Source organism: Mesoplodon bidens, assembly GCF_964165515.1.
Source record: "Mesoplodon bidens genome assembly, chromosome: 11".
Lineage (NCBI taxonomy): Eukaryota > Metazoa > Chordata > Mammalia > Artiodactyla > Ziphiidae > Mesoplodon > Mesoplodon bidens.
Window position 1 is genome coordinate 61,110,621 of NC_138167.1, and position 69,509 is coordinate 61,180,129.

The following is a 69,509-nucleotide window of genomic DNA, read 5'->3' on the forward strand; positions in this document are numbered from 1 at the left end:
ACATCACTGCCCTGAAACCACACAACCTACTACCTCACCCCACCGGTGCCCGGGTTTGGGAGGGTCCGCCGTCCTGCCGCTGCCCCCGGCCCAGCCCTGGCCCTTCCTGGTGGTCTGCAGCCACCAGAGCCGAGCTGGAGGGCTGGGCAGGCGCAGGGGAGGAGGGACGTGCAGACGGCGCCTTGGTCCCCACGCTGGCCAGTCCACCTGCGCTTGCTGGGGGTGGAACGGGCTCGTGCCCACGAGGGCTGCCGTGGGCTCGAGGACATTCCTCTCACTCCCTGCCTGGGAGAGGGGAGCCCTGGCCTCCGTCCCTCCGCTGACCAGAGGCCTGCCACTGAGCTGGGCAGGCTGTGGACTCGGGGGACATGCTGGTCGAGGCTGACACCGTGGGCTGCCCTGGGGTGTTGCACTGCAACGCCAGCCAAGCCTCAGTTGGCCCAGTCCTCCTCGGGCCCGAGGCTACTTCTCCTGGTGCCCAGTGCCGGCCACAGGAATGCATCTGAGGGCAAAGTCCAGGCTGGGGGCCGCCCAAGAGCCTGACGTGGGGGACGGGGATGCGGACGGGGGAGGGGTGGGCTGCCCAAATTGCCCGTCGGGTCCGTCAGCTCTCAGCACAGCATGGGGAGAGGGAAAGGTCGACTCTGAGCCCTGCCCTCCTTGGACACTTCACAGGGTACTGCCCTCAACCCTCATCTGCCCCCTTTCACAGATGAGGAAACTGAAGCCCAGAGAGGTCAAGGGACCCGTCCCAGGTCACACAGCAAGTGGAACCTAGGCCTGTCAGACTTCTTACCACCCGGCAGCCACTGTGCGCACCCTGCCAGGGCTGCGTCCCCACCCACCCTGCCCACCGCACCCCCCTCCACCAGCCAGGGTCCTGGATGCTGTCCACTGTCGATATTACAGCCACTTCAGGAAAGACAGTAGATTGTATAGTTATCCCATAGCAGGGCAGAGCCCCAAACTATACAACCTACTACCTCACCCCAAAGGGCCGTCAGTCTCGGCGCCTGGAGGGACATCGTGGCTCCCAGAGGCATCTCCTGGAGGGGGAAGGAGAGAGGCAGGGGGACGGGGGTCAGGGTTGTGCCGGGGCGCTAAGGGCACGGGGACTGGCAGGCGGGTCAGCAGAGGGCCCGCATACCCTGGGAGCAGCCCCGCAGGAGAAAACCACCAACCAGGGAGGGAAAAGGAAAGAGGGAAGAGAGGGAGGGAGGGAAAAGTGCAGTGTGGCTTTTGGAAAAGCGTTACAGGTGATGGGATCACTCCCAACTGGATAGGAGTGACCATGGTGTCCCCAAGGGACTTCTCCTGCACTGGTGACACTGGGAGGAAGGCTGTCATCTGTTACAGGCCAACCCATGTCCAAAAGGGGCTACGCATGCCCACCTGGCCCCCACCTCTGACAGCACCGCCCACCCCTGGTTCCCTGCTGCCCCAGGACACACCTCCACCCACTGGACAGGTATGGACTCCCTCCCTGTGGGCTCTGGTTGGTCTGGTCCCACCATCCAGGGTGACCTGGGCTTTTCCCATCTCAGGAGAGGCTATAGAATATTCTTGCCTTCCAAAAGGGAACCTGGCTCCCAGGAAAGGCTCGTCTGTCATTTGGTCTTCACAGGCCAGGTGAAGCTAGGATCACTGATGCCATTTCGTAGTGAGGAAGCTGAGGCTCGGATGGGCCCCAGGCAGGGGGCAGGGCCTGCTCTCGGGCTCTCCCAGGCGTGGCCTCGCCCACTGCTGCAGAGGGGGCCTCGTGCCCAGTCCCAAAAAACAGGGCAGCTGCTGCTCCCTGAACCCCGAGGGGCACGAAATGGTCCCAGAACCCTCCGCTAGTGATGAGGACACCAGGGCCCACACCCAGTGCAGGACACTGAGGTGCAGTCACCTGGGAGTGGGGCCAGCAACACCCCAACGCAGCCTGCCCCCCAAGACCTGGCTGGCCCGTGCTCACTGGCACCCTGTCTTCCCTTGAGGCCCCAGAAGGAAATCTTCACGAGAGGGCCTCGAGGTCTTGCCTCCCGGCCTCCCCTTGGACTCCTTGGCTGGCGGACAGGACCAGGGTGTCCCCAAGGACTCTCCAGGCAGAGCCAGCCAGCCTCTAGGACGGGGGGCAAGGAGAGGGTGACCAAGGGCCTTCCTTCGACGCACCCCCATCCTGGCAACGACGCGTGGTCCAGGCAGGCAGGTTCTGGCTCTGTTTGTGGACAGGCAGCCTGGTGCAGCCGCCCTGTGAGGTGAGCGGCTGCCGTGAGCCTCGTCGCTGGGGAGGCCGAGGACACGGCGCCCAGGCCAGGGTGCTGCCGAGTGTCTCAGAGTGACCCTGAGGAGGCCCCTGAGCGCGGGCTCTGGCTCCCAACTTAGCCCCCGAGACCCCCAACGGCCTCAGGCTGCAGGGGCCACCTGGCTCTGACCGCTGGCCCTAGCAGGCTGAGGGCGGCACGGGGCAGGACAGCCCAGCAAGTGGAGCTGCCTGTGAAGCCGGGCCGCCTCCTCACCGTGCTTCTCCGGACGCCTCTTCTGCCCTCGTGGGCCTGGACTTCCTCACTGAGAGGCGGGGTCCCTGCAGCAGCTGCTCCCAGGGGATCCGAGTGGCTGCCAGGCCGCCCGAGGTTAACACTGGGCTGGAACCCACGCGTGTGCCACTACTCAGGCCTGCCGGCCCTCCCCTGCGCCGGGGATTCAGCTCCAGAGCCTGCAGTGCTGACCCCACAAGGGCCCCAGCCCAGCCCTGGGCTGGGCTCCATGGGGTAGGGAGAGGCAGGGAAAGAGATGGGGGAGACTGACACACACACACACACCCCACCCCACCCCGGTCCTCCCTGGCTGTCACCACAAGCCCCCGGACCCCCAGCCCAGCCTGGGAGAAGCAGATGTGACTGGTTCCCCTCATTCAGCCTTTCTGCTCCAGGCCACACTCACCCGTGTGCGTCTCAGGTCGATAGCAGCGGCCTGTGTATTAGGATCACAGCGGAGGGCTGGAGAAAAGGGGGCGACGGGCCCTTGCGGTGCACAGGGAGGCGGGGCCCGCGTTCCTCTTCCATGCAGACACCCTGCGGCAGACCACGGCTCCTTCAGGCCACGTCCAGCCTGAGGTCACAAGTGCATCGTGGGACACAGCTCTGACCACATCCCTCCCCATGACAAACTCCCCCATGACTCCCTACTTCCCAGAGAAAGGATGGTGGGAAGGGCGTGCGGTGCAGATGTCACCTGTGCTGTCCTGTGTCCTGTGACAGTCCTCTGGGCATTCAGCAGGAGTGGCCGTGCACCCACACCGAGGCCAGGGGTGAGCCTGTCTCCTGCAGGAGGGCCCAGGGCGAGGTCTCCTGTGGGCTCTGGCTGGGCTGGGAAGACTGGGGCAGCGGCGAGGTGCCCCCGTGAGCGGGGACGGCCCCGCCCTAGCGCTCAGCTCACCGTTGAGTAAGGCTGGCCTCGGATAGAAGCTCCTATCTCAGTGCCACTCTTGACCTGTTTGGGGTTTAGAAGAAAGTCACAGGCGTCAGGTTTGGAAGAGCCGCAGCTATGCCCCTCCAGCGCCGCTCCGTGCCTCCCTCCGGGACTTGCCTGGCCGCCTGCTCTAGGTCCCGCATTTCAGCCCAGCCTATCTCACCATGGCCTCTCGCCTGGGGACACACCCTGTGCAGAGGCCCGGAGAGAACGGCCTCTGTGGCTGCCTGTGCTGCACGATGCTAGGTCAGAGGTGAACAAGACCCAGGCCTCGTCCTTGAATGGACAGGGCTGTTGGCGTTCCCGTGCTGGGTGGCCAGCGCCCCACCAGGCTCACACCGACGCTCTGGAGCCTGGATGGTGGGGCGCCCAGGGGAGAAGGGACGTGTGCCCACCTCCTGTGCACCTGGCACTTAGTGGGACCCAGGAGGAGGAGCCAGACCCCCCACTTCACAGAGGAGGCTCCCAACAGGCTCCTTCCCCGGGGCAAGCGAGGCCTGGGATCATCCCAAGAGCAGAAACCCCGGGGAAGGGGCGCCCAGGACCCAGTCTCTGAGGCCTCAGCCAGGGCTCACTCAGTGAATTGCAACCCCACCTGGCTCCGGCCCATTCCGGCCAGGTGCCCTCCCGGGACCAGCACAAGGGAAGGGACACAGGTGTAAGATGAGCACACAGCCAGCCTGCTGGCCAGCGGCAGAGCCTCTGAGGCTGAGCCCGAGACGCTGGACTTGGAGCCAGACCTACTTGGGTCTGTCCAGCCCTGCCACGGGCCAACCACTGAGCCTCAGTGTTCCCGGCCACTAACAGGGACGGGAAGATGAGCCCATCTGGCTGCGGTGGTCCTGTCCTGGCCTCTCTCCCTCAGCTCTCCAGAGGCCAGACTGCATCATCAGGGCTCACGTCTGTGCTGCTGCGCCTCTGTGCCCTGCCCAGCCTGGCTCCCCTCACGTCCCCCTCCGGCCTCCCAGAGCAGAAAAATGCCCTGGGCAGCCCTCCCCCACCCTCCCCACCCGTCTGCCAGACCCCCGCTCCCCGCACCTCTCGGCCCTTGCTCTGGCCTGTCCTGTGCCAGGAGGGACCGTCCCATTGTTCCTCTCCTTGCCATGAAGACCCTGTGCTCCCCACACACGTGCCCGTCTCTTACTGCCCACCGGGAGGCCAGGGGAGGGCAGTGGTGCCCAGACGAATCCTAGCTCTGCCCTGGTTCTGGGACTGGGCCTTGCGCTCCTAGGCTCCAGGCCTCACACCTGGACACCCAGACCCGCGGCAGGCATGTAGCTGACGTGAGCGGTGCCTGTGAAGGTGCCAATGGATGGTGGGGACTTCCTCTCTCCATGAGGGCCAGGCGGGCTCCTGCACATTCACAGCCTGTCCAGGTGACCAGGAGGCAGATACCGTACCCCTGGCAGGGTCCCCTGAACTCTGGCTTTATCCACCAAGGCACAGCTCCCACACAACCTGGCTCTTTCTTTAGCCAGCAACCCAGGTTTGGGGGGAAGAAGGGGCACTGACATTTCTGGGTCTGTGACCTGATAGTGGAGACATTTCTGAGCTGGGAGGTGGTCCCAATTCCATGTGTCAGGGGACATGATTTGCTGGCCCTCCTGTTCCACAGTCCTAGAAGCGACCACGGATGGGTCTTGGCTCAGGGAGGGACCCTTCTTCCGGCGGGATGGCAGGGGTCTGAGAGCTCCAAAGGGACCCTTCCCAGTCAGCCTGGACGGGGCGGTGGCAGGAGCAGGCAATGCGGCGTGAAGAGGGCTCCCTGAGCAGGGCTGTGGGGAGTGAGCAGTCGGCAGTCGCCCTGCCATCTGCCACCGCCGGCTCAGCCCCAGTCCCCAGTGTCTGCCTGTGGGCAGGGCGCCGGGCAGGCCCGGGCTGGGAGGAGCCAGGCCAGCCGGGGACAGGTGTGTGGGAGGCCTCAGTGGGCAGGTGGCCTTTTCAGGGCCAGGCGGATGTCTGGAGCGAGCGAGGCAGACAGACGGTGTCACCCTGCAGTCACCTCGGGCTTGGCTTGGGGCCACCGGGAGCCGGGACCCCCCCCATGGCTGCCCCCCCACTGCTGCCCCGATTAGGTTTCTCCCCATAAAGCGGCCAGTGTTTCTGCTCGGCAAGCCGTGCCAACAATGGAGTCTGGGAAAAAGGCATGGGGGTGGCATCCGGGGGCCGGGTCTCCGTGCGAACACGGCCCATAAAGTTAACGAGACATGCGCACCGGGCAGAGGCCAGCTCGGGCCGGGCAGGGGCTGTGCGCCCATCATGCGCTGGGCAGGGCCGGGCACACACTGAATGGGGCATCAAAACTCAGGAATCAAGACAAATGTTTCAATATAAAATTTTTTTAAAACGCAAAAAGGCCCATGGTACAAGAATATCAAACTTAAATAAGGGCACAACGGATGGTTACTAACTTCTCCTTTGGCCTCAGGTTCCAACAGCTCAGCTGAGCACGGGGCCCAGTGGCTTCATTGCCCCCAAGAGCACCCCTCAGGGACAGAGGGGCAAAACTAGAACTGGAATCCGGATTTCTGACCCCAGGCTCTTCCCATGGCCCTGCACACCTCTAGGCGGTGCAGGCCACGCACGTGGGGAAGTGGTGCCTCCAGACAGGAGCCCCTGCCCCAGCCCCCTGGGGTCCACCCCAGGCCTGCCTTCCTTCCCAGCGGCCCAAGGTGCTCTCTTGTTGGTTCCCTTCCTGCCCAGCCTCCCCGAGACAGACGCCCACATGCTCTGGGTCGGGGTCTCCCATCCTGGGAGTCTGTGCCCCGCCCCTGGCTCCCTGATCTCCTGTCCCCAGAGAGCTCCAAGCTCATAGGTGGAAGGTGGCCAGGCACGGGAAATGTCCACTCCCCAGGGAAGGGGCCAGACACGTACCGGGGGCCGAGTGTCACCGCCCACAGATGTGTGAGTCTGAAAGCCCACGAGAGTCCTAGCATCCAGGAAGCTGGGGGCCTGGTGCTGGCCAGGGAGGCCCAGGCAATGGGATCCAGCCCTGCTCTGCAGACATACCTGCACCCATGGGGGCCATGGGCATGGGGTGGGGGTGGGGATAGATGGTTCTGGGGGCCGCCAGGCCATAGTTCTGACCCCTGCTTTGGCCCCAGCCAGCGATGGGCCTCGGGAAAAGTTAATCAGCACCTCTGGCCTCCGCCGTTTCCTCTGTAAAGTAGGGCAAAGATGCCAGGGCTGTCGGGAGGAAGGTCCAGGTGCCTCTGTGCCAGGTGTGTGTGGGGGAACCACCGGGCGAAGCTGCTCTTCATGCTGCAGGGTTTGCTCAGAGTCCGAAGGGAAGAGCCAGGAGGCAGAGCCTTTCCTGAGCCCGTGGGTGTCTGCATCTGGCGCTTAACCATTAGGCAACAGTTTTAATCTCAAAGGCGTGTATTTATCTGAAAATATTCTCAGTTCAAGCCTCATTCTGGGTCACAAGGCGAGGAGAGGGAGGGAGAGAGGGGGGACCAGATGCAACCACATCATTAAAAATGCCCGGTGTGAAACCGTGTTCTGGGGCAGCCCCACCTGGCAGCAGCCCCTCAGGAGGGCCCTTCTGCTGCGGAGCTCCCTGGCCCCCCGGGAGGCTCTGGGCCTGGCCTGGCGTGTAGACCCGTGACTCTGGTCTGGGCATTACACCATCCCGTCCTTGGCTGGGTTTCCCCGGGCCGGGGTGGGGGAGCTGAGCAAACCCCACTTCGTGGTGACGGAATGTTCTCTCCGGGAACTGCGAGGCGAGGCTGTCTGGGAAAAAGCTGGGCCTCGTCCCGTGACTGTCCCAGCCTGGAAGGCTTGGCTGGGCCATAGGTGTCTGGGGAAGCCACCCTGCCGCTCCTGAGGCCCTACTGTGCGCTCTTCTACACGTGTGCTGTCCAGTGAGGACCTGACCTTGGTCACCCAGAGAACACAGGGCAGAACTTGCCCTCAGTCCACCTGGCACGCCCCATGCTGCCAGAGAAACCGGCGCAGTCCCTGTGAAACCACGCACTTTCCTCAAAGCCCCTGCTTCTTTACGCGGATGTTTCCGTGAACCTCCTCTAGAGAGCCCACGGGTGGCCCTCGGAGGACCTTGTCGCGGGGCCCTGCCGGCGAGCACTGGCGCCCGGCGGCTCCCCGTCCACCTGCCACGGCCGCCGGAGCCCTGCCCTGTGCTGGCTCCTGGGGCAGTGGCGTCTCCTCTCCACCGCCCTCCAGGCCCTGCAGCCAAGACTCCCTGGACGCCCCGGGGCTGCTCTGTGCACCGCTTCCCCTGAGATCACCGGGTGCCGTCGGGCGGCGCTGCTTCACACTGTGCCGGCTCAAGAGCAGCGGGCGCGGCAGGAGGCAGAGGGCTCCGCGCTGACGGAGGTGCTGGTGCTCCCGGCCTGGCCAGCGCTCTGGGGGCCTGAGGTCTCCGGGTCTGGTCTGCGGGGGCGTTGAGGTTCACCCTGCTCTGCGGCCCAGGCCGCAGGGGAAGCGCAGCTGCAGAGCGCCGCCGCCTCTCCCCACAGGGAGCTCACCTCCCCCAGGAAGCCCCCGCCCCTGCTTCCTAAGGACAGGGGGCACTGGAAGCCCGACTGAATACCGGGAGCCCCGGAGCCCCGAGGCCCTCAGGCAGGAAAGCGGGTGAGAAGGCCGGCAGAGGCCCGGGGCTGCCTCCGTGCATGGCGTGTCCGGGGGCCCACTCCCCTCGCCCTGTCATTTCTAGAACTGTCCACACCGGCCGCCAGGGACTCCCTCCACGGGTGCGGCTTTCACAACGGCTCTCCTGGGGGTGGTCTGCAGTGTCTCCGCCCGCTTGGCGGGGAGGTCTGGGGCGGCAGGGTCAGGACTCCCAGACGCCTCACCGAGACGTCAGCGGGTGCCAAGCCCGGGGAGGCCACGGCCAAGGCCGCGCGGGGCCAGAGGGCAGCGGTCCCCTCCCCGCGCCGGGCCTCAGCCTCGCACACAAGAGGGCGGACGGCGCCAGGACGACAAAGGCGGCGAGGCGGGCAGGGCGGCCCGGCAGGATTAGGAAGTCCACCTGGGAAGCAGCCCCAGCCTGGAGGGCCGGGCCAGGGAGAGAGGCAGGCAACACCCTCTTCAGAAGCGTCCTCGCGCCCGAGCTGCCAGGCACCTGGTTGCCAGAAGCCCTGTCAGCCCTTCGGGGGGCTCCGGGCGGTCCCTGGGAAGGCTTATGTCCGAGACACTGGCCCTGACGCCCTCCTGACTGACGGGGTATGTGTCCTCACTGGCCTGAGGGCGGGGCAGCCTCCGGCCAGGTGGCCCAAGGCGCCGTCCTGTGTTCTGGGGGCCATCCCAGCACAGCCCATCCCATGGTCCAGGCCGGCACCTCCTTCCTGTCCAGTGCAGGGGGCACAGCGGCGGCTGCCGAGGGACACAGGGAAGACCCACCCCAGGGATGCGGGGCCGGAGCCCTCCTGACCCCCTGCAGCACCGGCCACTTCCCAAGCCTCAGGACTCCTGTCCTGCTTGCCCGCCTCACGTCCCCTCTGGGGAGCCCCCTCCGCACGGCCCCAGCAGACAGCATCTCACTCAGAACCCCAGATGTAAGGCGGAGACCAGAGGCGATGCTCTGGGTCCAGCCACGGCCACCCCTCCCAGCCTGTGCAGGGTGAAAACCCAGGATCAAGACCAATCCCACTTGAAAGACGGGTATACAGGCCCAGGGGGTCGCCGTGCACTGGCCCTGGCCGCGGGCAGCAGTGAGGCCCTTGAAAAGCAACCGTCAGCGGAGATGCTACTCACGCACCAGGGGGCACTGCTGGGCCTTGCGCTCTGACGGAGACGGGCAGGTCGGGAGCCGGTGCGGGGCCTGGGTCAAGGAACAAGACAGTGGAATTAGCGGGGGAGCCCATGCCTTTTCTACAGGGTGGGGGAGCCTTGGTGACACAGCATGGCATGGAGCGCTGGAGCCACTGTCCCCCTCGCTTGTGTGACCACAGCTGTACTGACAACTCCCCAGGCATGAACCAAACAGCCGTCCTCACCGAAGACCTCTCCCAGGAGCGGGTGCTGCTTGTGGGCTGCCCCACGGAGTGGGGAGCTCAGTGGGGAAGAGCGAGCATCCCAGCCACAGGGCTCGGGGTTCGAATCCCTGTTGGCCCAATATTGCTGGAAATACACGTAGTAGCACTTCCTGGGCACACACCCCCCGTCGGAAACTGGGGAAGGGCAAACACCCGGTCCCCTGGAACGCTCCATGCACTGACCCGAGCCCACCACACTGGGTAGCTCCGTCAGTCCTCATTACAACCTGATCTGGGGGTGAGGGAATGAACACAGAGAGGCTCAGTTATTTTCCCACAGTCACACCGCCAGCACAGGCATTATCAGCCTCCCTGGCGTTACAGAAAGGAGGGAACAAAGACCCAGAGACGTCTCCATCTACCTGCCTGAGGTCCCGCAGCTCCTAGGAGAGAGCAGAGCCCCCTGTCCTGGGTAAACCCCAGGGAGCCCCCCACCTGAGACATTCAATTTCCCTTCCTCAGGGTGAACGGCCAAGGGCCTTCTGGCTCCCCAGTTCTCCCAGGCCAGCCAGGCTGAGCGGGCACGGTGTTCTTGGAGAAAGGCAGCTCAGAGCCGGGCCCGGGGGACAGAGTGGGAGGCTGCTCTTTCCCCAGCCAGGGCTGGACACAGCTGAGCTTCCAGCTCAGTAATATCTGGGGAACAAGGCCTCCGACAGGGGAAACGTCTGAAGGCAAGCACCCAGCTGAGCTCAGGCCGGGGCAGGAAACCCGGGCTGCAAGGGCAGCAGCCCCGGTGTCACTGGGTCTGAGGGCCTCTTGGCTTCACTCCAGCAGAGAGACCCCTTATAAACCCTCTGGTCCACGCCGGGGGCCATCCCAGCCCTCCCCCAGCCCCCGCTCAGCCTGCCCCCCAGGGAGACGGCCTCTCAGGATGTGTGGCAGCCCCGACACCTCGGGGACGCCACGCATTCCCAGAGCCCGGAGGTGTTTCCACCTCCCCTGCTGGGCGGCTCGCTCCTGGCTCAGTGGCCCGGGGCTGGCCCTTGACCTCCCTGAGCCTCAGTCCCCATAGGAAAGTGGCACTGAAAGATGCCCGTCGGCAGGGCTGTGGTGAAGACTGTGACCTGTGCAGGAAGAGCGTGGGCTCGGGGCCTGGCCCACAGGACAGGAAGTGCTTCGCCAGAGCCAACCAATCAAAGTCACCTCGTCCAGGTGTGGCTTTCAGGGTGGGCATCCCTGCCCCATCCTCCTCCCATCCGGGGTCCACTGCACCCAGCCAGAAGAGCACTACTCAGAACCAACAGGTAAACTCGGAGCGAAAGCCATCCTTTTGCATTTTGTCAGTATTTTCACCGGGACCGAAAAAGACCAAGTGCCAGGTATTTAAGGCCTTAATTTTTCTGTCTGGGTAAATAAAGGACACTTGGATGTTTGATGTTAGAACAAACTCCTGCCCCTTTGGGCTTGGGCTTGGAGGCCCCCTTGGTCCCCGGGTGAAAAGATTAGGTACCACGTGTGCATCTGCAGAGCAGATGAGGGTCACATCTTGGCATCGCCGTGGGGCCCCTTCTCCAGGCTCTGGCCCTACACACGGGGCTGTATTAGGCCCAGCAGATACAGCTTCTGAACGTGGCTCTGCCATGGGGCAATGGGCCCACCGCCCAAGCCTTGATTTCCCGTGAACCCACATTCACGCCAACTCCTAAAGAACGAACGGGGTAGCCTCTACCCCGGGAACCCAGGGCGCCAGGGAGGTCAGGGACAATTCCCTTCAGAAAACTGGCCAGCACAGGGTGCTGACTGGGCCCACGTGGCTCCCGTCTGCTGCCCAACGTGGGTGAGGCACCAGGGCACCGGGGCAGGGAAAGAGGCCGGGGCGCCGCCCAGGCCCAGACCTCTCCCGTCCTGGGCCGAATCCAGGCAGACTCACAGGAGAACAATTACGAGTCGGTGCAAAGACAAACCCCACCAAGTGAGTCACTGTCCCGCTAACCCTTCACTGCTCCCCCAGCCCAAGCCAGCATCCCAAAGGGCTCGCCTGGCCCCCAAAGAACCTCCAGAACCCCAGACGAGGCTGGAGCTGGGCTACTCCCAGACCCTGAGCTCCCATTTATGGATGCACAGGATGATCTCGGGCGGAACGAGGAGGGTGTGCACACACGGAGGGGGCGGCCCTCCCCCCCAGCCCCAGGCACGCCCTCGTCCTCACGGTGACCGGGCTGTGTGGTCATCCTGGTGGTTCCTCAGGCGCTGGACGAGCACTGAGTGGCCCCAACTGTGCGCATGGGCCCCATCTCCCATCCGTCACACAATATGTCCCGTACCTCGGCCGCTTCGCCCTGGCCCAGGAGCCCCTCCCCACTCCTGGGGACGTGCCCTCGTGGCCCCCAGCGTGTGTCTATCAGGGCCTGGGGCTTGGTCCCCGGTTCACACTCGGGTGCCCATGCCCGTGTGAGGGATGCACCCCTCAGTGCCTACGTTTCATCTGGACCCAGGAGGCTGCCGCTGCTGCCCGTGGGACGTCGAGGGGATCTCCCGGTGGGCACCGAGGAAAGCACCTGCACTAGACAGCCTTGAGCAGAGCCCAGCAGGCCCTGTCTCCCCAGACACAGCCACGCGGTCAGTCCCTGACTGTTCTGCTGGGTCTCCTTTCTCCCTGTGCCCAGCCCTGCTCTCTGCCTCTGCTCTGTTCTTCCTTTCCCATGCTATACCCCCTCATGTCCCCCTTTCCCCTCTGTCCCTGATGTCCCCGGGGGGGACCTCCCCCCTCCCTACCCGCGTCCCACCCCACCCTCGGGCACCGGCTGGCGCATGCCCTGCGTGCAGACACAAAAGCCCCAGGGCGGTGTCTGTGGAGTCTGGCGGGCAAGCTGGACCTGTAAACACATGAGACCCAGATGGCAGAGGGGTCCCGGGTCCTCTCCACACAGCTCTGGGAGGTAGGCCTGCCCCTGGCCATGGCAACAGAGGGGAGGGAGACGCCGCCAGTCTGGCCCCGACCCTCACGGCCCCACAGACTCCCCAGGAGGCTGCAAGCAGCCAAGTGGGCCTAACAGTCTGCACGGCGGGCTGGCGCTCGGGGGCGGGTCGGGGCGGGGGCAGGGGGCCCAGCCGACTCTGAGCACCGCAGCCCCATCAGGGCACGAGGCGGAGGGGCAGGCTGGGACCTCCTCACCTGCCAAGCCCCCGAGCTCTGCCCGGTAGTCACTGGTCCCCAGCGCTTGGCCCAAGCCCTCCCACCACGGAGCCCTGCGACGGCTGCCTCCTTGCAAAGGGGGCTTCGTTCAACTTATGTGCAGGGGAGCCGGGAAGACGTCATGGGTCCAGCTTCCTGGGGTGAGACCTGGGCGAGCCCCTGACTCCTTACTGACCCTGGTCCCTCGGCCGCAGAAAGAGGCTGGTGGGAGGGCAGAGCCGGGGGGGGAGCGCCTGCAGCTGAGCCCAAGCAAATGTGCGAGAAGTACCCGCCCAGCGATCCTCCAGAGGCCATGTGGGCGTGTGTGCACATGTGTGTGCGACACATGTGCGTGTGTCCTTTCAGGCATGCCCAGCCCAGGGTGGCGTCTGGAGGGAGGGGGTGGGGAGCTCTGATTTTCAACATTCGAAATGCTGCGCTGACCTGAGGGTGACATAGTTGTCCAAGCTCCAGATGTCAGCCAGGGACCAGGGTGGCCGGGAAGAAGGGGTGAGACCTGGGAGGAGAGAGAGGTGCTGGTTAAGTCTTGGGAAGGAGCCCCCGGGTGTGTTCGGGGTGCACGCCCTGCATCTGTACCCTGCTGGCTCCGGCCCACCCTGCCCTAAGACTCCAGGAGGCTCAGCACAGCTCAGGGGTCACTCAGAGCCTCGCAGGGGGATGTTACCGGCCAGGAGACCACTGCATCAATGTGACTTTGTGCCCAAAACACTGGGGCTGAAACACCCTGGTTTTCTGGGGTCACGTTCTCCAAGGGGCAGCAGGTGTGGCTGCAAGAATGTAGATCTGGGGGATGGAGAGACACAAGGTCAAAGTCAGGCTCAAGAGGGCTGGGGGTCCTCACTGCCGCTCTCTCAACCTAGGTTTCTAGGGATTAGGAGAACGAAATGAAACAAGGTGTGAGATGCTCAGGATGACGGAGGGGTGCAGCTGTGCTGAGCATGAGGGAGTTCCCTCCCTCTCTTTCTCCCCAACCTCATCAGGGCCTCTGGGGTAACCCTGAGTGTCTGCACCAGGCAGCTCTCTCTCAGCAGCACTGTGCTGAGACAGGACTCCCTAAACATCACTTCCTGCAAGGGATAGTCTTTCCCTCTTTGCTTTGGCTGCTAGGAAGCTCAGAGCTGAACTGACAGAACTGGGAGGCGCCTACATGACGTGGATTCTCTAGGCCTATCTGCGATCTTCCCTTTGCCCCAGTTTCCTAGGCTGTTTATTTTTACCCTTCTGCATTGTCAATATTGCTCTAAGCTGCTTCACGTATATATTTCTAATGTGGCACGACATAAACAAAAAAGAAAACAAATAACACCTACTTCCCTTCCTGCCTATATGACTGGTGAGGGCCGTGTGTGTAGCAGGCTTCATCTCTGCAAGTGGTGGGCTGTGATTGGTCCCAAGCCAGACCCCCGCTTCTCAGCCAGTTTTGGCATCCCCTTCTGCTCTTTGGTGCCTGGTAAGGAGGCAGGGAGAAGTAGGGACGCCCTTTTTGCAAATGAGAAAACAGAACCCCAGGCAGGGGCCATGGCTTCCCTACGATCACACGGCAGGGAGGGTGGGGTGAGGCTGGGGCCCGGCAGTCTGATCCTAGGCTGTGGCTTAGTCTTCTGCTACAGTGTGGTCATTCCCATGAGCCCTCAGATGCTGTCCCAGGAGATGCTTCGTAACACTGACAGAGAACCTCGGGGGTCTGGAATACCCCCCGGCAGGTGGGCACCCTGTCCCGGTGATGTGCAAACAGACCCACGACTACCCATAGAGCTGCTAAGACCCTGAGGCCTCAGAGCGGTCGCCTCTCCCTACTCAGCCACCTCTGGCAGTGTCCTTGCTAATAGGGCCACCTCCATGCCCTCTCCAAGCCTGTGAAATTGACCCAAAGCCACATGGCCACAGCAGGCCTGGGTTCCTGGGCCACTGAAACTCTCCTGGCTGCCTCAGAGATGCTGCTAACAAAGCCCCCCAGCCACTTGGAGGGGAGGCTGCCACAAGTCCCCATGCTGCATGCGGGCAGGAGCTGGCTTTGCCTCGACCCACCTCTTCCTCTCACTCAGCACCCAGCACAATAAACCCAAAGTAACGAATAGATGAGGCTGGGCCCTGCTGAGCTCCAGCGAAGGGAGAGGAGGCCAGGAGAGCGCCACGTTGGGGAGTTTTCTGTCTTTCAGTGGATTATAAACCCCTGCTGCTTCTTGGGGACAAAGGCTGTGTCCCACCCCCAGGCCCTCACCGAAGCCACGGGTGTTCTAGGCTGTGCACCCCCAAACTCCGCTAGGAGGTATTCCTGCCTAAGCCTTACAGATGGGTCAACTAAGGCTCAGGGCACCAAAGAAGCCCACCCAGCCGGACAGCTCGCCGGCGCCATCATCGGGCCACCAGGTACGGGGCGGGGCTCGGCGGGACCGGAGTGGACGGGGAGGCCTTTACTCTGCTCCCTCGTGCCTGGCGGCGGAGCGGGGTCTCTGCTACCTGCTGGGGGCCAGGCCGAGCTGGCCCCTCGGGAACTCTGGGCAGGGTGGGCCCGGCTGGCTGCAGACTGGGGCCTGCGAGGAAGGGGCTGGTGCTGGGGTCTCCCAAGACCGGGTCCATGTTCCCCTCCCGGCCAGGCTGCTCACCTCCTGGGCTGCCTCACCACCCAGACGCAGGGCAAAGACCATCCACCTGGCCGTGTGGTCCTGGAGCGTCTTTTGAAGGCCACGACAGGTGTGCACTTTCTTGGGGGTGCTCTGGGACCAGCCATGTTCTGCAAGAAATAAAGTGGCCAAGGAGTCAGCTCAGCAGGTCTGGTGGCTCACGGCCCGAGCACAGAGGGGGGCTCAGTGCGGCCTCTCCCCACACCTCTCATTTACCCCCTCATGCCGCACCTGCAGATGGGCCTAGCCTGCCGCGTGCTGCCGCCGAGCTGCCTCGGCGCCCAGAGGTTGAGGGCCTTAGAGGCGAAGGACCGCAAAGAAAACCTCTTCTGACCGTCTGGCTGCCCCTCTGCCACCCCTGGTGCTGGACTTACACTCAAACCCCGACCGCTGGCTCCCCTGCAGCCCAGCCGTGCACATCCTCCAGCGTCTGCAGAGGAAGGGGGCTGGCAAGACTCGAGGCACCTGCTCCTGGCAGAGCGAGGTCACCGCTTCATAGCACCCCTGCCCCCTTCACTCCGGCCCTGCCTTGGTGCCCACCGTTCCCTGGGGCCAGAATGTTGGCCTGCCATCAAAGGCCTAATTCCTACCCATCCTTTAGGTTACCTCTCCCAGGGGGGGCCTCCTGGATCGGGAGCAATAGGTCAGCTCTAGCAATAGGCTGGGGGTCCCTTGAAATCAGCTCACGGACGCTCGCACTCCCTGTCTCCCCACAGGCAGGCAGCTCCACGGCAGGGACCACCTCTTAGGTGGTGGTGTGACCCTCAGGGCTAGCACGGTGCCCGGCACCCAGGAGGCATGGAAACGTCCCCATCCGCTCTTCAAACAATGCCCAATACCTAGGAACAGAAGGTGCAAACATGACTCTGGGTCTTTCCCGAATGAGCCAGTGAGGGCACACCCTAGGACCGAGCAACCGTGAACCCCAAGGCCCCGAAAGCTAAGCACTGGCCCAGAAGCCGGCACTCGGCCGACGGCAGCTCCCAGGCTTGGCCTGCTGCTCCTGCCCTGCCCGGGCTCAGGCCGCCGAAGGCGCACAGTCTCTCCCAAAGCAGGGATGGCTTGTCCTGCGTGACAACGAAACAGCAAATCCAGACGGAGGTCTGACCCGCCATGACCGGGAATTCTGCTGGGCCTCAACAGACTCACAGGTCAAGGCAGCTACCCAGGCCCCACTCCTTTCTCAGGCCTCTGCCCCAGGCCCCGTGTGACGGGGTGGCCTGGAGGAAGGTGGGTCTGGGCGCTAAGTCCCCGGGAGCGTGCTGGTGACCCCACGCTCTCCTGCCTGCACCCAGGCGCAGGTGTGTGGCTCCCCCAGACGCCGGTCCTCTCAAGAGCGCGTCCCTGTCACCTGAGGACCGGGGCCGAGCTCCCTGCGGACAGGTGAGAGCTGTGCGGGCACCGGGCAGGGAGCCGTCGGGCCGAGTCTCTCCAGGTACCGCCAGGCAGCTCAGCGCCCTCCTCGGCAGCAGGGTCTCTGGGACACGCATGGGACTCGTAAGGTGCTCAGAGGCCAGAGGGGACCTGCTGGTGGCTTCCCAAGGATGTGCTCGAGCCCCCTGCCCTGGACGCTGGGTCGAGCTTGCAGCAAGACCCCACCTTTGGGAAACGGAGACGGGAACCTAGAAGCCCACTGCACCCTGTCTACACGCGGCATGGGCTCAGGACCCCGAGTCACGCAGCTCTGGGTGCCTCCCCTTCACACGCTGCCCAGCGCCTCTTGCGGCCTCAGGTTCCCCAACTGTAGTACGGGGACCACCAGGTCTGCGGCCCAGAGCGTTGTGCAGGTTCCGAGAGAAGCTGGGGGCCAGGAGGTCAGCCCAGGCCTGGCTGCCACCACCGCACGGAGCCTGCACGGGCTTCTGGTGAGCATGTCACCGTCCTGTTATGTCGGGGGTAGCACCTACCCCCACCCCCGCCACCCCATCAAGAAAGGATGGCCCTGAGGCTGCGCAGCCCTGCCTGGATGGCTGGACTCCCTCCCTGTCTCTCCTAACAGTGGGATGGGCTGAACAAACCCCCGCTGCCCGGTGAGGATCCCTCTGACGGCCCCTCCCGGGCGGCACCTGGGCTTGGGTAGCTCCAGTGCCCTCACCTGGGTGACGGGGCAACAGCTCTGGGGCCCACCCAGGAGAGACCACAGGCCAGGGACCCTCCAACAGCACGGGGGAGCCGACGGCACTCCCACCCGCTCTCTTCCCTCTGGACGGCGAGCACAGCCCGGCTGGCGCTCAAGAGGGGCACTACTGTGGGTGGCACGCTGAATGCCCACAGGCCCAGCCGCTGAGGCCCCCCTTTTGCAGATAGCCTAGGTCGATATTCCTCTAGCTGACGCTAGCTTCAGAAATCAGACTTCCAGGGTACAGGAGCTGCGGGAGGGGAAACAGCACAAAGCCACGCTCAGCAGAGGAGAGCAAGGGGAGGTGGATGCTGGCCGCTCCGCAGGCTACCCCACGCCCGCTGTGCGCACCCGGTGGGGACGGGGTTTCTATCCTGACGGGTGAGTGGAGCTCCGGCTGCAGGGGCAGGGGCGGCTCTGGGGCCCTGGCTGGATACCTGAAAGTCACAGGAGCCACACGTGGCCATGGCTGGAAAACTCACTGGGACAGCCGGCCACGGGACCGTTCTGGGGCCAGGGAGCACCCCCCATGTCTGACCCCACAGCAGCATTTACAGGATGCCCTCTCTCCGGGACACTCAGTGCCCCCGGATCCTTTCACCCACTTGCCCAACAGCAACCACGGAACCACCAGGCTGAGTGAGTGACCTCTGGGCTCCCTGGTCTGGCACCTGGCACAGAGGCGCCTGGGCAACACCAGCGCCCCTGGCCTGCTCCCCGCGCCCACGTGCTCTGGTCGGACACGGCGCGTCACCTGCCCTCGGAGCCTCTGAAGCTCTCCTGGGAGTGCATCGTGCCACCGAGGGGCGGCTTGAGCCTCCCAAGGCCGCTCTCTCTCGATGGGCCGGCCCACATCGTGCGCTGGAAGGGTGGCCAGCGGCCTCAGCCTGTCTCAGGGTCACTAGTGAACCCGGAACGGCAGCCCCCCCACCGTTCCAGGATCTCTGAGGCAGGTTGTGGGGGAGTGGGAGTGAGGGGGAGTCAGCCAGACCTGCTGCCTCTGCTTGCTGAGTGGCCCCCGGCACAGGACCGTCCTCTCTGGCCCAGTTTCCTACCCTGTGATGTGGGACAGCCTGTCCACCTCATAGGGTTGTGACATTACAGGTGACAAGAGTAAAAGTCCCAAACCCAAGGCTGGCTCTTAACAATGCTCCCTTCTCCCAGCCCCAGAATCACCCGGGTGCCGGCACTGCTCAGAGCCTGTGCCCCATGATGTGGTCACTTGGATGGCAGGGCTGGCCCAGGCCATCTGGCGGTTCTTTGATCAGAGGCGGTTGTCCTCTGGAAGTTTCTGGCCCACTGAGGCTGGCAGAGTCTGTTGGCACGGGCACTGGACCCAGCAGGATGCCCCGGAGGCTGATCCCCACCTCACCCTGGCCCCTCCTTGCCCCTGTCCTGCGGAACATTCCTGCGTCCATCTACAGCATGGCCGGAGGCCGCTGGGTTCCCATCTCAGCTCTGTCCTTGTGACCCTGGACAAGCCCCTTCACCTCTCTGAGCCTCAGTCTCCTCCTCTGTAATAAAGGGACAGCGATGCCACCTCCTCAGATTCACACGCATGATTAGAGACGATGCAAGTGCTGTGCCCACACACAGTGGGGCTCAGTAGATGGTTGCGTCCACTGCTGACCACCCCCCAGGGCACTTCGAGGACATAAGACAAGTCATTGCACTCTGGTGCCTGGAGACATTTCTCCCAGCCTCTTGTCTGACAGCTGGCCAACTTGCCAGGTCTGGGGCCTGCGTGGACACAGCTGAGGGTGGGCCTCGGGCCGCCAGCAGGAACTCTGATGTCAGCCAAGCTTCAGGGCCCAGGCCCACGGCACACAGCCCACCCGCACCCCCAGAGGGCTCAGCCCTGCCTTGTCCACACTGGTCTTCAGCATTCAACTTGGCCTCTCTCAGAGGTCACACGTAGGAGAAACATCCTCCTTGCAAACGCCAGTTACTAACGAATCGTGCACAAACCACCCCTCAGTGTATGTGCAGAGATGTCGTGGGAAGCACTGGGACCTGACCCTGGGCGATGCTGTGCCGGGCCCCCAAGCCCTCGGAGGGGCCCGAGATAGGTCAGAAGGAGTCAGAAGTCGGCCAGCGAGCCTCTGGTCCATGTCCTCCAGCCTCCCTGAGTTGCCAGATGCACACACCAGGGGTAGGTCCCCAGCTCTGCGACTTCACTTGGGCCAAAATAGCTCCAGTAGGGACTTGGGGAGCAGACAGCTACCAGGGCAGGCAGTGCAGTTAGGGTGCAGGTGAGCTCAAGTCGACACAGGCTCTAGTGGCAGACCTGCTAGCCCTGGGGAGGAGCCCGTGGTCCAGAGCCAAACAGGCCACAGAGAACCTTCCGGGCTGTGTGGTCTTCAGGAACCTGGCCTCTCTGAGCCTCAGTTTTGTATCTTCAAAAGGGGCCGTTTACACCTACCGCCTGAAGCTGACATCAGAGCAAATGAATGAATGCGGAATTCCCAAGAGCTTGGCTGGCACACACAGTAGGTCCTCACAAAAGGCAACCGCCAACACCAGGCTGATCTCCAAGTCGGTTCCGGAAAAGCCAGCCATTGCCAGACGTACATCCGCTACATGGGGTCTGTCACGGACGAGGACGGTGTCTGGAACGGCAAAGTAACGGCCTGGCTCTAGCGTGACGACAAAGCAGAGGCCTGCTTTCCCTACAGATTTGTTTCCAGGCATCAGACTCGGAACATCCCTAACGTGCGTCCAGATGTCCAGACGTAAGGACAGGCTCTGCCTCCCGCCTCTTGGGGGGGGGCACCCCGCGTCAGAGCACCACCTTCCCCCAAGTGGCCTCCACTCCTTTTAAGTGGACAAAATGCACCAGGACGACGGTGCTGCCCTCGCTGTGACCGCCTGTGCCTTGTGTGTAACATCTCTCCTTTGGGGAAAACATGCAGTGAGAATCTGGGCGGGTCAGTTTCATTCTGGCCAGGTGGTTAGTTTTGTAATTTAAATTTTGTTTTTCTGTTGCAAAAAGAATAGACGCTCATTAAACATGATTCTGGAAAACTGAAAAAAGGAGAAAGAGGCAGCAAACATTTTTTTTGCATTCTCTGGGAACCCAACACATAGTAAAGCTCCCTCCTGGAGGGGCCTTTACCCTTCTGGAAGCACTTCCACCCTGGGGTGTCCTGAACGGCCACAGAACCTGCCACCAGGTGACCTCCTCACAAGGCAGAGGATCCCAACTCAAAGCCCAGGAACACTTCCACACGCCCAAAGCAGGACGCCCAAAGCTACCCCATACCTGGCCCCTCCGTACTTTCCAGAGACCCACCCAACGTTACAGGTGGAGGTCAAAGAGATGGTGTGGCAGGTGGGCAAACCGGCTCACAACGGGGGAGGGACCGGCCCAAGACCTCGCAGCAGGCCGACGACAGAGCTGCAGGTGCTACCGAGGCCCCTGCACGCTGGTCAGCAGTGATCTCCCCAAGGTACACTTTTAAAAGGGCTGAATGGAAATTGTTCCCGACCCTCCATAGCGGGACAAAGATGCTAGGCCCCTGGGAGGGTGCTGGGCACCGACACGCTTGTTCACCACCAACCCGTGGAGGTGACCGACGGGAAGACAAGGGCTGCAGTGGGTCCCACCCAGGGGCTGCAGGCCCAGGGCTGACCTGGAAGAAACCGGCTGGGGCGGGGAGGTGAGAGGGCCCCACACTTTATCATCACCCCCTGGAGGAAGAGGACCCCTGTGAGCTGTGACAATGTAGGGGCAGGACCAGGAAGGATGTCTGTGAGTTGGAAATATCTACTCTAACTGAACAGAATGTGCCGAGACGCACCGATGACATCTGATGGGCCGATGGACCCCTGCCTTTTACACCCAGTGATCTTCGGGGAAGAGGCCCACAAGCCCCATGGGCACTGCTACCAGCTGGTCTTCCCAGCTGGAACCCCCAGGAAGAAGCGTGGTTCCCCTTGGCCCCGCGTTACCCCCCGCAGTCCACCCTCCCGGCCACAAGGGTGCAGAGCTCGGGCCTGTCCATCCGGCGCCATCACGCCCGTTTGTGACAAGGAGTGGTTTCACAAGCCCCGGATCTGACCTAAAAGGGAATGTATCTGGTGAAGGCGGAAAAGTAAACTCTGTCCGCTTGTTTCTCCGAGCGCCTCGACCCCCTGGCCACACTGGTGCGCTTGATGGCTTACGTGTAGCCTGGAACTCAGGGAGTTGGTGCACAGCCTTCTGCTTTGTTCATTCATGAAATGCTCCCCAAGAGCCTGCCCTGTGCCGGGCTGGTGCTTCTGGCCTGTCCTTCTCAAGGCGCCCAGTCTCCCAGGGCAATGGGTCTGTAGGGCAGTGGAGAGCAGGGAGGGCTTCCAGGAGGAGGTGATTCTGCGTCACAGTCTGAAGAGGTGGGGGATGGCGCTGTGGAAGGGGGAGGGCAGGTTGCTGGGGGCCTCTCGAGTCCCATGAAGGGGAGGCTGGACTGCAGCCAGGAGCTGGAGGGGAGCCTGCAGGATGGGAGACGGGGCACAGGCCTGCGTTGTGATGGCACATTCCTGGGTGGGCAAGACAACGGGCACCATCCGGCAGGTGGAGAAGGGCGTCGGGGAGATGCTGAAAGACAGCAGAACTGGAAGGACTCGGGACGGTCTGGGTGTTGCAGGGAGGGGAGTTGAGGATGACTGGGCAGGTCAGAAGCTGTGGGGACATCCCCCGGGAATTTTAGGAGGGAGGGGGGATGGGTGTGGTCACAGCAGAGGAAAGTCCCCAGTGGAAGCCACCCAAGGTCAGGCCCCAAATGGTGCACTGTCCAGGCAGCCTGCCTGGAGTCTCTCGTCTAGTTACAGGGCAGCCCCAGATCCAAGCCAGAAAACGCACCTTCTATCTTCTGCCCAACCCTGTGGTCTTGGCTGTCCCCCTCCTGTGGCACCAACAGTGATAGCTGCCACCCTGCTTTGACCTGTCACCTTTCTAATGGGCCGCCTCCCAAGCCCTGCCCGCCTGAGGCCCCAAACGCGGCTGTGGGCAGAGGGAAGGTTCTGGGGTTTAGGACACTGGCTAGTCTGGCTTGGGCGCCACCATTTAGAGCTGCGTGAGGGGCTCAGCCTCCCAGACCTCAGCTTTCCAGGTGGGGGGCACGTCAGAGTTCCATGAGGTCGCCCCGATAACCGATGTCGGGGCCCAGCACACCCAGGGGCTCCATCCCTGTGGCACACGGCCAAACTTGGGTGCTGGGCGGCGCCTGCTAGTCTCCGGGCACAAGGGGCTGAGACGGGAGGGGGCAGTGCTGCCGGCCAGGGGAGCCCGCCTGCCGGCCATAAATCACCACGCCAGGCTTTATAATTATCTGGGCACTTAAGCTTCTCTTCCTTCTTTCCCTGGGGAAATTTCCATCATTTCCTACATTATCCCAGTCTCCCCGTGTGTCTAAATCAACCTCAGCCAGCGCAGCAGGCTGCTGCTCTGAGCTCACACCCTCGGCCTACTTTACTGGGGAGGCCGGGCTGGGGTGCACAGAGGCAGTGGCTCCTGGGGCGCCGTCATTCAGACCAAAGTTCCACTCCTGCCCAGGACAGAAAACGGAAGATGCTACCAGTCTACCCTTTGAGCTGCAATAATGATGTCCCCAGGGCCCGTCGGCCGCTTCTCCTGCCACCACAACCTGTCAGTAAACCCAGGCGGCCTCCGGCAGGGAGGTTTGTGCTCCCTGGGCTCAGATGAGGAAGAGGAAGCACCATCCATCGTGCTGGCTACCCAGGGCCTTCCAGCAGCGGGTTCCAGGTGACCTTGAGAAATGTCAGCCTGTCCCCAATTTCCCTGGAGACGGGCCAGGTGAGGGTCAGCCCCGCCGTGGGTCTGTGGCATCCTGGGATGCACTGCCTGCTTCATTCACGATGGGGATGTGGGGTGGGTGCAGTCTGACGCCATCACCTACCACGTATCCAGCCTTGACCCCAAGTCTCACCTAATTTCCACACTAACCCAGCAGGTCAGTGTCACTACCCCCATTTTACAGCTGAGGAAACGGAGGCCCAGGAGGAAAGCAATCTGCCCAAACCCCCAGCAAACCACTCCCTGCTGCTATGAAGGCCTGTCGCCCCTGAGGTTCTGCTCCTTGTCATAAGCTGGAAAGTGTCCCCAGTACAGCAGTTGCAGGGACCAAGCAGGAGCCAGCCCCCACGATATCTGTGACATTTCATGATAAGCAAGTGGGAGCTGAGGGTTCTCATGGGAGGAGCCAAAGCACCCACTGGGCAGGTTGGGCAAGAATGTCCCCTAGCGTCACCCGTCATCTCCTGTGAAAGGAGGAGTGGGGGAAGACGGCACCTCTGCCAGAGCGTCGGGCTGGGTCTGCAGCAGCTGCCACGGATCAGCCCTGGGCGAGCTCTTCAAAGATAACCAAGCATCGGCGCTCCCCCAGGTCTCTCACAGGCCCCTGATCTCCCTGGAGGATGAGCCAGCTGGTTTTTTTTTTTTTTTTTTTTAAAGCTGGATCTCATTTTCTGCCCACATTTCTGACCTCCGGAAACCTCTCGGGTAGTTTTCCAGAGCCCTCTGGATTCCGTCAAGGGCACGGTGCATGCCTCTGCTCACTGCATTCACAGCCAGGTCACTGGGCACCCAACAGATGTCAAGCGGAGCCTGGCGGGCACAGCCGCCCACAGCCAAGCCCTGCCTTCCCCACCGTGGGTCCACGGGATCTGGCTGGCTGTCGGCCTCTCAAATTTGATCTCCGGTCAAATTCCATGGCTCCTTCCTTTAAAAAAAAAAAAAATCCCTCTTTGAAAACAAAAATCCCAGAACTGAGACTCCAGAAGAGCTGGCGTTGCTGCAGCTTCATTTTCTTTCTCCTTCTTTTGTGGCGTTGCAAGGAACTGGAGAAACACTTCAACCCTCTCATTTTACAGAGGGGTAAACTGAGGCCCAGAGAGGGGAAGGGGCCCATTCAAGGCCCCCTAGTGACTCTATGGCACAGCTGGGACGGGAGACCGGGGCCCCTGACTCAGGTCCAGCGCCTGCGCCTCAGCAGCTGGTGGTCCTGGGTGAGAAGAGACGAGGTCTGAGCCTGTAGCCTGTTAAGATCAAGAGCAGCCACGGCCCTGGGTGGGACTCTGGGCACTCACCCCACTGAGGGACGTCAGCCAGGATGGGCAGGCCTAGACCACTGGGTGCCCTGGCACAGGAGAGGCCGGCACTCAGTAAATGCAGCAAGAAACCCCTGGGAGGAGCCCTGAACTTCAGGGGCAAGTCTCAAGGAAAGCAGGCTGCCTCTAATGGAAACCAGTCAGCGGGCCAAATGCAGCAGGACCCCCAGTCCCCGTGGTTTCCATGGGGATGGAGGCGGAGCCCTGGCAGGGCTGCGGCAGCAGATGTGGCCTGTGCAGGGCTGGCGTGGGGCGGTGGGAGGGGCGGCGCCTGGCAGCACGGCCCTGGGACGTGGCAGGCCCGGGGCTGGATTCGCTAACAAGCCTGGGGCCATGGGTCTGCCACCTCCAGGGAGCCTCCTGGATTCCTCGTTCACTCGCACTGGCTGCTCCAGACTAACTTTCGGTTCCCCACCCGTACCATCTCAGCCTGGGCCTGGGCCTCCTGGAAGGCACCCATGTTTGCTGAGTGACGGCCCCCTTGCCTGGGAGCTGGGGACAGACCCTAGCCCTCCCGGCTCTAGCCCTCCAGCTGGGGACCCGGCGCTCCACGAGGTCTGCCTCATCTGGTCCCTGACAGTGCCGCCAGTCCCCTCCTGCACCCCAAGCCGGGGCCGCCCAGAGCTGGCTCCCTAACCTCTCTGAGAGGTGCCCTGGAGAATCAAGTGGGCGCTGGGCCACCCACCCTGCGAGGCAAGGAAGCTGCAGGATCAGGGACAGAGTACCACACAGGGGGCCGGGCAGACGGGCACCGACAGCGAGGTCTCTAACACATAACGGGGCGCCTGTTTGCCGGCAGAAAGCTGCTTTCACAAGAGCTTATCCTGCCCTGCACATGGCACCCCGACACCCCTGTTCTACCCTTACCTGTGGGAGCCCCCTCACCCTGGGACGCAGCCATGGAGCAGACCTCAGCAGGTGCCGATGACACCCAACTCCCGGCCAGTCCACGGACCCCAAGATAAAGTGAGTGCGTCTCCACGGGAGAGAGGTCAGGGTCCTTCAGACGTTGAATGGTGCCTGCAACCAGCCCCAAGGAGAAAAACCTGAGAAAACCCCTGGGCTCCTGGTCTACACAGCAGGCTCCCCGTACAGCGGAAGGGTCTGGATTTGGCACAGAGCAGAAAGGACCGTTTTGAGAATGCTCAAGCCTGCAAGATGGTCTTGCCTGTTTTGGGTTTCTACAGCATCTCCCAAAGGTTTGACTCCTGGTGTCTGAGTGTTAAACTCTCTGTAGAGCTTCCGACATCACCTGGGCCTACAACCTCGTACACTTTCCCACCCTGGGCCGTAGGAACAGAGAGGAAGGATGACCCACGGCTCCCTCCTTCCCATCGCCTGCTGCCACACTGCGCGCTGTCCACGCCCGGCCAGCATTCTGAGCACAAAGGCCTGGAGCCTTGCCCAGCTGGGAGCTAGGGGGCTTCGTCAGCCCAACCGGCAGGCCCGAGATCCTAGAGAAACAGCAACCCAGGCAGAGACGGGTCCCGCGGGCCCCCAGAACCACCACAGTCTATGGTTCCTCAGGAGGGGAGGGATGGGGGCAAACCCTGGCTCTCCCTTGGGGCAGAACTCCAAGCCAAAGGGCAGGTCCTCCTGGTGATGGCTTTGTGGGGAGAACGCGCCGAGGTCAGCATTTGTGAGAGGGACCCTGTGCACGCTGTTCCCACGCCAGGGGGTGGGGGGAGAGTGAGGGTCCTGCAGTCACGGACCTGGGTTTGGGTGCAGGCTCTGTCACCTGCTAGCTGTGTGACTCTGGCAACATTCCTTGGCCTCTCTGAGCCTTGGTTTTCTCAGAGAGAGAACCGTTAACACCCACCTTCCACACGGGTGTCTTGTTTGTGCCCTATTCCGGCACCAGAACAGCACTGGCACATGCTGGCTCTGACTGGATGTTGAAACAAAACGGAATTGGGCAGATTAAATTTAAAAATGGATGTTTAAAAAGAGTTGATTAAAGTACTCGGCCCTGAGGACTTCCCTGGCGGTCCAGTGGCTTGGACTTCGCGTTTCCACTGCAGGGGGCGCGGATTCGATCCCCGGTCAGGGAACTAAGATACCACATGCCGCGTGGTGTGGCCAAAAAATAAAGAAAAAATTAAAACAAAAAAAAGTACTCAGCCCTGGGTCTGGCACTTAGTAGGTCAATGAAGGTCAGCTGTTCCCCGGCCGGCGGGGAGAGTGTGGGTCCTGCAGTCACCGACCTGGGTTTGGGTCCGTGACCCCCAACCCCAGGGAGCTGAGTCCTATTTGCAACATCAGACATCGGCTGGCCTCCCATGGCGGGAGACAAGTGCGGCCCCCGCCTCTCTCCAGTGGGCCAAGGCAGGGGATTTCTGCCACTCGGGTCCCCCCGCTGGTCCTGCCCCAGCCGGTCTCACTCACCCCTACCCTGGCAGCTGGACACTGACTGCAGGACACGCCTGTCCCTCGTGGCACCACCGAGGCTGGCTGCCGGGCCCAGGAGTCACCACCTGGAAGTTGTTTCCCTGGGCCTCCCGCTGGCATTGGTCACGGGCCGCTGGCATTGGTCACGGGCCGGGCAGGAGCACCAGGCCCGAAGCTGAGACCCTCGAGGCACACCCACCCACCCACCTGGTGCCGAGAGCCTCGGAAGTGCTGGCGACTTACTACTGCGTGTTCGCAGTGACAAAGGCGCCGGCCGGAGGGCACCCTCTCCACACCCCGAGCCCCCCACGCAGCCGCTGGAGGCCTCGGCCGCCACGGTGGGGGGCCGCTGGCTTGGACCCGGCGCGACGGGCTCAGGTGGGACCCCTCGTCCATCGAGTTGAAGGAAGCAGCACAACTGGGAAGCTCTGGCGGGCGGGACGGCGGGAACTGGCCGCCTGCCCCCAGGACCCCTCCGCCCACGGCGGCCGGAAGCGCGGGCACACCCATCGCAGGAATCCCGGGGCGGGGCCGGCGCCCAGGAAACTGGGCCAGAGGTTCCAGCGCACACGCTGCAGCAGCCCGGACCCCCGGAACCACCCCCGGCTCCCTTCTGAGGTTGGGGGCCCGGCTTCTGCCTCCCATCGTGTCCCCCGAGAGTCATAGGGACCCAAGGCAGGACCCTCTTCCCGGGCCCCCCACACCTGCTCCCATCAATGGCAGGTGACGGCGTTTTCCTCCATGAGAAACCTGTGGGTAGGACTTATCCTCTGCCTCACGGGTGGGGAAACCGAGGCCCAGAGGGGCAGGCAGCTCACCTGGGCGCCCAGGCCTCCGGGCTCTTCCCTCGAGGCCACAGCGAAGGACGAAACAGGCCAGCCGCCCGGCCTCCAGACAGGCTCCCACTTGCCGTGTCTGACCGCGCCCCGCGGCCGACGCTGTCGCCCCACTTTTAAGATGAAGCATCAAGGCCTGGCAGTAAGAATCATCCTTACCGAGGCCTTGTTTGCCCAAAGGTGGGCTGGGGGTTCACGCCGTCTCATCAAACCCCCCGCCCAGTCCCCGCTGTGTTCCTGGGGTGGGGGAAACGGCCTGCTCAGGCTCCGGGGTGTGCGGCTCAGGGGCCCGAGCCTGGCAGGCAGGCGCACGCACACACAGGCACACACATGTGCACACACACGCAGACCTGCACGGAAGGCTGGCTCTGCCACCAGAGGAGGGTGCCGGCACGATGACGCGCCCACCCCAGGCCTTCCGGCCGCTCCCGCCCTCGGCCGCCTTCCCCGATCCCGTCCTGGGCCTGCCCCGCCGCCATTTCCTCTCCTGGGCTGGAGGCCCGATGCCAGTCCTCCGGGTCTGCAAATGGCCGGCGTCCGGAATGGCCTGCCTCTCCGAGGAGAACGAGGGTGCCTGGCCGAGGCCCAGAGTGCAGCCGGCCCAGCTTCACGCACCTGGGTGCCTGTCCACCCAGGACTGGGAGATCGGCCCATCCAGCGGGCAGTGGAACGCCCAGCCAGGCATCTTCGGGGTGGCCCAGGGACCAGGGAGCACAGGACACCCGTGCGTATGCACACGTGTTACAGTACCGTCAAGGTGCACACACACTGGCAAAGGCACGCCATCCACATCAGGCTGCTGCGTAGACAGGCGTGTCCACACTATCACTTAACGCACCAGGCACACAGGCTTTGGAGGGCGGCAGGCCTGGGCTCGAATCCATCCCAACCATCATCAGCTGGTTGACCCTCTAAGGCTCAGGGCCTCCCCTGGAGGAATGGCGGTGATGACCCCCACCTTGCGGGCATTTCTGAAACTCAGAAATAAATCGAGGATGAACAGGATTTATGGGGTGCTGTCTATGAACTAAGTGTCGTGTCAAGCGCTTTATGTGTGTTACTGTGAGGTGGGGGCGCTTGCTGTCCCCGTTTTACAGATGAAGAAACTGAGGCACAGAGGGGTGAAATGGCTCACCCTTGATCAGCAAAGCCAGCAACTAAAAATGACTCAGCCTGAACCCCAGCCATGAGTTCTGGAGCTCATGCTCTCCTCCACCCACCCTTCTTTTCCAAACACGGAGAAGCCTGGCATGGTGGGAAGCACACAGTGGAGTATTGTCATGACTACCACTGCCACCACCACTGCCGTTACTATGACGCCATCGCTCTGAGGCTCTGACCCGGTAAGGCTGGGATGCTTCACTGTGCCTCATCTTTGAGAGCCCCAGACCAGTGCCACATTCACGGGGCTGATAATAAACACACTTCTGATGCAGAGACAAGAGTCAAAGACCAACATCAGAAAGGATGAAGTGGTTAAAAAAGCCGAGAGCGCAGCCACTACAGAGCGCAGCTCCCAAACGGCTCTGGCAAATTTCATCAACATTTCACTCTTCCTATTACTTCCCAACACCTCCGCCAACAGGTACATTCCTTAAAATAAACAAGCCGCAACAAAGCACTTCTACTCTGGAAGTTCCACAATTGGAAGGGTGTCGGGCGCATTCAGGACACAGCAGAGGGAAGCACCCTTCTCTCATTCAGCACCGCAGACGCTTGGGCGAGCTGCTCCTGGCCAGGAAGGGCCTCGGAGGCTGAGAGCTGCAGAGCCTGAATCCAGAATTTAGACACGCAGAAGTGACCGTTTCAAGGCAGGGAGGGGGCGGAAAAAGAACCCTCAGAACCGATTACCTCACAACGTGAGCAAATTCACAAAATAAACAGTTATTATCATTTGCAAATTATTGTGGCTGTAAAACTGCTCTGCCCTCACGTGTGTTGATACGGACCAATAAATTCTGCATTCTGTTATCTTGTGAGATAATTTTTTTTAAGTTTATAGCTAGTGTTTGTAGTTTACCTGTTGAATTTTTTTTTTTTAGTTTGGACTTAAATGTACCTTGAGACCATGCAAGATATTTATCATCTGATTTTTCAGAAGCTTCTCAAAATAATTTCATGAAAGTACACAGAACAACAAAAGGTTTAATGTCTTTCCTACAGAGATGATGAGGATATTAAAATCAGAAGTCCCAAACCCCATAATTTTTAATATAAATCTAGTGTTAGGCCGTTCATGATGCAAAAAAGATAAAAATTGGTAATTAATTAGAACATTTAAGGTCCTTTGCCATAGGGCATTTGGAGTCTTAAAAAGATGCAGATGAAGACCAAATTTTAAATTAAACTTTAATAAAGGTGATGGTTTTTCTGCTACTAAATTTTTCAGAGGATCAGAAGATCATTTAATAAGACTGCTTTTAAACACAAATGCAACTTGTTTATTTTGACCTCAGTTCTTCGAAATTGTCGACTCCACAATTGAAATATGCTGTGTGTTCCAACAAGGACCCGGCAGTCATAATGACAGACCAGCCCATCTGTGCTGTGAGAATGTATAATTTCAGTCTATAGTGGAATTTATATAGAAGCGATGATGTGAAAACTGCTATGTGTGGTACTTTCTTAAAAAAAAAAAATACTGCTGAGAAGTACTGGGTGCCATGGAGAATGCTGATATTTTTGCCTGATTAAAAAAAAAAAAAAAGATTCTGTGGAATTTTACTGATTTGGGGGAGGTAAAGTATTATTACCAGAGTTAAAAAAACTAAACGATAATTGATCACGTATAACTATCTCAACTTTATAAGGTGTATGCTGAAAAATGTGTTATCCATATATACTAAAACCATTAGATGAACATAATCTCGGTGGAAAATACTAATTTAGAATGAAAATGCTCATTTATGGAAATTAATTGATTTTATGCTGCTTGCCCCTACCTTGTCCAAAAATAAGATGAGTTAATTGCTCAGGAAATCTGCCTATCATTTCAGGATTTAGGATTAAAGGCCTATTCACCTACATTAATTATAATAAAACTATCATTTTGTTATCATAATAATTTTTTAAATGAGGAGTGGGCAGCTATTAAAAGTATAAATGCTTTAAAAATGATGAACCTTCCCTCTCCCCCCCCCCCACCAACCTCTCTATACTGTTGACTCTTTTGCCTTCAGAATTTATTACACTCTGGTTTTTTTTTCTATTACTTTTATTTTGTCATCAGTGTTTTATTTGGTGCTTGCTAAATGTTTGGGTGGAGTGATCTTCCAGCTTGCAGCAGCAGAATGTGGCTGTCATAATCATGAAAATGTTTTACTTATCTCTGCTCTATACGCCTGTATCTGCAGCCCCAAATCCTCCAGGATCGACTGCTGTCGAATCTAAGAACAAAAGCAGCCGCAGATACTCCTCGTGTGCGCTGAGCTCACTTTCAATATTTGGTGGTGTCTGCTCCAGCCAGCTGCTCAGGCCTGCACAAACAGGACCCCAATGCCTCCGAATCAGGAAAACAAAAACGTATTCACGTGGGAATTTTCCTCTTAGTTGCAATTCAGAACTTTCGGGGCCTGATTTTCCATTTTCCATAAATCAAGACCCTGGCTGCTACCCTCAAACGTGGGGAAACCGGGCCGTGTCTGCGCGGTGCTTTTGTCAGCCTGCCAGAGGGTGGAGGTGAACTCGGAGCCGAACCCTGCAAAGCCCACCTTTTAAATGCAAAGGTTCTGGGACCAACAGAGAAACTCAGGCAGCCACGGAGCCCAGCTCCCGGACGGCAGCGGTGCCATGGCTCAGGGACCCGAAGGTCTTCAAGGGAATCTACTCCCTGCCCCGCTGGCCACGGTTCAGGCCCTGGATGGTCAGGATGTCTTGGGCCACAGCTCTCCAAATGCGAAACCAGGATGAGATCAGAGCACAGGCAGACCCTGGGACCACTCAGGGCCCCCGAGGGTTGGTCTGGTGGACGTGCCCACATGCGCCCCATAAGCCGTCTGTGGGCAGGGTGGTTAGGAACCGGCACGGCAATGTTAGCTGCAACTCCCAGGCTTAAATAAGTGCTTAAAATACAAAGCCCAAAACAACCTAAAAGATTTTCCCCACACTAAGCTGAGAGCCGAAAAGAGCTTCCTTTTTTCCCCCCCTCCCAAAAAATAAAATAAAATAAAAGGGAGAAAGAAACTGGATCGCTCAACTGTGGACATGGCAGCATTAAAGATGCCGGACAAAATGAAAGGGCCTCTGTTTCTCAAAGCAGAATCCACCCTCCCGTGTGCCAGCCTGGCCCTGCCTGCCGAGGAGTTTGCTGGGAGGAGCATGGATGTTTCTGGTGTTTTTCCCTCTGCCACTCCTGGCATCGCCGAAAATTAAAATCATAATAATGATGATGATAATAATAATAATAAGACCTCCCCCCAAAAAACCGACATAACTGAGCAGGAGAGAGTAGGCCGTGCCTATTAATGCCTCCTGAAACATTTGTTCAAATTACAATTGAACATGCAGCTACTGTGAAATAACAAACATTCATTTTTATTGTGATTTCTAAAGCCTATAGCTTTGGATCTTAAAAATAAATGGGTTTGGCTGCTGCATTTTCCCTGCAGTTTTTGGAAGGGCTCACTTCACTGAAGATGTGGGGGGCTGGGGGCGGTCTGAAATAGAATTTTGAATTTCGGATAACCAATTAGAGGGAAGGAAACGTAACAGGCACCGAGCACAAGATGGCAGAGCCCTCGGCTTATCTCCAGCACGAGAGAAGGGAAGAAGGAGACTTACCCGAGGTGCAGGATGAGGAGGTTCTCAAAAGCAAGGAAGTGAAAACAGTGTCCCTCACCCGGCCGGCTGGTCACCGCGGCAAGCAGAGGAGGGCAGGGGCCGCTGGCCAGCAGGCCGTGCCCAGGTGCCAGCCCCCGTCCAACAGGCCCTCAGGCGCCTGGTCTCTGGCCACCATCGTCCATCGGTTCCTCGGTCCTGGCCGGCGCGGCCTGGGCCTCGGCCACCCCGGCACCCAGAGGCAGGGCTGCCAGGAGCCAAGTGGTGCTGGGGAGGCCCCGCTGCCAGCCCAGGAGGACGAGGAAAATGCTACTTTTGTCTCCTGCTCTCATCTGGCACTGGCTGCCCGGGGAGGGGGGGCCAGAGGCGGCCGCTACGGCTCAGCCCCGCCCACCGGGAATTTTTGAAAGATGCTCATGGGTGCCGGCAGGATGGCAGACGTGGCAGAGGCGGGTGGGCCGGACCCCCAAACCCACCACCGGGGGGGGGGGCGGCTGGCCAAGCGGGAGAGGGAGGGGGCAGCAGGAGCGTCTGGCCACTCAGCGGCCGGCCCGAGGAGGACGCCGGGAGCCGGGCCGGGCCCGGGCGCCAGCCCTCCCCGTGGACAGGCGGCGCGGCCCTGGGCGCCATGTTGCGAGCCGCCTGCCTGGCTGGGCTGCTCCGGGGATAGAGGCCACATTGTTCCCACGCTGGGCCCGGCTGAGGGGCAGGCGGCAGCCAGCACCCCGGCTGTGCTCCCTGGGATCCCCTGCAGCGAGCCCACTCTAGCCGATGCCCTGGGAGGTTATGCCGTCAGGCTTGAGAGCCGGACCACTGGCTTGAACCCAGCCTTGGGTCCAACTGGCCACCTAACCCCGGGCAAGCCACGTCACCTCTCCTGGCCTCAGTTTCCCCATCAGTACACGGGACAGGGGTCTCAGCTCCAGCCACTCCAGGCTGCTGTGACGACACAATGAAAAATGCACACAGCCAGGCCGCGGCGAGGGGCCCAGGGTCGGGCTCCAGGCCCATCACCACACCCCATTCAGACCGTCACAAATCCACCAGTTTCACCGAGGCAAATCCTCCACCACAGCGAGGAAAGGTGACCCGTGCCTGGCCTGGGTCAGTGGGCTTGAGGTTCTAACACAGGCACTCTCACTTGGAGATTTATCGGACCTGGTGGCCCTCTCCTGCAGGCACGGGCCGTGGCCGCTTGGCCAGCCTGCCCAGGTCTCTCCATCGGCCCTTTCTGTGGCCAGGAGCTGAGGCGATGACCGCCAGGCTGTCCCTGTGCAGGGTGAGCCACAAGGCTGCCAGTGTGGGCAGGGTCCCCGGGCAGGCAGGGCCAGCTCTGGGGGTGGAAGGGACCGCGTGGAGTGACCTAGGCTGGGCCACCGAGGCCAGAGTTGGCTTGTGGGCCCTGGGTTGCTCCCCGGCTTACGGGCCTTTCTGTGGCTGGGAGCTCCCCCTGCGCCCCGGCTGCCGGGAGTACGTTTTATTTTAATACTGCTTTATGCCTGTGCAGAGACAGCCATGCCCAAAGCACAAGGCCGGGGCGGGGTGGGGGGGAGCGAGAAGGAAGAGGCCAGGAGGAGCCCTCTGATCTTCGGGCTCTGGTCTCACGCACGCGGCCACGTGACTAGCTCACCAGCTGATGCCAGAGACAAAGCAGGTAGGATTCCGATGCCACGCGCCCGACCAGGAACGCTGGGAATTCCATTCCAGGAACTGCTTGGCACGGCTGCCAACAGCCTGGCCCCGGGAGGAGAGGGTCCCCCATGATCCGTGGGGAAGGCCACTGAAAACTGCGGGGCCATTTGGGGGCTGCCCTGAAAGGAGGAGGTGGGTACCCTCCCTCACCGGCCTCCCCGACACACACACACACACACACACACTCACACTCACACTATCACCACGAGCAGAAGTGGCCGCTGCTGTGCCCAGCTGGCTGCCCAGGAGATAAAGGCCTCCACCCCAAGGCCTGCGGGCCAGCGTGGGGTCCGGGACACAAGACATCAGCTAGGGCGGAGGGGCAGCCAGGCCCAAACCAGGCCCTTCTCGGATGCACTGCATGCTGTGAGGTTTGGCAGCCACGCCACAGTGCCGGGGCCAGAATCCCCATCCACAAGCCCTTCTCCTCCTGGCAGGGCGGGGAGGGCTCCGCAGGTGACATGCATGGACCCTGACATGCTCAGGACACACGTGGCCCTGCAGGCCAGCACCTGCGAGTCTGGTGCCTGCTCACGCCTGCTCGGAGCCCAGAGCTGGTGATGTGATATGCAACCCACCAGAGCGTCTCTTACTGTTAAAACATATGGAAGACTGAAGCCCCGGCTCCATCATTTCATTATAATTTAAAATGTAATTATAAAAGGCTGATTTGAATGTAAATATCGCTCTTAAACACATGAAAGGCGAATCTAGATTTAAGAGTCCCAAATCAGCAGGTAAATATTTCAGCTAAATGCTCTTCGTAACCATCTGAAATCCTAGAATTAAAGGAAGGGCGATTCACAGAAAAACCCAGCCCTGCCTTTAGAAACCGGGGCAACAGGGACAACATTCTTTTTTTTTCATCTTAAGGGGAAATTCTATTACTCCAAAAACAGAAAAAGAAAATGTGGCCTTTACTTTGTACGTCCCATGCACACATTTTCTCACCACAACTACCAGGCTCATTTAGCAATAATAACCATCACCTCTGGGGTCATATATCTACTCAGAAAACCTCTCAGCCACTGATCCAACAGTGGGCCTGGCCGGCCGTTTGCAGAGGTGCCCGATTTATCCATCCACACGGATTCTGAGCCATCCCTAGAGGCAAGACTCCTGAATCCGGACTGAAACAAGTTTCCCGTCCAAAATTTCACAGTGAGACTTTGCAGCATTTTACTTTCAAACCCCTCTCCATTAAAACAAACAAACAAAAAACCCAGTAAATAAAAGCTTGTGTTTTAGGGTTGTTCTGCCTCATGTCAGGAGATTTCAGTCTTTTCCATTTCAATTTTACCAACACTACTCGTGGCCTCAGAGACTGTTACGGTTACCCCCCAAAGAGAACTCTCTTCATAGCATTTTTTTTGGGGGGGGTTAATGCAGAAGGTGAAACAGACCACAGCTAAGAGGTTCCAGGATTTTTGTTTTTTTAAAGATGCAACAGCAATTTTAAAAACAAAACCTCATTTTTGAAGCCAGATATTATAATTTGCCAACAAAGTCTTTGGGGTAAAGGGGAAGCCTGACAGGGAGGGGCCCCCCTTCGTCCACCCTGATCAGGGCCACTCCCTCTTCTGTCCTCCACCTACCAGTCTGAGGACCCCCTAAGCTGGTGGGGGGGTCTCAGCCGATTGTCCACCACGGCCTTCCCAAAGCCAGGAAGACTGATTCTCCGATGTTTCCATCACAAGCCCCAGCCTGATCAGTTCCTCCCGGAGTCCCTAACGTGAGCCTGGGATCCAGGCCTTGCTTCCCAGGGCGCCTTTCTGGCTGCACTGAAGCTGGACCTTGAGCAGAAGCCAGGGTCGGCAGCTCTAGCACCACCGGCAGCCACAGAGCAGGGAAGATGGAGGTGGCTCCTAAGCAGGCCTCAGAGTAAAATCCTGTTCCTTCTATTTCTTCAGAAAATGTCCATCCGGCTCAACTCTGGGCTGCCAGGCTTGTCCAGCTGGAAGGGTGTTCGAGAGACCATGTGTGGCTTCGCCAAGTCAGGCCAGATCCCAGGTTCATCGGAGAACGGGATTAAGGGAGGAGTGAAGGACACCAGAGAATCACAAATATTGTCCAAAATTGCTCTTGGTGGCTTTCCCCCCACCCCCTGGGGACACCCTTCCTCTTCTTAAACTCAGACAAAGTGAGTTTGTCTCACTTCCATTCTGCGACCTCCCAGCAGACAAAGGCCGACCAGGCCTGGCCCGAGGGAGGCTCCATCCATCCCACGATCCAAAACCTGGCTACCTTTCCAATGCTTGCCAACATGCCCCCGTGGCCTTGCAGAAGAAATCACAGAGGAAGAAAAAATAAACTTGTGAAAGTTTAAACTCCACTCGATTAAAAAAAAAAAAAAAAAAAAGGCCAGACATTCCCACTGAAATTTCCCAAGAACCACAGGTCAGGGGACTTTCTTTTTTTCCTTTTCTGTAAATCTCATCCCTGACTGAGTTCTCAGGACCTGTGATGCTCAGACACTGGTGCTCCACTGGCCCAGCCAACGGGACACTGGTCAGCCCTGAAAATAAATATTTCATATAAAAGGTCCATTGTCTTTGCCCAGAGACAATTGTTGCTTTTTCTCCCTCCTCGGCTCCATAACATCAGAAAGCATGGCTGGTGCCATCTGGGGTTCTTTCTTGTTCCAACAAGATGTTTTGAGAAAGGGCAATCTTGCTGGGTCTTCCTGGATGGTCAGCTAAGAGAGAAAATTCTCCCAAAGCAAGCGTTTTGGTAAATGTTCCCTTGTATGGGGCCAAAGAACAATTAGCTCGTCAGAGTGGTGAAACCCTCCCATCCAACTGCTACCTGCATTGCCCGCAAGGAGGCTGGCGGCTGGGGTGGGCCACTCTGGACCCCTGAGTCAGGATGTCTTGCCCTGTCTTTCCCTGGTCAGCCCCCTGGGGCCAGCGCCCAGGTGGGCTCCTCGGGTGCCATCACTGGGGAAGTCTCAACTTCCTAGGTGCCGAGGAAGGGGCACCTCGTCCGTAAGCGCGTCCCTAAGCCAAGTCCCTGTGATAAGGGAAGTCCTGGCTTTGCAAGTTCCTGACAGTCTACGTTGAAAAGATCAAGGTTCACTTTCGCTACCACCTGGGGGGTGGGGATGGTAAACTCTCGGTGTCCTTTCTAATGAAACCAAAACTAGGTTCCCTGCTTCTTAGAAACTCAAAAATATAATAATAACTAGCAATAAAAATGGCGATTACTATTTACAACGAAAACAATTACAACAGCCATTTACGGCGTCCCTGCCACGTGCCAGGAACCGTGGTCTGTGGAAATAATGTTGTCTGAACCTTCCGAATGACCCTCCTAGGTCGGGATTCTTATTCTTGCTCTAGAGCTTGGGGTGCAGTCCCGGAAGGTGATGCCACTTGTCCAGGGTCCCATGGTGAGCCAGGGGTGGGGGCCGGATGGGAGCTGCCTGGACGTGAGCTAGAACACCCCGTTTCACGGGATTTCTGCAAGGGCATTCTCTGTTCTCCCCAGACATGCAGATACACCCTCCCAGCCCGACAACAGCCAGGTGTGATGCTTTTAAGATGTTTTCCTGCCCAGCCTCTGGGGCCTCCTTCCCGTCCCGAGCACCGTCCCTCGCTTGGGGCACATGTCGGTTTCCCCAGACACCAAGGAGCACCCACCCAGGCAAGGTGACCGTCAGGGTGGGAAAAGCCCTCTGGCCCCTCCCTGGGCCCCACCTTCTGCCTTCCGGTCAGGTCTTGTCCACGCCGGGGTGAGGATGGGAGCAAGTGAGCCCCGTGCACGGCGTCATCCATGGTGACCACAGGGACCCGAAAGTAGCCCTGCCGCAAAGCTCCCTGCTGTTTCCGCGGAGCCAAGCAAGATGCTGTCTGCACCTGTTCAGGTGGCGTGTGAGACCTGGGCAGCCAGCTTCACCCACGCCCTGGAGACGCCCAGGCCAGAATCGGGGGCCTCAAGTGGCCAGAGGCAGGGCACGGCAAGGCCCCAGTGCAGGCCAGGGGCCACGCCGGGCCCGGCCCTGGTTGAAAACAAAAACAAGAACACTAGGGCCATCCTCCCACCAGCCCGCCCCGGTCCATAAGACCCTGTCCCCTGCTTAGCACATTCTTTCCCTTAAATCCAGAGTGATAAAAACCAGACAGGCGCCAGTTTCATTTTCCGAACCTCGTCTTGTGGCCTCGTCCTCAAAAATACATTTTTATCCGGGTGAGACATCCCAACATAGTAAGAAGCCCCTGGTGGGACCCGGGTCTCCACTGGGAGTCTCCAGTGGAACTGGGCTGGCTCTAAGGACAAGGACAAAGGCAGGACAGGATGGCCTGGTGCCGAGGCAGGGCCTCCATCTGCGGGGCAGGCCCCGATGTTGGCAGTGGACTCTCAGCCCCATCACATTCCCTTTGCCCGGGGCACACATGGGGCAGGCGATGGGCCTCTGGAGCTGTGACGAACAGCAACCCCCCACTGAGTGGCCCTCGGATGCTCAGGCCTTGCCGTGCTCCCAGTGTCTGGCCTGTAGGCCCGTGGAGAGGGAGCAACCCATACCCCTTGTTTCGGGGTCTGTTTTAATCCTGGGGGATGCCCAACAGTCTGAGCAGAACGCCACACCATCCCTGCTCATCGTGTGCTACATTACGGGTCATCTGTGGACCTGGGAAAACGTCTCCCGCATTTTACAGGCAAGGCCCCGACAGAAGCTGGGCTTTCCGTAATTACTAACCCGTCACCGCCAATGCCACGGCAAGCAGCAGCTCCCGGCCGAACTGGCATGCCTTCTGCAGCTGCGCCCCGGTTTCTAAGATCACTCCCCAATGTCCCACCCCCGGGTTTCATGTCTGCTAACTGCCTCTGATAAAGTCATAAATACAAATGTAAAACAGGGGACCGAGGGAGAAGAGGATGGCCTAGCAAAAAAAGATGGCGAGGATAGCTCTACAGTACGAAGCAAACTTTCGGCCTCGGTGCCAGGTGGGCAAGACCTTATTGAAGTGGTCTCCTTGTCCCTCTGGGTTCTCCCCTCGGATCTGGAAACCAGGCAGCCCGGGGAGAGGGAGGCATGAGGCAGGCCTGGGCTACTCAGGCCTCTGTCCACGTTCCCGGAAACACGGCCACCGAGTGCCAGCTCACACTCCGGGGTGTTATGGAAACAGGCCCCCCTCCCCATTATTTTGTGGTCAAGGCACCCAGCAAGGTTGTCCAAACCACATCAGTAAGATGGGGGAGAGTAAAGGGGAAATCACACCTGCGATATGATCGTATCAAAAACCGGGTTAATCCCCCCCAGTTACAGGTTTCATTTTAACAGGATAGGTACACGCAAGTACAAACAAGCATTTGAAAATCCCAAATAGCTAGAACCAACAAACTAAAATAAAATGAACATAGTGCTGGCCTGCAGAGACTGCCTTGGCCTCTGAAGCCCAACTCTGAAGAAATTAATTTCAGTGTTACCTTAAAACCCTGTAATTACGGCCAATGTGCATTCCTCCACCCCCTTTCTTGCTCCCCACAAATTCCCCAGGGCTGCCGGCTGGGCCCGTGTGTGACCCACCTATAAAGGGGGATTTATTATGAAAAGTTATGAGTTGTTTTTCGTTTTATGCCACCATAAACAGCAGCTTCCACGCACAGGGCTTTCACTCCACCGGCCCAATCGGCAGTGCTTGACCGAGGGCCGCCCTAAACCAGCTCTCCATAAATGCCTGACCAGCAGAAAAAAATAAGAAGCACTGCTGGACTGTAGCTTCCAAGGAACCTTTCCGAACCCATCTAATCTAAAAACAGATGTGTTCTCTTCTCCTTCTATTCTATGTAAGATGCCTACTAACGGTATTTTATGTGTTCAGCAAAATTCTCTCCGGCAAATGGCCTGCACACACCTGAGATCGGAAGCTGTATTTCACAAATTCCAAGTTCCAGAATTTTAATGACGGCCATGGAGTTCTTGCAAGCTGGTGCGGCTTCAGGTTCAAGAACAACCTCCTTCCCGGGTCCCCTGGTCTGTGGAAGGCCTGCCCTACAGAAGGGCTCTTCTTAGAAATCCCTTCATTAATATTTAAATATTCACTAAGTAGCGAAAGTGAGAATGCACTTACCGGCCTCGAGAATCAAGAGTGAACCCAATCGAGACAGGGGCACTCTGCCCTTGTCGGAGGGACGCGCCCGGACGCAGCCGGCGCTGCGCTACCGTGCCCACGGCTGCACAGGCCCTCGGCCATCGGTCTGAGTCGTGGGTTCCAAGTGATTCTCTCCTTCACGCGGCGAAAGGGCAGAGAGCAAAGCGGTGCCATCTCCCACAACTCTTGGCAGGGTGGGACAGCTCCGGGACGGCGCGGGCGAAGCGCACGGCCAGGCCCCACTCCCCTGGTCCCACACCGCGCCTCGGACCGCGCTGCTCCACTTCTCCTGGCTCCGGCTTCCCTGTGTTGAACGACCGGACCTCCCCGCAGAGTGGCCCGCAGGACATGATCTCCACGTCCGCGACCTGCGCCGCGAGGGACCTTTGTCCCGAACGAAAACGAAAGCGCGCGGGGCCGGGGACGCCCACGCCCTGCAGCGGAGGTCCGCGCCGGCGCGCCCCGCGACTTTCTCCAAGTTCACGTGCATCCCGGGGCTAGCGGCCGGGCTCCGCGGGCCCGAACTTCCAGCGCCGGGCCGTCGGGCGCGCTGCGGGGTGCGGACGGTCACCGGACGGCCGGGCGGCGCGGGCCCGGGGCACAATGAAAGCCGCCGGGCCGGCGGACCGGCGGGCGAGCGCGGGGACAACGCGGGCCCGGCCTCCGCGCGGCCGCTCGTCTAGTGCGGCCGGGGCGCCGAATGCGGCGGCGGCGGCTGGGCACAGACGCGCCGCGCGCCCGGTGCATGCTAATGGCCGGCGGCCGCGCCATGAATTATTCAGCAGCGGCGCGGAGAGGGCGAGCGCGGCGCGGAGGGCGGCCCGGCCCGTGTGTCCCCCGCCACTGCGAAGCCGCCGCGGCGACTTCCCAAACTTTCCCGGGTCGGCACCGAGGATGCGGCCCCCGCGGCGCCTCCGTCCCCGCCCGAGCGCGCCGGCCGCGCTTCCCCCGTTGCCGCCTATTTTATGTCTTTTGTCTCGGAGTTGGCACCTGTCCCAGAGAGCGCGTTTCCCTGCCCACCCCTTCGCCGCCGGATCAGGGCGGGGGAGGGGGCACGGGGGACCTGGAGAGGAGGGGACGGGTTGGGGGGAAGCAAGGCGCCTACGGCCCCGCAGCCCGGGGAGACCGCCCGGGGGCAGCGGCCGTGACGCGCTCCCGGGCGCCCCTGTTCCGCGGGGAGGTCAGGGATTCGGCTGTGCCCGGAATACCAACAAGGCCGCCCGGGGCCCCCGGCCGTGCCCGCTGCGGGTGAGGACCGGGCGCGGCCCCTCCCCGCCTCCCCCGCCTCCGCCGCGCACCCTCCTCCCGGGGCCGGCGCGCGCGGGCGGGGCGGGCGGCGCGAGCAGCGGATTCGCCGCCCGGGCCCCGCGCCTGGGCCCGCAGCCCCGCGTGCGCGCCCCCGCGGGCACGCCGCTCCAGGGGCTCCCCGCCCGCGCGGTCCCGGCCGCCTGCCCCCGCGGGGTAGGGGGCACCGTGCCGCGGGGACTCATCAGCCTTCTGCTTCGCGCCCGGCGGCCCGCACGCCCCGGCCGCGGCCCGCCCCCGCCGCCCTGGCACCGAGGCGGCTGCCGGAGCGCGCTCGGCGGCTGCGCTCCGAGGCGCCGGCTGCCATGATTGCGGGCAGCGGGGCGCGCGCGCGCACGCTCGGGCCCGGCTTGGGGACCCGGGGCGAACCCACGGTCCCTGGCCTGACCGCAGCCCCGTGCGAGCCGCGGAGTGCGGCCAGGTCTCCAGGCTCATCCCTGCGAGGCTAGTGCTCGCCGTGGAGTTCTAGACGAGGCTCCGGGGCAGGGCTTGGGATCGACGGTGGCAGCGGGCTTCCCCCGGGGCAGGGCGCGCACCAGGAGGACCCCGCGGCGGCTCGTCCCAACACTGCCCGCCCGGCTGCGGGAGGGCCGCGGTGCCCAGTGGGGTGGGAGGCGGGGTTCAGAGGATCCTGTGAAGTGGAGGGGGGCAGCGCACTGTGCCCAGAGATGGGGGGCGCAAGGTGCCTGGTGGAGGGGGGGCCCTCACGGTGCCCGGGGAGGCATGGGATGGGCGGGGGCACCATGCCCGGAGCCGCTGCCCGGCTCCAACCTCGCTCTCTTCCTTCCCCGCAGAAACAACTTCCTGCTCCCCCGGCCCAGGGCGCAGGAGCTGCGGGGAGAAGTTCTAGGCCGCAGCTTTGCTATCTTGGAGCCGGACGACGACACTGCTGCCCACGGGCCGCGCGGTTCCTAACCGCGCCCTCTCCCGCGGTCGCGACCAGCCGGGCTCCAGGGTCCGGACACTGGTTAGAGTGACAAGAAGGCCGCAGCTGCTTTTTCTGCCTGCTCCGCAGGAGCGCCTGAGTGGTTTCTGGCGCTTGGGGACGCCGACACGGGGTCGCTGTGCTCGGACCCCATCCCCCTGCCTGGGCATGCCCTCTCTCGGAGCCAGATGGACCTGGTTGTCCCCGGATGCCCGCGACAGGGGCCCGAGAGAAAGAAGGCCTCCTGGGCCCCATCCCAGTGTCTCTCTGTGCCTGTCTCCCCGCCCCCCCCCAAGCCAGCCTTGGCATTCTAACCAGTGTCCCTTGACGTCACATCTCGCCATTTCTGTCAACCAATTGAAACTTGCCCGTTGTCATAAAAATATATATACTTTTTATGCCATTGGTAAATTCAAAAGTTCCTCGTGTGCCCTGCTTCCCAGGAAACTTCATTCCACCTTGGATTGGATGGCCCAGGCAGGGGCACTGGCCATGGGGCGAGGCTAGGCTGGGGCAGCTGGAGCAGCTCGGCCAGGGCCTCTGTTGCCCACTGACCCACCCTGGAGGCTCCCTAGACCCCCATGACCTTGGCCTTGAATTGTGCTAGACACACACACACATCACTGCCACCACCGTATGACATATGATTTGGGGAGGGGGAAAAAACAGGATCCATTAAGAAATCTTCCAAAATTACTTTCCTATGTGTTAGAATCTTACTGTGGCCTCTTCTTGTTAGAGATAGCTCCCCGCCCCCCGCCCCCATGAGAAAATTCAGTTTTAGAAAGTGGAGTAGAAATGTTTTCTGGTTAATCTTTTCACCGAAATCCTGACCAACTTTCACTTTCCATGGCTGCTGACACCAAGCCGAGAGAGCCCAGGCAGGGGTGATTTCTCAAGGGGGCGGGTTTCACTCTTTCCCTGAGGAAGGTCCAGGGTGGCCCTCCCAGCTTCCAGGACTATGGGGTCCAGCTTGGGAAGCCCAGGAATTCTGTGGTCCTCCTTCCTCTGAAAAGGACTCCGAAAAGGACAGCCTGAGACTCAGGAATGCCGGACCCACGTTCTAGCAATACGGCAGAGAAAAACAATCTCTCTTGTCCTTTATAATTTCCTTCACTATTACAGTTCCCAGCCCTGACTAGGACGTGTGGAGTAAGAGGACACATTCCCACGAGATGATTATGTGTAGGGCAGTCCCCCAAAGCCACACAGATCCTGCTATCATCCCCCCCCTGCTCCGGCCACGCCAAGGAAGAACCCAACCACTAACTGCCATTATAAATTCCCCCTTTCCCCATCTTTACTGTATGGTTCAACTACTTTATAAAAAACATATTAAAGACATTTTGTGGTTTAGCAACGCTGGGGACTCTAAAACAACAGAAATGCTTCGCAGACTGGGCTGAAGGCAGAGATCTAAACGCTGTAAGTACCAGGCCCCTTTGATACCAAATCTTGTTTTTCCAAAATAATGAGCAAGCCTGGTAACAACCAAACGGGGATTTTGAAAATAAATATCTGGTTACTATTCTCATGTAAAACCATTCCCAAGTGCAAACTCTAGAAATGCTTCATACCTTTGAGATATGTTCACACACACACACAAATACTACAACCAATACACCCAACAACCACACTATAATCTATTTATAATCACTTTTCTAAACACTATAAATATTATAACTAATGTGATATATGTTGTGTGATTAAATGGGTGGATTAAAACATTGAATTAAAAAAGCCACAAAGAAAAAGAGATTATCTTCCATTATGCCACTTACAACTTTTGTTCCATTGGCACAAATACAAATTTGACAACTGTATCATTACTGAAGGCAGTGACTAAATGCCAGGATATTAGCTTTGTAATTTTCACCTGAAATCATTGTATAATCATAGCGGCTTGCTATCCTTTTTATTAGCTGATTTTTTTTTCTGGCTTTCACACATAGTAATAAGTTAATTTAATGCCTTTTTCCTCCTCCCAGTTTTTATTTGGTAAAACAAGAAATTGGGTGAGTCAGAATAATATTCAAGAACACACACTCTTTTTTATCCTCTCTCTAGTTGGCAAGGATTTACATATAATTTGGTTGCAAATTCAAAAATCAAATTCTGCTTTATGCAAGGAAAATAATAGCACTCAGGTAATTCTATTGGGTATTTTTCAGGTTTCAGGTTTTTAAAGTCTCTTTCCAACTCGCTATCACATTATATTATTCAAAGTAAATAATATTAAAAAGCGTGCTCACATTAGCTAAACGGAAGCCTGGGAATTGACTTTGTTGAAGAATATGCTGATGGACAGCTTTCCTAGAGGAAGAACTTGGTCTCTGCCTGTGGGCCACACCATGCCCGCGGTCAGATATTTAAAAAATAAGTTCTAGGGAGGCTCTCGCTATACCAGGATGTTTATAGTATCAGCCTTATACAGTTATTTTTTCCTGATTTCTCCCAAGATTTGCCTAATGGGAATGCGGCCGGCCACTTCCTGCTATGCCCCGGCTCAGCCTTCGGCCGAAGCCCAGCCTCACAAGGATGGGGCACTTGAGAGTGTAGTTTCCCTTTTCTTAACCTAGCGACGTTTTAATAGTTTAAAATTTTCGGTATCCAAGACATTACAAGGACTTAGTAAACAGATGCATTTAATCTAATTAAAGCAAGCAGGATGAGTGCGAGTGAAAACTTACACTTTCACTGGGGTTTTGGACATTCGACTTGCCCACCCAAGACTCTCATGCTTTTAAAACTAGCCCGGTAAACCGGAGATGGCCAGTTTGTGGCAGCTCGTGGGTAAGATGCCACTTCTTCAGTCATCCCAGACAATGTGTCCTTTTGAGCAGCCTCTAAGGAGCTCTGGGTACCGTGTGGAAAGGCAGAACAGGCTTATGATTTTTTTTTTTTTCTTTTTGCCTTTGTCTCCAAGTAGTTTGTAGGTTTGGGATTCCATTTTGATACCTCTGTTTCGTAATAACTTGTACTCCTACTTTGTGAAGCCTTAATTTTTACTCTCAATTATTTACCCAAAAACCTATTAATTAGTGTCAATTTACCTTGGGTAAGCATTTTTTTTTTCTTATGGAGAGAGTTCAGGAGAGTGGACAGAAGCCTTCAGAGCAGTTAAACAGTTTATAGGGTCTCAGGCTGGTTAAGGAAAAGTGAGCAAGCATCCGCAGAAAGGATTCTTTCCTTCCACACGTAATGAAGCGTTTTTCAAAATCTTTTGCTTTAGTTTACTCAGTTTTTGAGTTAACTAGCAACAGAAATGAAACTCTGGCCATGGGACAAGCATATGTGAGGAACAGAGCACAGGGCAGGATACTGCATTACTAGCCAAGCCTCCCCGTGCAAAAAAAAAAAAAAAAAAAGCATGCTAGGAGAGCATTTCTATATCTTCTTTCTTTAAAAAAATATGTAAATATATATACATAGTGTGTATATATATATATATATATATATATATAAAATATATATACACACAAAGAACAGACTTGTGCCCGCAGCTGATAGTGATCAGTTGCATGCCGGGTGGAGCTCCACACCCATGCAATCACCTGTCTGGTTAGAAACCTTCTGTGAGCAGCTTTTTTATCATATTTAACACATTTTGGAAGTCCACACGTTCACTTTCCATGATGTTACCTGTGCATATGTATCAAAAAAAGTCTATCAACCCTGAGAGCATTCTTTAAGGAGTCAATTAATATTTTTCAATTAATAGGGGAGCTTTAAATAACCAGAAGTCTAAATTAATGTGATCATGTATATAAATATGTGACTCTACTGTATATTATACATACACGTTAGTATGAAAAATTTTCCCTTACAGATGAGGAATTACAATGAATATTTTTCATTCCAAACTAGTAACAACACAAATCAGAAAATATGAATTAAAGATGAACGGCCAATATCCCTGGTTATATATGCATATATCAAATGCCAAAGCTACATTCTTGGCTTCATATAAGGAATGAGAAAAAGCACAGGACAAACTAAATTTTTAAAAAATCAATACTACCTTTCAAAAAGATGTGGGTGCTGAATTTATTTATTTAGGTTGCTCAATTCTGCAATTTCTAAAATGGAATCATCATAAATTGGGAAATTAACACTTTTCTGAAGAATCTATTGTATGGCTCATAGCAATTTTTTTTAGCAGTTAAAGATATATTAGAATTTGGACTTTAACAGCTTCTGGTAGAAGGAGGTACCGATTTCCACAAGAATTAAAAGACATCAGAAAATCTGAAGAGTTTCACTCCCTCAATTTTCAAGGAATGCCTTCCTTTTATAGTTGAAAAGCCTCAATTTTTTGTGAAGAATTTTTTTGTATCTTATCAATCCTTTATAGGGGCCTGAAATAGTCATTATTCTTTTTGAATTATATCTAAGCAGAATTTAGCTATTAAGAATTTAAAGCAATTTTAAACTTTAAAAACTGTTAAATGTTTATTTTTTAAAAATTTAAATAATGCCGAAATGCTAATGTAAGTCAGTTGAAATTTTTTCTTCTCCACAGATGAAATGGGAATTTTGGTATCATTTCTTAGCCCTTCAGTCAGCTAGGTAAATTATAAGCCCTCTAGAATAAAGAAAAAACAGAAAGGAAATAAACCCTGATTTAGAACTCATATGGTTCAGTGCTAAATTGCAAGGGACAGCAGGAACTTTTTTAAAAAACCAAGATTTCACAGATGACTTCTTTAAAATGATTGCAACAAAACCTAAACTGCCTGCAAAATGAACCCATATAGAATGAGGGACTTTTGGGGGGGTGGGAGTGTCAATTACAAATTGTTTGAAATTTGACCACAGTGGTCTTATTTATTGAAATACCCCCATTTTATTTTTTTAAATCTAACATGATTTCACACAACACAAGTACTTTGCTTTATGCATAATGACACTTTCATTTTCCCGACTGCGTGTAAATATCATAGCTTTTAGAGCCGGTTAACAGAAAGACAAGGTTAAAGTTGGATTTTTCATATACGTCCTTTCTACAGAAAGTGAAGAAATGTCTCACCTAAATTTATCACTGCAAGACAAGATAATTTTTAATGGCTGCAAAAAAAAATGCTAAAAAAGAAAGCCAATGCTTTTGTTCTGTTTTGTTTCTTGCTATTTATAGAGCAACTTTTGGTGTAATTCCTAATTTTAAAGGAACTTGAAGTTCATTTTTTTTTTAACCAAAAGAAAGTGGTCATGTAAACAATCAGACAATAGGCGACATTAATCTTGAAAATAAGAGTCTATATAATTTTTACATGATGAACACATATTTTTTAGATGTATTTGAAAATAATGAGAGACGTGGACAGGCATTTTCACTCCTGTGCTTGGCTTTCAACGATGCTCAGAAGCAAGGATTTTTAACTCTCATCAAGGATTTGTGCTTTTGCTAATATCTTAGCCATTGACCAGTTTTTCAGCTCTGTATTCTAAACAGGCTACAAGATCCTGCTTCCAAAGTCCTTCCCAGTCTCGGTGTCTGAGAGAAGGCAGGGGATGCAGGCACCACCACCTCCTTCTTCCCTCACTCACAACTTCTCTGATATTGGCAGTCTCTCACACACAGAACGCCGGAAATTTCGAGGAGGACCCCAAGGCTCACTGGGAAACTTCTTGTTCTTGGGAAAAAACTTCTCAACTCACACCTGGATCTACAGATTCGGAAAAATTAACCGGCTGTAGCCAAAAACCAAAACACTCAACCACCCGAACACAGCCTACAAGAAACACAGAGTTCTTTGACGTGACAAGAAGACTTATAAATAAAATAGCTCCAAGGCAGACAGGCTGAATGAGCCTTTCAAGACAGCCTGTTGGTGCCTCAAACTTGAATATCAGAACATTAAAATGCTGGCAACATGAGGATAATATCCTAGGATTTTTGTGTATGTGTGTGTGCGTGCGTGTGTGTGCATGCACTCCCATGTATGTTTGTGTGTCTGCATGTATGTGCGTGTATAGAAACACAAGTTTTGCTGCCCTTATGGTTTGGGGCCGACTTGAGGTCCTGGTGGTGAGCCCCGAGCCCAGAAGAAGGGCAGGCCCTACCTGTATTCTTTTGGGGTCACTCCCTTTTTCATGACACATGTGCAAACACCAAAAGTCAGTGAAAACATAACCTGCTGTAGATAACAAGGACCTACCTCAGACATAGAAAAACTTTCCCTGCAATAAAAAAAAAAAAAAAAAAAATTGTGTTTTGTGAATGGCAAACCAAGCTGACCTCATTCGGTGTCGTCAGGACCAAAGGGGCAAGGCCAGCTTTGGGGAGTGAGGCTAGGGCCCTGGGGCTGGGGAGGGGGTTGCTTTCGACCCTGCAGCTCTGGAACTGGGTGAGCCTGATCCCTCAGGAGAGGAGGTCAAATTTTGTGGACCGGGCTAGGGTTTGGGCCCTGCAGATCCCTACCCAAGCCAGGCTGGGCAAGGTGGCAGACAGAGCCTTGGACCCTGGGATAGACATTCCAGGCTCTGGGTGTACATGCCAGGAGGAGGAGGGTCTCCAAAGCATCAAATCCAATCCCCCAAATGGGTAGCCATCTTGTTATCACGATCAAGGGCTTGAGGGCACGAGGATGCTCTGTATCTTGTCCAAATTCTCACCATGCTCAGCCCGCACCCTGCTTGTACCATTGCAGGAGGTTTCGATACAATTCAAATCAGCAGAAGCTCCCCAAGAATTTAGTCAGTGCCAGGTACCACTGAACATTTTCAGAAAGCAACGACTCAGTGAAGGTTTTCCCTCAGGGAACAAGGATGGCATCTCGTGTGGGTGGAGAACAAGCATTTTGTCATTTATGCAGCGTGTTCTGAGCCCCGTCTCATGTGATCCTCACAACCCGAGTGGAAGACAGAACAAGAACTGTCAGACCTCCTTAAAGACCAGAGAAACTGAGGCCCAAGTGGCTGCAACAGTGACTTGGGCACAATATTGCAGAGGCCTGGGATCCCCGAACCCCTGCACACACACACACCACTTTATTATTTTTGCTTTTTTTTTTTTTTACGGAAAACATCACCACCCACCCCTTTGCACTCATGCACACATAGGCTTATTTAAAGGTTAAGAACAGTTCCCAAGAAAAACAGCACTCCATTGAAATCTGGGTCCCAGAACTGCCTTGAACCGGCCAGCTTTGGCGATCCCCTACTCCTGCAGCCAGCTCTGGTCATCTGAGGCGTCCACCCTTCCCTGCCAGGTGCATCCTGATCACCCCCTCAAAGTTGGGCTGGACGAATCAACCTCCGGTGTAAAATCACATACTTGAGCTCCCCGTGCTGGGCCTGCCAGAGTCTCGCAACAAAGCCGCCTCACCAGAGCCGAGGGGTCACGATGCCCTCTGTCCACCGCCCTTTCTGTTGGGGTCCCAACACCCTGCAACAAGGGGCTCCCCAGCCAAGCAGCCAGGGAAGCTCCGAGGCCCCACCTGAGTCTTCCCCGACTTTCAGCCCTCTGTGAACCTGCCAGGCCCCTGCCCATGGTCTCAATATAAAAGGCCAAACAGGTGACAAGGAAGGCCTGGGAAAACCGCAAAGTCTCGAGTCAGCAAGGATCTCTAATGACCGGCTCCCTGGGGAGAGGCTCACGGTAGCAGTTCTCTCCTGGAGGGGCGGCCAAGGTCCTGGACCTGGACATCAGCATTCTGCAGGGGCAAATGCAGTCTGATCAGATAGCTATTGATCCTCAGAAACGAGAAAGGACAGGTGATGCTGCAGCAGTGGGGGGAGGGGACATGACAATGAGAAAGGGATAAGGAAAGAGGGAACCGGGTTATCTAGGAAATGGTTGTAGCGAAGGTGATGCTAGCAGGGCCCGTCTCCCCAGGGTTTCCCTTTCCAGCAGAGATCTGCACCACACCGAGAAATTCCCAAAGCACCTGCCTCCCCCCGGCTCACGGTACACACCCCAGCTCATCCTCAGGGCAGCAAGGCATGACCCGAAACTCCAGAACACCGCCTTCCGGAAGAGCCAAATTCCACATCAGAATATTCCACCGCCCCACAAACTACAAGCTCAGAAACAAACCTAACATTTTAAAAAGTCTCTCTGGCAAAGCCAGGTGAACAAAAACCATGAAATAAACGAGGCACGGGCCAGAGGGCCTGCCTGGCTTGGCCAAGAACTTGAAGCCACCCTGTTCATTTTCAAAGGTAAAGTCTTTCAAGACTCCTTTCTCTTGCTTCCTTTTCGCACCTAATTATAAGAATACGGTGCTTTAAAAAAACAAACAAACAAAAAACAGACAAAAACCTTAAAAAAAAAACCCAACAAGTTACAGGGAGCTAAGTCTCAAAAGCTGCTTGGGATAAAAATTATAACTTTGTCCAACATTTGAGGAAAAAACAAAGAACGCAGAGGATGATGATCAAGGCTGAGTTTAGTGTCAACTGCCTTCATCACGTCGGGCCTGACGGGTCTCACCTAGAACTGCCCCCAGACTCTGGAAAGGTAGTGATTTGGAGGAAAAAGAAGGGCTGGGAGGGGTCAGAGGCAAAATCCCAGTACAGAAGGGTTTGAAGGTTCCTGCTTCCCCTCTCAGGGGACACTGGATTGTGCTTTCCTGCAGCACCTTTGCTTTCCGACCTGCAGGATTCCCACAGAAACGAGAAGCAGAGAAAGGAAATCAAGGCACAGCGGACCTCTCCTCTGCACCTCCGCCGGCGGCTCGCGGTCCCTAAGGGCCCTGCAGAGAGGCGCCTCCAGCCGGGCTCCCGGCCTGGGACGCGGGCAGCAGTGTCGTCGCGGCCCCCCTTCCCCCGGGTGACAGGCGCCCACGCAGCCGCGGTGGCCGCCTGGGGTCCGTCCTCGGACCAGCGCATCCGCGACCGGGCCGGGCGGCGAGGCCGAGGCTAGTCTGGTCCAGGCGGGTCCGGGTGGGGCAGGGGACTCGACTGGGTCCGCACCGGCTCTGGAGGCCGGGAGGCCTCGCGCGCCTCCTCCAGGCAGCACCCCCGGCTCCCAGCGGGGGCGAGGCCGAGGCAGGGCCAGGGCCGGGCCGGGTGGCATCAGGTCTGGAGCCTGCGGTCCGCATCGGGTGGGGAGCGGAGCCTGTGGCTGGGTCCACGTGGCCGGGGGTCCTGAAGTCTGAGCCTGATTCGGGGGCCGGGGTCGGGTCTGCAGCCAGGCAAGGATCGGGGTCCAAGCAGGGGTCCCGGTCCGGGGTCCGAGTCCGAGCCGGGGTCCGGATCCGCGCTGGGGTCGTAGGGTCCGCGGTGGGAGTCCCTGACAGACTCCGGGTCCGAGGCGGGGCCGGGGTCCGCGGCGGCGGCGGCACGCGCCCCAATTAGCCGCGGGCGCGCGGCGGGGCGGCCCCATTGAGGGCGAACAAAGGGCGCGACCCCGGGGTCAGGGAGTCGCGGGCCGGCGGCCGCCGCTTGGTGGGCCCGCCCTGTTTACTCTGCCCAAGCAAAGCGCACAATATAGTGACTAAAGCGGATTAGAGGGTCGCGCCCCGGAGGCCGCCGGACCTCCCAGCCGGGCGCCTCCCCGCCGGCCCGGCCTGCCGCGTGCGGACCCTTACCCCGGGTCTCCGCCGGCCCGGCCGCCCCCGCCCGCGGAGCCAGCGGGGGAAACTGAGGCTGCGGGTCAGCCGCGCGCGCGGGCGGCGGGCGGAGGGGGTCCCCGCGTCCCGGCTCACCTGCGCCACGTGGCGTCCCGAGCGGGGGGTCACTCTGGGAGACCCCCCCACGGGGCCTTTTAAACCAACCCCGGAGAGTGAGTTATTTCCCCAATCCCCGCATTTTAAAGATTCTACCCTTTCCAGCACTGCTGGTCCTGGGGATTCATTTTACAGGAACGCAAATGGCACTTGCTTGAAGGCTGATATTTGAGATGGAAACATGGACAGGATTTTCCAGGCCACAAAATCCTGTAGCATTACGGTTAAAAAAGAAAATTCCCGCCTCTTGTCTTGTCCCAAGAGATGCACCTCCCGGCTGTGTATCAGCAGGTGACTTAAGACTGCAGAATAATATATATTTCTAAAATAATACTTTGAGATATAGAAATCCTGGGAAGTACAAGCTGGAAAAAAATATGTTTTCTTTCTTTCTTTTAGAAGAAGGCACATGAGAGTATAAATAAGCCACTAAGATTTCCACCCAAAGACCACAGTGTATCATCTAGCAGGCTGAATGCAAGATCTATGTTCTCCAGATACGAACTTGCAGGATCTTTTAAATTGCCCTTAAAAACCAAGCAGTAGAAGCAGAAAGCACAAACTCAAACACAAGCAGAGTCTAACCATAGTGGGGGGAGTTGTGGGGGGTCACTGGACCAAATATCCAAGAAGAACAAGAATGCCTGTTTCTCCCCTTCTTGATGCTATTGTTTAGGGAACAAAAATACTTCTCCTGCTTTTGTTCAAACAAAATCCTAGCTGACATTTTTATGCCCTAGTTGTGCAAGTATATATGTTTGGCTAGGGAACCCATGTAGTGTTTGATTAATAAGCTATCAATGTACAAATCTTTTATAAGAGAATGAATAGTATTTACTGACTATACATATTTGTTGGCCTAACGAATATTTCTGCTACATGCCATCTATCCACAACTATTAAAGGGAAATATGCCATTTGTCTATATTTCTACTCACAAGACTTTAAAAATGATTTTTTCTTGCTTATAAAATACCATATGTTTAGAGAAGCACACCATAATCTAAAGCATAAGTAATTTAAAAGTAAAATATGAAGATAGATATTTAAGAGTGAGATAATTTAAGTAGTAAGTATAAAGTATAAATAATTCAAGTCTAAAATACACAGAAAAAGGAAAATTCACCTATATGCCATTACCCAGAAAAAAATATTCGATTGCATTTCCTTCCCAACAGTGAACATATGCATACAATTATGTAATTTACATACATATTTACTGTTTGTGAAATACTGTAGCCCTTACGTCCCCATGCTGTTACAAACTCTGTCAACAGCATTTTAACAGTGACATAATATTCCATTATATTGTCGCGTGATAATTCACCCCAGCATTCCCTGTTATTACTACAAATTTCAGGTCTTGCTAATATTTCTGTACTGTAACTAACACTACGACCAATGACCTTGCCTGTGAAGTCTGTCTGCAATGTGGGTTGTTAATAAATCTCTAATGATCAATCGTTAATCTGGTGTTGAAGCCACTGCGTTATCTAAGGGGGTTAAGGCAGAGCCTGTAGACTCCATTTACGGTGGCAGAAACGAACTTAGAAAGTCTAGAATTCACTTCAGATCACAGTTACTCCAGAAACTAATATGGAAATCGGTTTGCTTCCCCCTCCAGAGGCCTGGTAAATGTGGAATTTTTGCCTGATGGATTTGTGGGACCAGCCGAGGCACATGCCTGATTGCAACACACAGCATTTGGAAATTGTGCCCTTGCACGAAAGTGCTGGCCTCTTTCTGCCTACCAAGTCACTTGGCACTAACCCTCAACGGCTTGGTGGGTTTAAGTCAGGACCAGAGAGCTGAACACCTTGGAAACATCTCGACAGGTCTGACGAAACTTTGCTCGTCTAAGGAGTGCTTTGGCCCAAGGGGCTTTCTGTGCCGAGAATTCAAACCTTAGGCCTGCTTTTCACCACCTCTCTCCTGCCGCAGGGTCCCTGCTGTCCTCCCACCTCGCGACCCCGTCCTGCACGGAGAAGACCTAGCCGTGCTCTTTGCCATCTCCATGGCTTGGGCACCGTGAGAGGCTGTGTTTTCTGCCACTTGTCCCTCGTCCCAGATGCCCTGAGTCAGCCCGGGCTCTGCCCTGGGGCTGCGCTGGCGGTTTGTCTGGCCTTCCCCTGACATGGCTCCCAGAAGGGCAGGGGAATGAGGCCAGGGACCATGGAGCCCGAGACGTTCTCCCCACACGCCAGGGCCTGTGCTGGGCCTGCTTGAAGGAGGCAGCCTGGGGGCCAGAGGGGAGGCGCTGCCACTGCAGAAAAGAAGCACAAAGCGGACAGGTGGCCCCAGCGAAAAAGTGCCCAAAAGTGCCACGGAGTCACCTGAAAGTAGATGCTCCGAGGCAGAGAAGAAAGCCTCGAAGGAAATTTGTGGACGTGTGACCGGCAAACATTCCCTTGAGTGGGAATGAGGCCGAACAATTTTTCCCTTATATGCATTTTTCTGCATCGTCCAAATTTTCTACAATGAGCATATATTACTTTCAAAATCAGAAATGGATCATATTCATGATACAACCATATTTATTATAAGTCAAAGAGAATTCATTTTAAGAATAAGATAAATGATTATTACTACTTATGAGTTAAACCTAAACAATAATAACCATATATTATGGCCAGGAAAGTTCAGTAGTTCACGTGTCTCTAGCACTTTACCCTTTGGAGAAACACTTTCAAATAGAAAATGAAACCGGGCAGCTTTGCTATGCAAATATTGGCGACTGTGGTGATATTCCTGCAATAACCCTTGACAGTGAGCTGGGAAGGACACTTTTTTCCTCCTCTTAAATCTGGGAAACTCAGGAGTGGAGGAGCCACGTTAAGAGTCACAAGATCTGAACGGAGGCTTTGAGTCTGCCCTGTCCCTGTGGCAGTTTCCAGACCTCTGTCCGTCCCAGAACCTTTCTGCAGGGGAGACATTTTCCCCAGGGATCTAGTGTGTTTCCCGTTTTTCCAATTTTTTTCCCCATTACTGGAGGTAGTGCCGATGGCCAGGGTGGAATTGCAATTAGTGAAGATGGTGCTGGGTTTGCTTGAGAACAGTGGTATTTGCACAGGATCTGTTTATCTGTTGAGAGGTGCGCTACAGCAAAGTGGCCTGGCTGAGGCGTGACAGTGCCTCAGACAGGCAGGGGCTGCCTTTTTTTCACACGATGACACTACAGCTGAATGCCACCCTCCTCCTGGGAAGGAAAAACATGTCTGTGGCCCCTCTGGGGCTAGAGTCTAACTCAGAAGGACTCTTTATGCTTGTTTGGGAACGAACACGCCTTTTCCTACCTTACTTTGTAAAAGTGAGCCATTTCCAGCCCCTGGATAACAACGGATGGGAACAAATCTACGAATCAAATACATTTGATCTTCAGTGTCTTTCTTTTAAAGTGAGTTAAAAGGCGAACTAGCATGCTGTTTTCTACTCTAAAAGGCAATTTCTAAATTTGGATTTTGAAAAAAAAAAAAAAATTGTACTCCAGCTTGAAAACCCAGTGGCTCTCAGAATGTAAGTAAGATACACTACTCTTTGTGCTCAAATCATCTTAACTGGTTCAAAATAAATCAGAACGAAATGATATGAGCTGACCATAAGTCTTTCATCACTTATTTTCTGAAGGCAGAAGCGGGATGCACACAGACCGTGCTCCGTCCCAAGCGCCGACTGGGCCCAGGTGCAGCGTTCAGTGATTTTTAACAGAGAGGCACGAACATCTCAGGGACCAAACAGACCCAGGCTTTTTATATTCCAAAGACATCCGCAATTTTAGATAAGGATTAAATTATCAAATAAATAATTATAAAATGTAATCAACAGGTAAGGTGAACAAATTAGAGACATTTATTTCCTCCAAGAAAAAAATGTCTGGCTCTTGGCTTTTTAAGCTGTAAGTAGATGGACAGATTTTCACAAGACCCTTTATTTTACTTCCCCTCCTCACCCAGGGCACAGCAAACCATCTCTGCCTTCTAAAATAAAAACACATGCCACTTTAATTTAGCAAAGAAAAGCCAAAATGCAGAATCTCTGCACAGATAATTTTTAAATTAAAGAGAGCGGGGGAGACTGTTCACTGTGCTTTATACCTTTTGGGGGGCAGTTACCTTCTCCACGTGTTAATAATTTAACTGTCAAATCACAACAAACAGCTATTTCCATCTCTGAGATGCTAGGATTGCAACCTACAAGGGGAGATTTTAATTGTAACTGCTAAATAGCAAATGCTGACAGAAGTCTGCTTTCAATCCCCAGACAGGGCTGGGACATGACTAATTTATTTTATCTTATCCATCTATCTATGCACAGGATTAAAATATTTATATCAGTCTGTTCACTTTAAAACATGCAGAGCCGGCACCAGCTTCAGGGCCACTCCTTAATTTTTCACAGTTTTGGCTTTTCATTGTTTCCAGAAATGCATAGCCCTTGAATGGCGAATACTCTCAAACGCTGATGGGGTCTTTAAGCCACACGGAACCAGTCCTGGAGCTGCACAAATGCTGCCTGGCCACGGTGACGGCGTCGGAGCTGTTCCGACGTCCCTGTCCCCAGAGATGCCAGTGAAATCAGGCAGGCCTGAGCCCGGCTTCTAAAGGAAGCTTGCCTCTGGCCAGGTGGCTGATGGAAACCAGAGCCTGGTAAGGATGCCCCAGCCAGGTGGCCAGGTAGGCAGCGGGCAGCAGGGGGTTAAGCAGGGAGTGGGGAGGGGTGCAAACAAAAGGCCAGGGGCAGGGGAAATGGGGCTGCAGGGCCCAGCCCGAACAGGCGCAGACACAGGGAGCTCTGTCTGCCTGCCCGCTGCCCGGCACTGTGACTAACCGCCCCACTATTGTACCCTGAAGCCAGCCCTTTGTACCGTCCCCTGGCGTCTGGGAGCGTGGCCGAGGAACCCTCCTCGTCCTGGAAACTTACAGTCTCAACACCCATTCTTTCACCACTCAGGGCTGCTGGGGGCTTGACTAGCCAGTGGAAGCATCCTTTCCCCTGGCCAAGAAGGGCCATCAGCAAAAAAGAAGCAGAAAAACCAGGCTCCCTAACTCTGGGGGAGGGGAGCCCTAGGGACCACTAAACCTGCCCTGCCCAATGCAGTGGTCCTTCCCTACGTGCAGCCACTGAGCCTCTGAAATCCAGAGAGTTCCTCCGAACTGAGATGTATGTGTAAAATACACTCTGGATTTCAAAGACTTAGTACAAAAGGAAAAAAAAAAAGGTAAAATATCTCAATAATTTCATATTAATGACACATTGACATATACTATTTTGGATGTATAAAAGAAAGAAAAAGATAAAAGACATTGTATTATTAAAGTGAATTTCACCTATTTTTATTTTTTTAAAAATGTGGCTGCTGGAACATGTTAAATTACAGATGTGGCCGCGTTTGCGGCTGACGCGATGTTTCTACCGGACACAGCTGTGCTAGGCTGTGGGTACCGGGGCCTGGGAACAGGCCTTGCACGCAGCCTGCTTTCTCCCAGGAAGACAATGGAAGATGCCACCGTATCTCCCCACCCGGTGACAACCCCTCACCCAACGGCCAGGAATACCGGGCCCTCACTGCCATGCCTGACCAGCCCTGTGTTCATTTGCCTCGAGGACTGGGTCTTGCACACTCAGGTGTCTGGGAATCGTTTGTAAAACACGTTAAGTGTGCACAGGAACATGCACACACGTGCTCCAGGGCCCTGACTCTTCACTGCAAGCCATGTCAACCCGTCCTGGCTGGCGTTCGGAGAAGCCAGATTCACAGGGCGCCCAGAGGGCCCCCAAAGGCCCCCCTGGAGCCTGACATTTGACCCTTTGCCCTGGGACAGACCGGACCCGCCCAGGGCCCCATTGTGACTTTCCTGGACCCATGCACTTTTGTAGTCATGGCTCCTTCCTCCACAAATATTAAAAATCATATTTTATGACTGCATTGGTATAAAGATGACTACAGTCCATGCTGAATTCTTCATTATACATTCATTATTATTATAGCCATGTTTTTTTCTTCTGATTTTAAAAGACGTTAAGATTAAAACATATTCCTGGGCCCTAGGCACTGTACTTCCCTGGACCATCCCTCCGAGCTCCCACGACCACTCCCTGAATAGCATCCTCACCCAGACAGGTGCACGGGCCTCCCCTTCTGCATCTGGGACTTGCCTGCCGTTCCTCCAGTGACCAGATCACTCTCCTCACTCTAGAATTCATTCCTGAAGTCCTGCCCTGGATGAATGGCTTGTGAAGTCCCCACCAGACACCAGAAAACTTTCCACATTATTGTTTTTTTAAAAAATCGATCATGAGAAAGGCCCAGGATCCCAGCATGACGGAAGGCCCCAAGTCTGTGAGAACCATTCCCGCCCCCCACCTCCCACCCAGCTCAGTGCTGGGATCCCCAACCGGGTGCCCCAGCTGCCATGTTCACCACCAAGAGATGAGCCCACCAAGCATGTCTGATGGTGACACAAGAGGAAACTGTTAGGGTGCCCAGCGCCCACCACGTGCCAGCTCTGTGCTGGCCCTGGGCACCCATGCCCTCCAGTCCTCACACCCCTGTGTCGGGCCCAGCTTCTGGACCGGGGGCGAGGAGGCCTGGCTGGATTTCCAGCATCTCCCAGAAAGAGGCATCTGAAGCTCTCGCCATTCCCCCTCCCGTGGTGCCACCGTGCAGGGCCTGGGCCACCCTGCTGGGGAAGGACGGTGCAGGAGATGGTTAAAATTCTGCATCCTTTTTGCATCCGCCTCCAGAGGAAGCGCTGCTTTTTTTTTTTTTTTTTTTTCTCTCAAGCAGGAGGAGAAAAAAAAAAAAAAAAAGCTGAGAGCAGCAATTTGCAGGCCTTGGGATGTTTTTCTCCTTGACAGCCCTGGGCCCCGCCTCGCTGGGCCTTCCTCCGGCCAGAGCGGCCACAGCTCGGTCTGCAGCAACCGGCCGGCCCCGTGCACGCGCGGCCTCCCCGCGGAGCTGGGCCGGGAGGGCGGGAGGGAGGCCGGCCGGGCAGGCGGCAGCGATGCCTGGCACTGCGCTGCTTTGTGGCCGCGTCCTCCGCCCGCCGCCCTTCCGCCCGCCCCAGGCCTGCTCCGGGCAGGCCGCACTGCCCGCTGCCCGCCGATCGGCCACCCTGCGCCCCACCCGGGGTACCCTCACCTTCTGGGCCCCGGCCTCCGGGCCTCGGGTCCTGCTGGCGCCCGGGGTGCCCGGCCACGTCCTCGGCGCCGCCGCCGCTCGCCCCACCCGGCTGCCCGCGCTCGGCGGCGAGCCTGGCACGGTGCCAAGCTGCCTGGGAGCCCGGCCCGGGCTGGGGAACTTTCCTGCGAGGGTGTGTGTGGGGAGGGGTGCGGGGTGCGGTGATGCCAGGGGAGGGTGAGGCCCAGATGCCCGGCGGCCGCCCCCCAGCCCCCGGCCGGCCTGCGGGGCCTCCCCCGCCTCCTGTCTCCTGAGTCCCATAAAGGCACAGACAACACGGGCGGTTTAGTCAAAACAGTCATGTGCAGGAGCCGGCAAACAAACAAAAGCCCTTATTTATTTATTTAGTTCACACACTCGGATACGGAGACGCCTTTTGTGCACATAATTTCACACACACCAGAAAGGGGGCGATGCCACCGTGCTCCCCGAAGCCGAGGGCCCGCACGGCCCGCCGGGCCTCAGGAATAATTGCATTGCCTGGCCTGGGCATTTCCATATTTAAATTGGGCAGCAGCCTATGATTAATTAAGAAGGAAAAAGGCAAAAAAGGAAGAAAAATGGTGGGGGTGGGGAGCCGGACGTTCTGGGCAGCGCAAGGTGCCAGGGTGCCCGCAGCGGCTTAACTCCTGCCCTGCCAGGCCCAGGCCCGGGAGCAGAGGCGGCTGGGAGGGGACGAGGCCTGCGCCCTCTGTAGAGTCCCCGGCCCTGGGGGGCACACCCTCGGCCCCTTCGTGCCTCGAGTGCCACCCCAGCTTCAAAGGCTGCCCCAGGAACGTCCTCTACCTCACTTCCTCATTCAGAGTGGCTGGGCTTTGTGCCGATGCTGGGGAAAGACACCCCAAAGCCCCTGGTGGGGTGCTGGCCCGGGAAGAGCTGCTGCCATTCTGGCTGGGATGACTAGTCCTTGGCCATTGACACCTTTACCCCACGACGTGCAAGCTGCACTGAGGCCCTGCCCCGGGCGAGGCTCCCACATCCCTCCGTACTCACACAAGCCCCCTGCCAAGGGCTGCGCCATGGCCCTTCCGTCCCCTAGAGCAGTGGCCTGTTCTGGGAACGGGGCAGGAAGGCTTGCCACCCTTCTGGAAAGAATCAAGAGCTGTGGCTAAGTGAGAGCTGGGAAAGACCACATTCCTGGAAGCAGGTGGTGAGCCCCACGGAGCCCTGGATTTAGGGTCCAGCCATCACCAAGGTTCAGCCCTGCCCCTTGCCAGCTGTATGGCCCTGGGAGAGTTATCTGGCGTCTCTGGGCCTCAGTCTGCCCACCTGTAAAATGGGGATGATAGCAGTGCCCACTGCACCTGCCCCACAGAGTTGAGGGGAGGAAGAGCAGCTCCCGGTTGAGCATAGAACGTGCCTGAGTTTCCAGAACCTCTGCCCTTGAGGTGGGCAAAGGCTGGAGCCAGTGGGGCCTCTGGCAGGAAGTTCCTCAGCCCAGGAACAAATCCACAACAGTTTGAATCCACTGTGCAAGCGGATGACATTTAGGTCTTGGAGCTGGGAAAGCAGCTGGATTATCCAGGTGGAGCCAATCTAGTCACATGACTCCTTCCCAGCTATGATCAGAGAAAGAGACACGCCACTCTCTCTGAAGATGAAGGAAGGGGCCATGAGCCAAGGAATGTGGGCACCTCTAGAAGCTGGAAAAGACCAGGAACGGATTCTCCCCAGGAGCCTCCAGAAGAAACCAGCCCTGCCCACACCTAGATTTTAGCCCTGTGAGACATATCAGATTTCCAACCTCCGTCACCTTGATTGTTTGAGCCATTAGATCAGTGAACTCTGTTAGGGCAGCAATAGGAAACTGACAACCCACCCCACCCCACCCCCAGCTCGCCCAGATGCCTCTGCAGGAGACCCTGGGAATGCGGCCCGCCACCGACATATTCACTCCACACCTGGTGCTCCTCTGTGGTGGTCAGTGCTGGGCTGGGGTCAGCAGACCTCATCCCTGTCCTCAGGAGCCTTTGGTCAGGCAGCCAGATGCCCTACAGAGCCCTCCTCGCCCAAGGGGCTCTAACCTCACCCCTTGACCCACCCCCACCCCCACCCCCGTCCTCCTCCTCCCCCTCCCCCTCCCCCTCGCCACCACTTAACAGAGCATCGCCCATAAGTAGGCATCATGATAAACCTTTTCTCATTCCACCCCCAGCCTGACAGGCTCAGTGGTCGAGGCAGCCTGGACCCCTAGATCCCATCGGCAGTTTAGTAGGACGAGGGCCCACTTCCTGTTTCGTAATCATTAGTGTGTCCTTCTCACAGTAGGACAGGCGGAAGGTCCTTGGGCCACTGCCTCTGCTCTTTGGGCCCAGGGTCCTCATCTGTAAAGGGGGCTGATTACAGCCCCTCACAGGGTGGCTGTGGACGTGGCAGCCGGTGCTGTGTGTGCTCAAAACTGCCCAGTCAAGTCAGCTCTGGGGAGGGTTGGGTTTTTCTCTAAAAGTCAAAAGATGCCAGGCAGGCTATCGCCTCAGTACCATCACTGTGCAGGGGGCCAGAGGCGCAGCCCCTGGCCAAGGTGGAATTTCAGACAACTTCCAAAGGCTTCTGGAACCTAAAGGTCTCTCCTAGCAGCCTTCAATCCCTTAGGAAATAAGCAGAAATGTGCACACAGACATTCCCCAAAATGTTGTTCACAACAGGGAAAACCGGAAATAATTGGGAATAACCTAAGAGTCCAATAATAAGGGGTTAGTTCAGGAGCTTCGTCAATGGAATATTAAACAGTCATTAAAAACCAACTTGCAGAATAGTATCTTCTGACTTAGGGAACGAGTTGTGATAAAATATTTAGCGAAACAAGAAGTAGATAAAATGATACATATAATCAGATGCTAAGATGCTAATTTTGCTTAAAATTATGTTTTTATAGAAGCTAGGTAAAGTGTTCCCACTAGTTATTTCTGAGGGTGGTTTCACAGGTGATTGAAAACTTTCTTTCTTATGAGGATTCAAAATGTTCTAAAATTAGCATGTAACATCAGTGATGGAAAAAAAAAAATCAATGCAGGAGAAGAGTCATGCTCCTTCCACGGAGCTGCCCGCGGGTCCTCCCCAGCCCTCGGCATGCGGCAGGAACACGTGCAGCGAGCCAGGCCAGCTGGGGCGGGGCTGGGGTGGGGGGCGGTCTGTGGCCTCTCCGCCACACAGGGCTCCACACTCAGCAAAGTCCTGCATTCAAGCCCTGCATTCACACTTGCTTTAATGCTCTGCTGTCACCATCCTGAAACTCTTAATACTTTTGGAAGAAGCCCCCGCCCCCCATTTTAATTTTGCACTGGGCTCTGCACTGATGTAGCCATTCCCAGCAAGGAGCCCTGGGCCTCTGGATCCTGGACCTTACTTTCCAGTTTCCTGAGTGCAGCAGCCAGCTTTGTGCAGTCAGTTTGTCTTATTTCCCACTCCGTGACCCCTTCTCTCCTGCTTCTCCTTACTACACCGACTGTCGGCAGAAATGGGAAACGGGGCTCTGTTTTGTAAACACATGCATCCATCACTTGCAGTGCTTTCCCTGGAGACTGAAATCAGCACCTCACCGAGTTTTTAGGACCTTCTTACCAGCTGTGTATTTTCCCCGGGGAAAACTAGATGCCTCAGACCCAGAACCACTGTTGCAGTCCCGTCCCACATCTGGTCCTACCAGTGAAGGCTCAGGGATACCTAGGAGGCTTCCTCCTACAGCTTCTGCAGAAACACCGCTAGAGACGTGGTAAGCTGCTCGTCCCTGGGGGCATTCAACAGAGACCACACGGCCGGCAGCAGGAGCACTGCAGGAAACACCTTCTCTGGATGGAAAGTTAGCTCAGAGAGCCTCACCCTGGTGTTATAATTGCACAGGGCATCCGGCAGCTTCTCAAGGCAGGGCCAACGTCAGACTCACGTCTTGACCCCCTGTGCTCAGCACAGGCCTGTAAATGCAGGGGAGGGCCTCAGTGATGGTTTCTTTTGGGATAAGAAAAGAAACACAAAAAGTGGGGAGAAGCAAGCAGTTGAGAGTTAACATGAGATTTGAGAAACTCAAGAGCTGCCCCAGAAGCAGGTGCTGTGTTAGAGAAGCCACGGTCCCTCTCGACTACAGTCAAATAGCAACGGCTAGATTTCCTGAGTGCCTCTGCATGCGAATGCCACGCTGAGCGTCCACACGGGTATCACAAATCTCCCCCAAGACTTCACTGAATCAGAACTCTTATTAAGCCCGTTTTATGAGTGAGGAAGTTGAGGCTCAGAGAGTTGAGGTTACCCAGCTAGCACAAGGCAAGGGTTTTGAGTGCAGACCTGGCTCACACAAGAGCCAACCCTTCAGTGCAACAATAAGCCCAAGCTTTCCAAACTAGTGGCGGCTCTACTGCCTGGGATGTGAAGAAAGTTCAAGTTCGCTTTCTGCATCCTGCTCCTCCTTCGTTACTCACAGAGCCCCTCAGGCACAGCCTGAGTGGACGGAGAGGTTCCCCAGAGGATCTGGGGCCAGAGTAAGTCGCGTACCTTGTTTTAGGGAGATTTTAACTTCAAATCAGCTTGGTTAAGCAGATCAGGGCTTAGAGAGGCAAGCCAGCTTCAGCTGCCTGAAGGACTCAGCATGTGGAGGCCAACACCTCCCCGTGATTCCGTCATGATGAGGGGTAAACGAGGTGCCAACTCCCCTCCCCTTCTGTGCCCCAGATGTACAGGGCTTCCTTGTCAGAGCTTGGGCTGGGGCAGGGGGTCACTAGGAAACCTGCCTCTCTTTTAACATTAAACAGCTCATGTTGGACTTCCCTGGTGGTCCAATGGTTAAGACTCTGCGCTTTCACTGCAGGGGTGCAGGTTTGATCCCTGGTCGGGGAACCAAGATCCTGCGTGCCAGGCAAAATTTTTAAAAAATTAAAAAAAGTAAAAAACGGCTCACACGGACCCAGGGGTTGCAACCCGGGGGGCAACAGGCTGGGTTCACCCAAGGATGTGTTTCCTCTCTCCTGCATTCGGCGTTTTCAAATTCTGGGCATTCTATGCACAAATCTGGATTTCCTTCTCCTGAAGAGCCAGAAGCTCTGGAACCCTAGGTCTTTCCCCTCTTGGCAGCAACTGGAGAGAGCCGGCATGAGGCCTCCCTCCCCTTAGGGCAGGCCTGGGCTCTCTGTTCCCCCAGTCCCCAAAACTCTCCCTTGCACCCCACCTGATCCCTGTAGGCTGTCTGTTCAAGGCCCCTGCTGGAGCATCCAGGGTACAGAGGGCAGTGACCTGTTCAGCCCCCGGCTGGCCTAGGCCTTTTCCATCCATGGCCCCCCTGTAGCCTTTCACTGAGGGGGACTTTGGGGTCCAGGTGCCCTGGGGATGGAGGTGAGGTTAGCAACGGCCTCTGGAAGACTGGGCACCTGCCCGTGACTGAGAGCAGGCCCAGCCAGGCATTCCCTGCTGTGGTTGGGGAACCGGGGCTGGGACGGGGTAGGGGGGCAGTCAAACTCAAGGGGGCCGCAGAGGCCCTGCTACCGCCCACCCTGTAGGCGCCCCCCAGGGATCAGGCCACTCACAGGCAGCCTTGTCTCAGGCAAAGGGAGGAGGAGGGTGCAGAGAAACCGGCCGGAGGGGGTGCTGGGCCTGTGGGCAGAGGCAAGTGGAGGCGCCAGTGCCCCCAGCTCTGCTCCCCAGGGACAAGGCCCCACAGGGCCCAGGCGCCCCCTCCTCCCCAGGCCCTGACCACAGCTGCCATGCTGTGTCCCTGAAGCTGCCATAGCGGCGTGGCACCGGGGCTGCCTTGGCACAGCTGCCCTGGGCACAGCAGAGAGGAGGTGGTGGCTAGGGGTGCCCCTGGGGAAGGTCCCCCTGGGGAAGGTCCCCCAGGATGGCCACAGGGAAGCCGCTCAGGCAGGGGGGCAGGATCAGGAGCAGTAGCCGCCTGGAGCCCCCCGGGACCCGCTCGCACTGCAGCGGCCGGGGGCAACTGCGCAGGTGGGCCAGGGATGCCTCCCCTGAGCTATGGGGGTCGCTCGCCCCACAAGCCCTGATCCGTGTGCAGCCCCTGGCAGGCCTGGGCCTGGGGCTTTAACACCTGAAAGCCGGAGTGGCACCGGTGCCCCCTCCTTCTTCCCTCCAGCCAAAGCGGGTGGGGGCCGCGCAAGGCCGAAGGGGAGAGGAAACCAGAGCGAGCTTCTTTCCCCTTTAAGAGCCCTGATGGCCGCCGCCCAGACCCAGCGGCCCGGGGACGAAAATGTCGCGAAAGATTCCCTTCCGAACTTCCCGAGTCTTTGTTCGGGAGGAGGCCGGGGCGGGCGGCTTCGCTGGGCGGAGGGCGGCGGGCTGAGCCGTGCGCTCCATGGCGGCCACGGTCACGGCGGCGGCGGCGCCCCCCGCACTCGCCCCCCGGGGCGCCCCCTCCCGGCCCGAGCCCGGGCCCGGCCCCCGGCCCCCGACCCCGCCGGCCGCGGGGGGCGCCGAGGGCTAGGGCGGGAGAGCGGGCGCCGCTTACCAGGTCAGCCCGGAGTGCCCCGCGGTCCCGCCGGAGTCAAGTTCACGTCCGGCCGGCGGACTGTCCGAGGTCCCGGCGCGGCCGCGCAGAGCGAGGCCGCGAGAGGCCGCCGGCCCGGGTCACGCCGCACGCGGCCCCGCGGCGCCGCTGTCACCCCGGTCCCGCGACCCCAACTTTCCGCACAGTCGCGGAGCTGGAAGTTTCCGGGCTTCGTGGGCGCTGGGCTGGGTTTCTGCAGTGTCGTCTGAGCTTGGCAACAAAGAGGGAAAGCAGGCCGGGAGAGGGGAGGAAAGAAAGAAATACGATGGGGAGAGGCCCGGCTACTGAGAAATCTCCAGGACTTGAAATTCCACCCGAAGCTTTTTTGGGATGTTTTTTCTTAAGTGGTAAACACCACCCGCAGCTCAGGATGGAGCCCCTTCTCTGGTCCCATGGCTGAGGCACCTTCCTCAGCACCTGCCTGTTTTATAACCCACTCCAAAGCATCTTGGGCAAACTTGGGGGGTTGGGGGGAGTGAGGTGGGGACAAGATGAAACCACTGAAAGGTGGTTGACCCCAGTGCAGCTGCAGCAGGCCTGGGCTCGGAGGGGCTCCCTCTTGTCTTGTCCTCCCAGCAAACCAGCTTGGGTCAGCTGCTGCAAGCAGCTCCCCTGTGTTTCTGTTCTGGGAGCAGAGGGACAGCTGGGACCCCCCCCCCGCCACCGTGTCCAGAAGAGGACCTGGGCTCCGTAAAGGGTCGAGGGCCCCGGGCACACCTGCCCCCAGCCCGCAGGTGCCGTAAATGTAGGACCCAGTCCTTGCCCTCTAGGCAGCTGTTCTATGTGTGAGGTGGGAGGACTCCCAGTAACCTGGAAGCTCAGGCCTCCTCTTCTCGGGAGCTCCCTGGCTGCTGGTACAAGGGTCCCGGGAACATGTCTGGGCTGGAGGGGGAAGCTGAGTGTCCCCGGGCCTGGGAGCCTTCGCAGTGACCTAGCCCAGTCCCTTCAAGGGCCGTCTGAGCACTGGAACAGGAGCTGAGGGGCACAAAGCATCAGCTGTCACTAGGCCTTGGGATGCTCCTGCCCTGCCGTGTTCATCAGTTTGTCTGTCCGCCCTTCCCTGCAAGACATGTTTATGGAGAAAACAGTCCCAGGCCTGCTATGCCAGAGCTCTGTGAAAGGCTGGGAGAATGAGGTTTTTTGGTTTTTTGTTTAAAGAGAAATGAGCAAGGGGGCCATGGAGACAGGTTGGGGGTTGGAGTGCGTGGCGGGTTCGGGGGGGGGTGGATATGTTGTCTCTTGTCCCTCCAGGTGCCAGAGAGCTTCTCCCCTCAGTGGATATTTGCCCTTCCAATGATTTCTCAGATGTGATTCTTTCTAGAGTTGGTCCTCGATGCCCACGTGTAGTTCACAGAAGAGGCTGCGCCTGGGGGCACCTGATGCATGCTGCCCATCCACCTGGAAACTTCAGAACTTACCATGGGGCTGAGACCATAGAAGGGGCAGAGGTGGGCAGGTCATCCTGGGGCTGGCTGGGGCAGCATGTGGAGCGGGTGTTCAGAGCCGCAGATCTTTGTCAGCGTATGTACCTAGGCTGCCAGTTCATCCCCAGGGCCCACAGTTTGCCTCATCTGGGGAAAAATCCACCTGCCAATGAAGTCCAAGATCCTTTCCCAGAAGGGGTATTTTCACAGGAACAAGCATTTATCCCCAAAACCTAGGCTGGTCAGCCGTGCACACTCCAGCAAAGCACCGAAGGTCCATCAGGGCTCAGCGCCAGGGCGCCTCCTGAAGTAGGTACCCCTCGTTGACATGAAAGCCCCTTGCTCAGAGGCCGGGCCCTTTCCGCGGGAGGGAAGCTGCCTGCTCTCTCCCACGGCATCCTCATTGGGGGACTCCATTCGTGAGCTGCAATCGCTTTGTATTTCCAGGACTGAAAAATACATCCAGAACTGCACGTCTTCCTGAAGCTTGAACCCACCCATTTGCTTTCTGATGTGTGGTCACTGGTGCTCAGTGTGTCCCCAAAGGGGATGTCACCCTAGCTCCATCAAAAAGCGCCAAGACCTTGTTAGGCCTGGCTTCACGGGCACGTAGCCTGTGCAGTCACCCCGTGCTCTATGCTCTGCTGTCTCTGTCTTAAAGTTCTTTTTTTTTAACCAATATTTTTATTTATCAATATATTTTTTATTTTCAACAATTTACAGTGTTATGTTAATTTCTGCTGTACAGCGAAGTGATTCAGTTATACATATATACATTCTTTTTTTAAATATTCTTTTCCATTATGGTTTATCATAGAATATTGAATATAGTTCTCTGTGCTGTACAGTAGGATCTTGTTTTTTAAAAAATTCTTAATCCTTTTTGAACAAGGGGCCCTGCCTTTTTATTTTGCCCTGGGTCCTGGGCCATTGCCTACTTTGGCTGTTGTTAACAGGGTCATAAATTAAAAACAAAACAAAACAAAACAAAACAAAAACATGATTTTTATATTTCTTTTACTAAAGTCTGTTTACAGAAATAATTTCAGATTCTATCTAAACAAGATAAAATATTTGAATAAAAGATCAATGTATTTAGGAAACATGTTCCCCTTGAAGGGGCAGGAAGTTGTTATGGTAATAGTACAGCTCTGAGAGTTGGAATCATCCACGTTCAGCCCCCGGCTCTGCCGCGTGGGCACTGTGTACCAACTCAGGGTCTCGGCTCGAGGGTGCACGGGGTGACACTCACACCTGTGGGGTGTTCTAAGGAGCCGGGATTGTGGAAGAATTTGGCAGAATATCAGATACTTAATAAAAATACTGTGGATTGTCATGTTATATCATTTGACATGAAGGCTTAGATGAAGTTTGACTACTTTTAATAAGAGTGTATTTTGTCCCTTCTCGTTATAAGAGTAATACAGACTATACAATGTTACAGAAAGTTTGGAGATACACATATATATATAGAGAGAGAGAGAGAGACAGTTAGAGAGAGAAAGAGAAAGTAAGCATGTCCTTCTTAATCCAAAGCCACCTTTGACCACTCACATTACAGCTTATTTCTTTATATAAAGAGACATACAAATACATTTCATTTAAAAAACTTTTTCTTTTACCCCATGGACATTTTTAAATGGGAACCCTGGTGAGGCCCTGCAGGAGAATCCGAGCAGAACTAATGGCCCCTACATTGTGCACTAAATCCAGGCTGACCACAGTTCAGAGCAGCTTCACACACAGGTATAAACCCAGTCAACGCCGCCACCTGCTCCCAAGGACCATAACTTGTGACATTTACTGGTACCAAAGCTCCGGGTGATACACAAAATGTCCTTAACCTGCTGCTGCCTCATCTTTCCCATTTGTGACTTAGTTAAAAAAATATTTTTTTAACAGTTTCGGGTTATTTTTAATTTCCAGAGTCTGTTGTAGAATCTGCTCAGTCAGGGAGGGGAAAGAAACCCAATCAATCAGGTCTCCTCCTCAGCGCCTTCGTGAGGCCAGTTGGTTGGAGGGAAGGGGTCTGATGGGGGAGGGGGGTCCCAGCAGCTCTAAACACAGGCAGAGCCCTGTTCTCAGAGAAACTCATGTTTAACCGCTAAGCCCAGCTGACGGGTCCACCAAATGAGCAGTAGATTATAAATTGTACAATAACCCGGAGCAGACAACAGGCACAGGAAAAACACAGCCCCTGACCCCCAAACCCATGCTGCATTAATGAGCTATTTGGGACCCAGAAGCTCCTGGGAACTGAAGTTTGAAGGCAGTGAGAATCCAGGTGTGAGGTCAAGTCTAAGC

At 56.8% G+C, this 69,509-nt stretch overlaps 2 protein-coding genes across 7 annotated transcripts; one reads left to right on the forward strand and one right to left on the reverse strand.

Annotated features, from left to right (window-relative positions):
• Positions 1-4,479: 4,479 nt before the first annotated feature.
• On the reverse strand, positions 4,480-40,799 carry LOC308625111 (uncharacterized protein). 6 transcript variants are annotated; one of them, XM_081249049.1, is made up of 7 exons: positions 40,199-40,799; positions 32,439-38,124; positions 18,819-19,937; positions 15,192-15,319; positions 13,009-13,081; positions 9,173-9,235; positions 4,482-8,461 (listed from the first exon to the last, which is right to left on the reverse strand). In XM_081249049.1, the coding sequence occupies exons 3-7, from the start codon at positions 18,886-18,888 to the stop codon at positions 8,175-8,177; spliced, it is 621 nt and encodes a 206-aa protein (XP_081105175.1). In that variant the 5' UTR covers positions 18,889-19,937; positions 32,439-38,124; positions 40,199-40,799; the 3' UTR covers positions 4,482-8,174. The 6 variants fall into 6 exon arrangements, with proteins under 6 accessions (XP_081105172.1, XP_081105175.1, XP_081105174.1 ...); XM_081249048.1 differs by having other exon boundaries at positions 32,439-40,114; XM_081249050.1 differs by lacking the exon at positions 32,439-38,124.
• A 115-nt stretch (positions 40,800-40,914) lies between these two features.
• On the forward strand, positions 40,915-42,954 carry LOC308625113 (uncharacterized protein). The gene is made up of 2 exons (XM_081249052.1): positions 40,915-41,467; positions 42,319-42,954. Exons 1-2 carry the CDS (start codon positions 40,920-40,922, stop codon positions 42,437-42,439), a joined length of 669 nt encoding a protein of 222 aa, XP_081105178.1. The 5' UTR covers positions 40,915-40,919; the 3' UTR covers positions 42,440-42,954.
• The last annotated feature ends 26,555 nt before the right edge of the window (positions 42,955-69,509 follow it).

Bases quoted from the DNA above. Each gene is read 5' to 3' on its own strand.
- LOC308625111 (XM_081249046.1), bottom strand. From the start codon at position 27,487: ATGACTCTCGGGGGACACGATGGGAGGCAGAAGCCGGGCCCCCAACCT. The intron at 13,082-15,191 runs GTGAGCAGCCTG...CTCTCCTCCCAG, and splicing joins GTGGTGAGGCAGCCCAGGAG to GTCTCACCCCTTCTTCCCGG. The intron at 9,236-13,008 runs GTCAGCGCAGCA...TCCTTGACCCAG, and splicing joins GACAACTATGTCACCCTCAG to GCCCCGCACCGGCTCCCGAC.
- LOC308625113 (XM_081249052.1), top strand. From the start codon at position 40,920: ATGCGGCGGCGGCGGCTGGGCACAGACGCGCCGCGCGCCCGGTGCATG. The intron at 41,468-42,318 runs GTGAGGACCGGG...CCTTCCCCGCAG, and splicing joins CCCGGCCGTGCCCGCTGCGG to AAACAACTTCCTGCTCCCCC.